We start from the raw sequence: 72,089 nt of genomic DNA, 5'->3' as shown, positions 1-72,089 counted from the left end.
ATTGTGATGCTAACTGGATATCAGACTCAGATGAGTGCAAATCCACTAGTGGGTACATCTTCACACTTGGTCGTGCGTCTGTGTCATGGAAGTCTACCAAACAGACATGTATAGCCCGATCCACCATGGAGTCTGAGTTTATAGCCTTGGAGAAAGCTGGAGAGGAAGCTGAATGGATACGAGGTTTCCTGGGTGGAATTCCACTCTGGCCCAAGCCTGTGTCTTCGATCGCAATCCACTGTGATAGTCAAGCTGCTATTGGATGCGCAAAGAATAATGTATACAACGGAAAGTCTATACATCTTCGAAGAAGACACAAGACAGTGAAACAACTACTCTCTACTGGCATCATCTCTATAGACTTTGTAAGGTCTAAAGAGAATATTGCAGATCCTTTGACGAAAGGGTTATCTAGAGAGGTAGTTAGATCCACAACGAAGGGGATGGGACTCAAGCTCATAGAATAAATCGCCATGAAGGACACTCAACCTTGTGAACGGAGCTCCAAGATCAAGGTTCAATGAGATAACTAATTTTTGGTGATGTCGAGAGAAAGCACTATCTTTGTCCCTCCCTATGGTGTAACCGTATGATAGTGTTGCCTGCATGTTTTAGGATGATCTGTCAAGATCTTAATGAGTTCCATGGCTTTGCTTAAAGCGGAGTGTGGCAGGACACTCTTAATGGACTCACCTATGTGGATGTTGGAAGTGGGGCCGCTTCCTATGAGAATTTTAGCTTTTTCTCTAGAGACATTCATTAAGTCCGGGATTAAGCCCACGGCCAAAACGGGCACAACGGCAAGAGCTTGGCAGCTTTCTTTTTCTTTGAGACATCAAAGTGTGGTTGTTATTTCTGAATTGCACTCACTTTTGACGGTTCAATACATTGTGTTCACCGAAACAACAAGCAGTTCCGGTAACCTCTCACTATGTTAAGGTTCAATCTCTGGGACACCTTAGCCTAATATTGATGTATTATGTTTTCTCGTATTTCGTCGATATGTTTTATCATTCATGTGGGGGATTGTTAGAAAAAATGTTTTAAAATTACCAATTTTTCCTTGGACTATGTTTTGATCCCTAGACCTATTTCCCATTAATTGTTTTTTCTTTTGAATAGATAAAACAATAGTCCCACATTGACAAAAATCTAAAGAGTTTTAGACATAAATACCATAGAATTGGCTATAAGGGCATGGCCCTTGGGTCATTATACTTTTTTGCTTGGAGGGAAGGCTTAGACTAGGGCAAGGTTACCTTTCCCGTACGCGCGGTGCTTCACACAGAAGCACGCACGCCGCCGCCGTCCGGTCGGTCGGTCGGGTCGGGCTCGGGTGTGGGTGTGGGTTCATTAGATCCTATCTTTTTGCTGAAACTTTTGGTACGTGTTTTACACACATGTAGAAGAATCTTCTTCTTTGTCTTGGCTTTCTTGTCTGTACGTGTTTGTCTTGCTTTCCTTGTCTGCACCTGTTTGTCCTGGCTTTCTTGTCTGCAGGTATTTGTTTTGGGTTTCTTGTCCGTACATGTTTGGCTTGGCTTCTTGAAAACACACTGCTCTAAGCCTGACAAAAGCAACACTGTTTTTTACCCAACATTACCAGTATTTCTGTCATACGCATGGTTTGGTTGCATACATTTTTTCCTCTCGTTTGTAACGTCTTAAACACTATATAAGGGAGGAGTCTTGAGCTCATTTAAAAAACACAGAGAAACATCTCTTCTACTCTCCCTCTGTTTTTCTGTAAACATTTCTTCTACTGTTTTAAGTTCTTCCAAGCTCTAAGGGTACCCTCATTGTATGCTACATTGAGGGGTACTAACTGTAGTTGTATCCTGGAGGTGACTCGCCAACTGTTGTAGCATCTCAGAGGAGTGGCAGGCGATATCGCCTTTAGGACAGCGTAGTTTACGTGCCTCTACATTTTCTGTGCAGCTACATCAGCAACATTATTTTGAGCTAAGTATCTTCTTCTCAGTTACATTATTAGTAATTTCTCCAACAATATCAGGGAGGAATTAGAAGACGAAATTGATCCTTTAGTGAAGTGATTGAAGATGTGTTTTGGCAGAAATTTGATATAAGGTAAACTCTTGTTTTTCTGAATTGAAATTTATATGTTCTCTGAGTTTATAAGTTGTTATCAAATAAGAATTGAGATTGGATGAGCTTAATTGAGCTAATGGAGGTTCTGGTTGTACGTTATTGGTATTGTAGATGAATGTTTAGGATTTTGTTACTGTAGTTGGGGTTGTTATGTTGAATTGAAGTAGATGAATATATTTGGTGATGTATGGACTGGAACAGAGTGGACTTGTTGTAAATGTTAAAGGTTGTGTTGAGTTCATCTATGTGAAACTCAGTTGAACTGAGATGAAGTGGTTGTAGTAAATTGATGTGGTAATTTGGCAGTATAATTGGCAATAATGTTGTTATAGCAGAGTTTTCAATGGATGTGACTGAGAGAAGGTTAAATGATGATTGTTGCATCTACGAAGATTGTGGCTGTGGAGTTATTGTAATTGAGTTTGGTAGTAGTTTGGATGTGAATTCTAGAGCCGGTGGATAATGAAATGATGTTGAGGTTGAGTTTGAGCATGGATGGGATGAAGTTTCAATCTCATGGCCAATAAGTATTTAGAGTATGTGATTGGATGTTGGTGTATTTGTGATTCTGGTGGAGTAGCAGATTCAATTTGTGTTTAATGGAATTGCAGAAGTGTTGCATGAGATGAAGTTATGTTTAAATGTGTATGAGCTGACTATATTGAAGTCTGGATGTGGGTAATGATATTGCAGTGGTAGATAAATTTTTTGTTAAACTACAACTGAGGATATTGTGACCGACTCTTAAATGTATTTGGGTTTTGATGAATGTATTGCAGGGAAGAATATGTAAATAAGTATAATTGATAGTGATGGTTGTGGAATCAATGGATAGTCTATCCGAACGGTGTTGCTACTGCAATTGCAGGTAAACTTATGTTGCATTGTAATTGGAATTTAAAGGTTAACGAATGATTCAATTCATGTATTTTAGTTTGAAATTGAGTTTGGGTTAGTATTGTAAAGGTAAGAGTTTAGTGTTACACCATTTTGTGCAGCTGAGTTTTGGCCTGTGTAATGGCTCAGGCCAGTGTGTCTTCAGTTCAAGTCAGAACTGACTGACCTAGCTTGTCCCTGACTAAGATATCTAACTAAGTCGACTCACCTGACTCAGTCTAATTGACTGGGTTGATTTGTTTTGACCGAGACTCATTGACCAATTGACCGATTTAGACTTTAGACTTCGATTAGTTGACCCAGGACTTTGACCCGACCTTGGACATTGACTGTTAGTTGCCCTTTGACCATTAGTTCGAACGTTAGTGACTGTTCGTTGACTTTGGTGGACTCGGGTTTGGGAAAGTTTTCTTAATTAGACTCTTTGGACCTCTTGTGGTCCGAATTAGCATTTGGGTTCTTCTACGAACTTGTAGATGTTCGTAAGACTTGGATAATAGACTATTGAACCAAACAGATTGAATTAGTAAATCATTGATTTGATAAAGATAGATAAATAAAAGGTGTAGAATCTTAAATGGGCCTAGAATCATTAGAAATATTTATATGATTTTTTGTGTGAGCCATTTTGGCTAGATTTTTAGAGTTCTTGTGTGATTAACAGTTAGTCTATATTAACAACGATCGATTCATAGGACGAACCCGTGGATCGTGGATCTCGAGGTAGGCGTGGTTTGTCATCAAAAGAGGTGGGACGAACTCCATGAAATGCACAAACAAACAATGTATGAGTTTGATAAACATAAATCTTTGTAAAAGGAAACAACAATGGTTTCAAAAGAGTTAAATGTAAATTCCGACCTCTTTGATGACAAGCCACGCCTACCTTGAGATCCACGATCCACTGGTTCATCTAGCCAAAATGGCTCGCACAAGATTCATACAAGTCTATCTAATGATTCTAAGCCCATTTATGACGTTACACCTTTTCATTCTTTATCTTTAGCATATCTAAGGTTTACTAATTGAATTTGGTTGGTTCTATAATCCATTAGCTATGTCTCATTAATATCTACAACTTTGTAGAAGGAACCAAAGGACAAATCAGACCATAAGGGTCCAATACATCAAAATAGGAAAACTAAACATAAGCACAAGTCTACTAAACAATCCCATTACACAAGGCATTATCCACCAAGGTCAACTAACGATCTCTAACAGTCAAAAGAGTCAATTAACGGTCAACGTCCATGGTCGGGTCAACTTGTCAAACGACCAAAGTCTAAATTGGTCAACTGGTCAATGACTCAATGAGTCAAACTGATTCGACTCAGGTTAACAGGGTTAACTCAACTTAGTCAAATACCCTGAGTCATCTAAGAACACAATCATTTAGATAATCTGACTGTGATGGCTAATAGGCTTAAATCTCAAAACAAAAGTTCATACAATCACTATACTTTCCATTCAATCAAAACAACTTCATATTTCAATTACAACTCACAATTCAGCTTAGATACAATTGCAGCTCTAAGCAACATTCTTTTCACATTCGCCTCAATGTTGTTCAGCTTTATCTTAATCAAATCTTCATCAACATTACAACCACCACCACCTTAGTTAACTTACTAAAGAAACATCCTTGTCCATTCTATAAACTGTAACCGCTTACACAAACAGCCACACTCACAACAAACCACTAGATACTCTCTTTTACCAGCACCAACACTCAGTTCAACTCAGTCCAGCTCAACACCACTTAATCATCATTAAATCAGTTGAGTCTTTGTTAGTTCTATAACTTCAACTGTTCCTCATTAAACCATCAACACGCACACACACAGACCAACTACAATATCCTAGACTTATCACCCACACTTCAGTCCATGCCTGCACACTCTATTAGCAACATCTGTAGCTGCAATGCTATGGAATCACCCGCCATCTCAAACTACCAACACAGCTCAGCTACAATCCAATGAGAACCACCATCTTTGTCACCCCCAGCAAATCATTCACACTGCCATTGCAACTTCATAACATGTTCTTGTCTTCAAGAACCCTCTCCTCTAATCATACAAACACATCAAATATATGTTTCATTACTATATCACAGAAGCACCACAACATTTCAAGTTTCATCTTTCTTATCAATCACATAACCACATACATGAAACTGAACTTTACCAAAATAACTGAGAAACAATTACCTCACTTAGTTTCACCCAAACAGTTGAATCAAATCTTCTTTGCCTTGACTTGATTCCACATCTCATCAGTTCAATTCAATAACAACTCATAAACTCAATAACTAAACCAGTTCAAATCAAAATACTAAATCTAAGATTATTTAGAAGCTTACCAAATCATTAGCATCCTCTGAATTGCTACATCACCAATTCTCTCATCACCATCTAATATTCAAACCCATGAGCCCCAAAACTCTGTTCCACCCAGAACTCTAAATTCAATCATCATCATCGATTTCATCCTCTAAAACTTAACTTCATTTATAATTACGCTCTATTACTCATAACCCACCTCATATCAACAACCTAGTTAGTCAATTTCATCTTCAAAAGCTTCTTTGAGTTACTGTTCAACAATTACTAACTTCTGATTTATAAAAACCCACTCTTCTTCTTCATAATTACAAAAAACACCAACTCCTTCTTAATATAACTACATCTCTCGATCTCAGACTCAATCATCTTTATCTTCACCTTCATCAGTTCTCAAAGAAGACCTAATTCTAATTCTCTGTAATCCCCTTTCCTATTGCGTCTGATTAAAAAACATAACAATCTTCACCACTATATCACTTCATAGATCGAATCCCTATTAATTCATCTTCCAAAATCTGAGTTTGGTTTCTCAAACAATCACAGAAGAAGAAGAACAGAGAGAAAGAAAATGAGAGAAGAAAAAAGAAGGAAGAAGAATGGAGAAGAATAAGAGTTTATCTTCTCGACCGTGTGAAGATAAGACAAAGGATATTTACTAGGACACCCACTTGCTTTGATAAGGTCTTCCATAAAATCCATCAATGAAATGACTATTTTACCTTTTATGCTAACCTGATGATTTCTTCTTCGTCTATTATTCGAAACACGATCGAGTAGTCCATTTCGCGCAACTTTTCGAGATCTATCCAATGGTGCTAGTTTCGTATCTAGATCGTTGTTAGATTAACTCCTATTGATTAAAATATATATCAACTAACCGAGTTATTAACGGCTAAGACGTCACTTGACTGGTCTAATAGCGTTGACGAGCTTGAGAGTCTTTACATTCTCCCCACTTTATATCATTTTCATACTCGAAAATCAAACCATATTTCTGGTCTTCAAAAACTCCCCACCTTATAGAATAATCATATCTCTTATCTAAGCGCAAACATAAAACAAAGCACAAACCTATATGGTTTTCTGCAACTAAAATTTGTGGCTCTAGGTTCAACTATGCTGATTTTGATAACTATCAATTAAGGAAGTCTAATTTTTCATACACTAATTTCTATTTTATAATATATCTGTCTCTAACTTCAAGGAAGAATTCTATGAATCTTTTTAAATGAAATTATATCTATCGGTTTCCTAAAGAATTATACCAAATATCTATGGTCGGTCATCTCTGAATGCAGTTGCCTTGTCAAGGTTGTCCAGGCCCAACATTTCCTTCCTACGAATAGAGAAAACACAACCTTCACTAATCCCCAGTGTTGGATTAACTAAGTATTAATTTATTAAGATTTATTAGTCTTTAAACTTTTACCGTTACTGGTGTAAGTCTGATAAATTTACTTCGTAAAATATATAAATAGTTTACATCATTTTAAACAATTTAGTCATTTGAATTTATTTATTTATTTCTTTAACCAATATAAGTAATCCCAATTCGATTTTACGCCAATTTATAATATTCGATAATTTTGACTTTACTATAATACCATATATCAATTTTCCAAATATAAACTACTATAGATTTCCTGCTAGCCTAATTATTTGAATACTATTATCAACTATATTATTATTCTCATTATACTTAAGTTGATAGTCCAGTTGGTATACTCAACCTCAATCTTTTAAATATGATTCTACATTCACGTAAAGATTGTAATAGATTTTATATATTCAGATTGAACCTATATACTATATCTTGTTAAATATTAACGTTGGTAATTTAAATTTGTGTCTGCATAAAATTATAATGTATCCTAATAGTCTTCAGATTTTGTTGTTAATGTAAAATATCATATTCATAGGAAAATTTATTCTCCTTTAAGTTTAATTTTGTACTACACATTCAAGTACTATATATATCACTTCATGTTTATAATTTAGTGACTGAGTGAAACATTTATTGGATTAAAGATAATCTGGGTATAAGATCGTCAACTAACGATCTCTAACAGTCAAAAGAGTCAATCAACGGTCAACGTCCATGGTCGGGTCAACTTGTCAAACGACCGAAGTCTAAATTGGTCAACTGGTCAATGACTCAATGAGTCAAACTGATTCGACTCAGGTAAACAGGGTTAACTCAACTCATTCAAATACCCTGAGTCATCTAGGAACACAATCAGTTAGATAATCTGACTGTGATGGCTAATAGGCTTAAATCCCAAGAACATAAGTCATACAATCACTATAATTTCCATTCAATCAAAACAACTTCATATTTCAATTACAACTGACAATTCAGCTTACCTGCAATTGCAGCTCTAAGCAACATTCTTTTTACATTCACCTCAATGTTGTTCAGCTTTATCTTAATCAAATCTTCATCAACATTACAACCACCACCACCTTAGTTAACTTACTAAAGAAACATCCTAGTCCCTTCTATAAACTGTAACCTCTTACACAAACAGCCACACTCACAACAAACCACTACATACTCTCTTTTACCAGCACCAACACTCAGTTCAACTCAGTCCAGATCAACACCACTTAATTCATTATTAAATCAGTTGAGTCTCTGTCAGTTCTATAACTTCAACTGTTCCTCATTAAACCACCAACATGCACACGCACAGACTAACTACAATATCCTAGACTTATCACCCACACTTCAGTCCATGCATGCACAATCTATTAGCAACATTTGTAGCTGCAATGCCATGGCATCACCCGCCATCTCAAACTACCAAGACAGCTCAGCCACAATCCAATGAGAACCACCATCTTCATCACCACCAGCAAATCATTCACATTGCTATTGCAACTTCATAACATGTTCTTGTCTTCAAGAACCCTCTCCTCTAATCATACCAACACATCAAATATATGTTTCATTACTATATCACAGAAGCACCACAATATTTCAAGTTTCATCTTTCTTATCAATCACATAACCACATACATGAAACTGAACTTTACCAAAATAACTGAGAAACAATTACCTCACTTAGTTTCACCCAAACAGTTGAATCAAATCTTCTTTGCCTTGACTTGATTACACATCTCATCAGTTCAATTCAATAACAACTCAATAACTAAACCAGTTCAAATCAAAATACTAAATTTAAGATTATTTAGAAGCTTACCAAATCATTAGCATCCTCTTAATTGCTACATCACCAATTCTCTCATCACCATCTAATATTCAAACCCATGAACCCCAAAATTTTGTTCCACCCAAAACCCTAAATTCAATCATCATCATCGATTTCATCCTATAAAACTTAACTTCATTTATAATTCCGCGCTATTACTCATAACCCACCTCATATCAACAACCTAGAACGTCAATTTCATCTTCAAAAGCTTCTCTGAGTTACTGTTCAACAATTACTAACTTCTGATTTATAACAACTCACTATTCTTATTCATAATTAACAAAAACACCAACTCCTTCTTAATCTAACTAAATTTCTCAATCTCAGACTCAATCATCTTCATCTTTACCTTTATCAATCCTCAAAGAAAACCTAATTCTAATTCTCTGTAATCCCCTTTCCTGTTGCGTATGATTAAACAACATAACAATCTTTACCACCAGATACACTTCATAGATTGAACCCCTATTAATTCATCTTCCAAAATCTCAGTTTGATTTCTCAAACAATCACAGAAGAAGAAGAACAGAGAGAAAGGAAATGAGAGAAGAAGAATGAAGAAGAATATATAGGGAAGAAGAATAAGAGTTTATCTTCTCGACCGTGTGAAGACAATACCAAATATATTTACTAGGAAACCTAATTTCTTGGATAAGGGCTGCCATAAAATCCATCTATGAAATGACTATTTTACCCTTTATGCTAATCCGATGATTTCTTCTTTGTCCAGCATTCGAATGACACGATTGAGTAGTCCATTTCGCGTAACTCTTCGAAATATATCCAATGATACTAGTTTCGTATCTATATAGTTTTTAGATTAATTCCTATTAGTTAAAATCTATATCAATTAATCGAGTTATTAGCGGCTAAGACGTCACTTGACTGGTCTAATAACGTTGACGAGCTTGAGGGTCTTTACAATACAGTTAAGTTATTGTGAGGTGATTGATATTACTAGGTTGTTCTTCGGGAATATAAGTACGATGTATCAATTGGTTCATGTTTACTTTGATTTATCAAAAGACGGAACATAAACTCGTAGGTGTTTCTGTGGGAGATAGATTTATCTATTCCATAGACTTTTCTATGTGAGACAGATTTGTTTATCAAGTCTTCGACTTTGGGTCGTACCAACTCTTAGTTGTGGGTGAGATAAGCTAAGGGAATCAAGTGCGTGGAGTCCTGCTGGAATTCAGAGGCGTAAGGAACGCGACTATTCCTTAATTAGTGTGAGATTGGTTAGGGATCAATTACATTCCAGTCCGAAGTTAACCCTTAGTAGGCTAGAGTCTGTAGCGTCTTAATACAGTGTTGTGTTAAAATTTGGACTAGGTTCCGGGGTTTTTCTGCGTTTGCAGTTTCCTCGTTAACAAAATTTCTGGTGTCTGTGTTATTTTTTTTCCGCATTAAATTTGTTTGTATAATTGAAATATCACAGGTTGTGTGTAATTCAATCAATTGGTAAATCCAACCTTTGTTTGTTGATTAAAATTGATTGAGGCTTGGATATTGGTCTTTGGTACCATCCAAGTTATTTCTCATATTAATCCGGCTCACATATTTCTATCTGATCGATTGCAGATTGATATGAGAAATTGAGATATAACTCTTGCATATATTTTCCTTGATTGAGTCTTATTGTCTAGTTGATTCTCTTGGAATTATATTGGATTTAGTCCATACAGATTGCCTAAACGAAAAGGACTAATTTTGGCGCTCTGATACAGGTACCTTTCGTGGAGCAAAAAGGCGGGAATGAAAAGGCAATAGATGGTGAGCAAGATGAAGCTGTTGCTGCTTTAGAAGCTATGAAGTGGTCTAAGGAAAAGAAGATCCAATTTATGGAAATTAAAGGAGATTGTATCAATGTAGTGAATGCTCTTAATGGTAGTCTTAGTTCAATAAATAGGACAACAAATAGTGTTGTTCAATAATGCATTTTAATTCTTAAAAACTTTAGTTACTGGTCTTGTAAACATGTTAAGAGAGAAGCTAATGAAGTAGTTGATTCTCTAGTAAAAAAAATCAAGAACACTTAGTAATATTGTCTGTTATGATCATCCACTAAAATTTCTAAATGATACTGATAAGATCACATGTGGAGCCAGTATCAATATATATAGTGGACTGGTAGACACATTTTTGTGTCTAATTTGTCTCGATTCTGTATATTGTTAGAGCTCATTTTTGTACTTATTATGGTGTTTTATCTGTATGTAGGTATTTTTGGCCAATAAACATTTTTGGAAAAATCGGCTCGAAAAGTTGTCTAAAGCACTTAGAGGAAATGATATTCGGACCCCCGATTTGGATAAGGGGCACCCCCAGGATACCCCTTAAGGCAGCTTCTAAAGGAACCCCTACTCTGGATAAGGGGCACCCTTTATCTTCACCAGAATTTTGGCGGGAGAAAACTGAATTCAAATTCAGTTTTTCAGCGGAAATTTCAGGCGAGATTTTGCTGGAGTTTTGGCCGGATTCAATGGGCTCTTTGGATTGGATATATCCTGTTATGACTAAGCAGGGCTGGTAGGTCTGATTGGATCGAATGAGTTGGGCTATATAAGCTGGGAGAAGGAAACAGAGGTGTTGCAGTCACGGGTTTCTGTTGGAGTATTGTTTTCGACAATTCAGGAAGATTAAAGGCTAGAAAAGCTTCCCCAACAATCGTAGTTATCTAATAAAGAGTTTGGAAGTATTGGGAGAGGTCAAACACGCGTGAAGAGAGTTTGGCAGAAAGAAAACTCCGAAACTTGTTGTGGAGATAAACCAAGATTTTGGGGGAGATTTAATCGATTTGTGGCCTATAAAAGGAGAGGGGATAAGTCATATAAGGGGGACGAAACCTTAGGAGAAGTTTAGAACACCACAGAGCTCTAGAGATCGAGTTGCAGGAAAAATACCTTATTCTGCTGCTGCTGCTGAAGAGGAAGAACACGAAGAACATTGACGCACAAGCAACTGTCGCAGAATCCGTGGCCTTTTCTTTCAAATTCAATCGCTTTGTCACAATTTCTGTAACAATTATTCAGAGTTCGCAACAGTTCTGTGTTAGGGTACTTTGGAACAGTGGTTCGTAACAATTATATCCGTTACAAACACGTTGTTTTATACCTTCTCTTCTTTTTAATCAACTTTTGAGCAACAAACATGTATTTTGAGCAAGTGGTTAATATGAGGAGTTAAACTCCATTGCTGAGGCGATAGAGGAAGCTATTTTTCCAACAAAAAGTGGTATATTGTTATTTATTTATTTATCGCAATTATTTTTATGATTGTTTTGCCTTGAGTGAAAATTGTTTGAATGATTCTTGTTAAGCAATTGTTATTTCTTTTGATAGAGCATGCTTGGACCTAGGTTTTTGATGTTCTATGCTTCGGATTTACACTTGTTATTTTGAGAATCTACTTGTTGCAATAGTTTAGAATCAAATAGAACGAAAAAATTGCATGAATACAAAGATTGGATTAAATCACTTTAAACTTGGAAAATAATGGAATCTTAGGCTCAGTGTTCTTTTAATATTGATACCAACTATGTCGGTGTTTGATATAATTATTAGCGAGTTTTCTATTTAGTTTTGAATTTAAGTCTAAAGTTATCCTTCACAAGTTCGAGAATCGAATCACTTTTTACCACTATCTACAAATCACATCAATTTTTGGCGCCGCCCACGCAGACCTGTTTTTAGGGTTTTAGATTTATTTTATTTATTTTTTTATCTATTTTTTTACTATTTTTGTTCCTTTTTTATGTTTTTGGGTATTTATCTTGTGTCTACAGGTTCTGGATCATAAAAAAAATTGAGCCAAAGAGTTTGGTGATTTCATAAAGACTTTGAGCTAAAGATTAAAGCAAAAAGAACAGAAAAGAAGACAATTTTAGTTTAGGGTTTGTTTATTTTCTTTTAAAAAAAAAAAACTGTATTAGGGTTTATTATTTTTGTAATTTTTCTTTTCTTTTTGGACTTTGAGACATTTTTTTTTATTATTACCCTACGGAAGGGTATTTTAAATATAAACTGTTTGCAGAGAAGGAGGACAATCACGATATTGTCTTTGCACCTTGGGTTCGTACACTTGACATCGGAGTCAGTGGCCCGAGTCGACTACAACCGATTCATCCCCCGTCTGGAACGGGAGGTAAGATTCTAAACACTCGTGAATCCCCTGTCAGCGAGTTACTGGACTCCTTCGTATCCATATATGTTGAGGACTGAATAGGGACATTTATTTTTCTAGTAAAGGGCAAGGCCTTGCCATACAAGATAAGGGTTCGGATTTCATCACCGTTTTCTTCTTGCCCGCTTGAGGAACACGTAACCTACACGAACCTAAGCCTTAAATTTTGACTAGAACGAGACCGATAGGGTAACGAGCTTAACAGGAAAGTCATTCGAAAAATATTGGTTACTCTTTTAAGCATACTTCAAAGTTCTTGACGGTTTCTGTAAGTTGAATGCGTGACTGCGCCGCCTCGTAATACCGGTGAGGCCTTGGGTATCAAAGCTCCACCGAGCTTCCCTAGCCTCTATTCAACTTACGTTAACTCGGATTGATTCCATAAGGGTTTGCTTAAATTGTAACGAATTCCCGTTCGAAGGATTAGAAGCTGGTCTAGGAACAATCTAAGTGCAGCCATCATGCTTTTTGTTTGCTAGGAATCAATAGGTTTGATTTGGTTGAGTCTGCCTTGATATGTGTTTGCTTACCCTTCCAACTTAGAGAATTCTATTGTATGCCTGAACGTAAAAGAGATGCACTAGGTAGATTTGTTAAAGAGAAACCTAGTAGTTCGAAGCGTCTCGATTACCTTAATCTAGAAAGTCCGACTCTTGAAGAGTCTGTTTTTGAACGTCCTTTGACTGAGGAGAGAATCCATGTTGCTTCGATAACGCCAGAAATGGCAACTTTGAAAGCTTTGTTGAATCCAACTAGGACTACTCGTCCTTCGTGTATTAAGTTAGCTGAAACGGAGGCACCCTATGAACTGAAACCTGAGACCTTACAGATGCTCCCAATCTTTTTAGGGAAAGAAAATGAAAACCCTTATTACCATGTTAGGTATTTTGAGGAAATTTGTAGTACTCTAAGAATTAGAGGCTTAGATGATGATGCTTTGAAACTTAGGTTCTTCCCATTTTCCCTGAAAGATAAGGCCAAGTCGTGGATATATAGTGTGGACTCCGAGTCAATTGATACATATGAACAACTTACATCTGCCTTTTTTAATAAGTTTTTCCCTAGGCACAAAACATCATCTATTAGGACGCAAATATGCACATTTTCACAACAAGAAGGAGAATCTTTATATAGGTATTTGGAAAGGTTCAATGATTTATTATCCCAGTGTCCTCATCATGGTTTAGAAAAGGTTAGGCTAGTTCAGATCCTTTATGAGGGTTTAGATTATTCCACAATGACCATGGTTGAGTCTCTATGCACTGGTGGATTTGAAAACCAAACTGTTGATGCGGCGATGAAATTTTTTAATGAAATCGCCGAAAAACCCAGTAATGGGAAAATAGTAGGGAACCCCAGAAAACAACTCTTTTAAGTAGAGGAAACGTTAATAGGGTAGAAGGAGGCTATGAATCAGATGCCAAAATTGCTGCTATAGCGAAAAGGTTAGAAGCTTTAGAAGTGGGTAACACTAGTGGTAGGTTGGAGCCTTTTTGGGAAGGCCAGAATAATGAACAGCAAGCCAATGCTCTATATAATAACACTAGGTTTGATAATCGTCAGAAGTTTGACCCATATTCAGAAACCTATAATCCTGGTTGGAGAAACCATCCTAACTTTTCATGGTATAAGGGCCAGAGTCAGGGTCAGTCTAATAATTCTAATGCTCCCCCAGGTTTTGGCTACACCAGGAATACATCAGGCCCAGAAAATAAAACGACTAGCTTAGAGGAATCTATTAAGATGTTAGCAAAAACTCAGGAAATGTTAGCACAGAGCCATGTTAGTTTTCAACAGGAAACCAAGCATAGTTTTCAAACTAATGCTCAGAGCCTTGCTAAGTTAGAACTTCAAGTCGGCAAAATAGCTAAGACCTTAAGTGAGAGAGATAATGGTAGGTTCCCTAGTCAGACTAATCCCAATCCTAAAGGAGTTCATGAAGTAGGTACAAAAAGATCGAATCAATTGAATGCTATTAGAACCCTTAGGAGTGGTAGAATAGTAGACAATCAGGTAACCATGCCCGATAGTGAACATACTGTAGTTCACCCCTCAGGACCACTAGCTAAGGAAACTGATAAAAATTCTGATGATGCCAACTCAGTTCCTGAGAGGTATGATTCTATGCCTAGAGCCCCATTTACTAAGCTATTAGTACCAACAAAGAAGGAATCGAAATTTAATGACATAGTGGAGGTCTTTAAGCAAGTTACCATAAACCTTCCTTTATTAGATGCAATTAGGAAAATTCCTGCTTATGCCAAGTTCCTTAAGGATATGTGTACGCGAAAGCGAAAACTTAGCGTCCATAAGAAATCCTTTTTAGCTAGTCACGTAAGTTCAATCATTCAGAACACCACAACTCCAAAGTACAAAGACCCAGGTTCTCCTACCATTGCTTGAACGATAGGTAACTTCCGGGTAGAAAAAGCTTTACTTGACTTAGGAGCCAGTGTGAACTTACTGCCATTCCATGTATACTTACAGCTAGGACTTGGTGAAATGAAACCTACTCAGATGACACTGCAGTTAGCTGATAGGTCTGTTAAAATCCCTCGAGGTGTTATCGAGAATGTTCTTATTGAGGTCGACAAGTTTATTTATCCAGTGGATTTCGTGGTCTTAGATACCCAACCTGTCCCTGACCCAGAGAACCAGATACCTATGATTTTAGGTCGCCCATTTTTATCTACGTCTAATGCGATCATTAACTGTCGAAATGGTGTGATGAGTTTATCTTTTGGTAATATTACTATGGATATGAACATTTTTAATGTCAGTAAGCTACCTCATGAGCTAGATGACACATGTGTTGAAGAGGTGAACATGATAGAAGCCTTAGTTCAGGAGTCATTACCAAACATTTTTTCTGAATACCCATTAGAAAGTTGTCTATCCCATTTTGGTTTATATTTTGACGACGATAGCACTATTGAACAGGTGAATGCTCTATTAGATTCTACCCCTGTGTTAGACACTGATAGATGAAAATCTAGGTTCGAACCGTTACCAGTTTCTGAGACTACCCTAATTCCTTCTTTAGAAGAGCCCCCAAAGTTGGACCTTAAACCACTACCCGATACTCTAAAGTATGTGTTTTTAGGCCCATCTGAGACTTTACCTGTGATTGTAGCTTCCGATTTGGATAGTGATCAGAAAGTAGACTAGTAAATGTACTTCAAGACAATAAGGAATCTTTAGGGTGGACTATAGCAGACATTAAGGGTATAAGTCCTACTGTGTGTATGCATCAGATTCATTTAGAGGAAGACTCCAAATCTTCTAGGGAGATGCAACGTCGACTGAACCCTAACATGAAAGAGGTAGTTCGAAAAGAGGTGCTTAAGTTGTTAGATGCGGGTATTATTTACCCAATTTCAGACAGTAAGTGGGTCATCCCTGTTCAGGTTGTCCCCAAGAAATCAGGTATCGTTGTAGTCCAGAATGATAATAACGAAGTAATCCCAACCCGAGTGACCACGGGATGGCGTGTGTGTATTGACTATAGGAAATTGAACAAGGTCACAAGGAAGGATCACTTTCCCCTTCCTTTTATCGACCAAATGCTAGAGCGATTAGCTGGACATAGTCACTATTGCTTCTTAGATGGCTACTCCGGTTATAATCAGATCGTTATTGCCCCAGAAGACCAAGAGAAAACCACTTTTACCTGTCCCTTTGGTACCTTTGCGTATAGACGCATGCCTTTTGGGTTATGTAATGCCCCTGCGACTTTTCAACGTTGTATGATGAGTATATTTTCTGATATGGTAGAACGATTTTTATAGGTCTTTATGGATGATTTTTAAGTGTTTGGTTCATCTTTTGATGAGTGGTTGCATCATTTGACATTAGTGTTGACTAGGTGTAAGGAAAAGAATTAGTGCTTAATTGGGAAAAATGCCATTTCATGGTTGAATCAGGAATTGTCTTAGGGCACATCGTTTCTTCAAAGGGCATAGAGGTAGAAAAAGCCAAAGTTGACCTTATTAAGACTTTACAGGTCCCAAAAACCGTAAAAGATATTAGGTCATTCTTAGGGCATGCAGGTTTTTACCGTCGATTCATTAAGGATTTTAGCTTGATTTCTAGACTTCTTTGCAATTTGCTTGCAAAAGATGTTAAGTTTGTATTTGATGATGCTTGCTTAAAGGCTTTTGATAAGCTTAAAACTTTACTCACTACTGCCCCGATAGTCAAGGCACCTAACTGGAACCTACCCTTTGAAATTATGTGTGATACTTCAGATTATGCTATAGGCGTTGTGCTAGGTCAGGGAGAAAACAAATTACTCCATGTGATTTACTATGCTAGCAAAACTCTGAATGATGCCAAGATGAACTATACAACTACCGAGAAGGAATTGCTAGCCATCATGTTTGCCTTGGATAAGTTTAGATCCTATTTATTAGGTTCTAAGATCGTAATCTATACTGATCATGCTGCTTTGAATACCTTTTGTCTAAGAAGGATACCAAACCTAGATTGATTAGATGGATCCTTTTGTTACAAGAATTTTGTCCAGACACTAGAGACAAAAAGGGTGCAGAGAATGTAGTAGCAGACCACTTGTCTAGGCTAGTTGTTAGTTCCCCTAATAATTCCCTTCCTATAAGGGATAGTTTTCCTGATGAACAATTGTTATCTGTTTCCCAATCACCTTGGTATGCAAATATAGTGAATTATCTTGTTACTAGTCGAATGCCTCAACATTGGGGTAAGCAAGATCGTTCTAAGTTTTTAGCCGAGGTTAAGCATTTCTTTTGGGACGATCCTTATCTGTTTAAGTATTGTCCGGACCAGATTATTAGGAGATGTGTATCTGAGAGTGACCAGTCTGGTATTATCTCCTTTTTTCATGAACATGCATGTGGGGATCATTTTAGTGCTATAAAGACTGATGCTAAGATTTTGCAGTGTGGATTTTACTGGCCTTCGTTGTTTAAAGATTCCCATAGTCATTGTGTTTCTTGTGAGCGTTTACAGAAGTTAGGAACCATTTCCCGTAGAAATATGATTCCTTTGAACCCTATTTTAGTGATTGAGGTCTTTGGTTTTATGGGTCCATTTCCTATTTCGTTTGGTTATCTTTACATACTTGTCGCTGTAGACTATGTGTCTAAGTGGGTTGAGGCCGTTCCGTGTAAAACGAATAACCACAAGGTCGTAGTCCATTTTTTGAAAGAGAATATACTTACACGTTTTGGTGCGCCTTCGAGCTATAATTAGTGATGGAGGTTCACACTTTTGTAATATACCGTTTGCAATTTTAATGAAACAATATGGTGTTACCCACAAAGTAGCTACCCCATATCACCCACAGACTAGTGGCAAGGTAGAGGTCTCCAATAGGGAAATTAAGCGTATTTTAGAGAAAACAGTTAATCCAAATAGGAAAGACTGGTCAGCGATTGAAGCCCTTTTTAGAGCCTTTTCCTACAGGTGATGTTGAGGAGGTCCCTCTGGAGGACCCTGTTTACCTTGATTGACCATCAAGGAGATTTTGTATGTTGTATAATATTTTTGTAGGTTTTTGGTTACACTTCACCCAGGTTTCCGACTTCTCTCTTTACTATTTCCTCATGTTACTTATGTTTTTGGTACTGTTCTTTAATTAGAAACATTGAGGACAATATTAGATTTAAGTTTGGGGGTGGGGTAGAACTTTTTGTTACCTTTTCGTTGCAATAAATAAACTCCAGAGCCTAGAAATTTATGCCTATTAAGGATGGCACTAACCAATCTAAGTGGATGGAAGCATTTTGGTTGTAGGAGTTGAGGAACCAATCTGACTAGATGGCAACATCTAAAGAGTCTATTCATAAAAGCACAAAGCTCAGGTGTTAGAAATAATATGATAGTTTCACCATATCTCGTTGAGTCCTTTTCACTTCTGTTTTTATTTTGTTTTGTTTTTAAACTATGTTTCTCTAAGTGATTACGTGGGGCTCACGATTCAAGTTGTTACCAATACTATGGTGAATTAGAGTGATTGAGATACAAAAAAAAAAATTGAAAAAAAGTTGAAAAAAAAAAGAAAAAAAAAAGAAGAGAAAAAACAGAGAAATTGAGACCAGACCATCAGACCAACTGGAATAAATTCAATAAAGTCGACCACTGGAACCCTTGTATATGCCAGTTGTGTTGACCTAGAGTTAGGATTATCGACCACTGGTATCCTTGTATATGCCAGTGTGTTGATATTAGTCATACTAGTATCTCCGTCCATTAGGATAGGTTCATTTTGGCGGAGGCCTTAAGACAGATATGAGAAACACCGTTCACCTAGTAAACATCAAAACCATCTATGTTTTTCTCTATATCCATCTTCTTGATCTATCCATGTGATTAGTTTTGACTCCGGATATTGATGTCCATAGTGCGACTATCTGAGTAGAGATCTGTCACTTCATATGAATTTTAGTATGCTTGAGTGCGAACTCGTGTACAACAATTGGAATTTCGCATCAGGGTACTTCCTCCTGTAGTCAATAAGTATGACAACCAAGGAGATTCTTTAGTGCCTTCCAAGGTTCTGTGTAGATAGCTAGGGTCTGGAGTATAAAGGTTTTGTGGGTATACCTCTGGTAAGCCCTCCGGAGACAACACTCTGCCACTAGAAACACCTGGGGGTTTAAAGGCTTATTGCATACGCTAAATGCAATCGACGATGCCTGCGACAGTGAGTTAGGATTTTATTTATATTTTATTTGTGCTCGAGGACTAGCAAATAATAGGTTTGGAGGTATTTGATAGACACATTTTTGTGTCTAATTTGTCTCGATTCTATATATTGTTAGAGCTCATTTTTGTACTTATTATGGTGTTTTATGTGTGTGTAGGTATTTTTGGCCAATAAACATTTTTGGAAAAATCGGCTCGAAAAGTTGTCTAAAGCACCTGGAGGAGATGATATTCGGACCCCGGTTTGGATAAGGGGCACCCCCAGGACACCCCTTAAGGTAGGTGCTAAAGGCACCCCTACTCTGGATAAGGGGCACCCTTTATCTTCACCAGAATTTTGGCGGGAGAAAACTGAATTCAAATTCAGTTTTGCAGCGGAAATTTCAGGCGAGATTTTGCTGGAGTTTTGGCCAGATTCAATGGCTCTTTGGATTGGATATATCCTGTTATGACTAAACAGGGCTGGTAGGTGTGATTGGATCGAATGAGTTGGGCTAGATAAGCTGGGAGAAGGAAACAGAGGTGTTGCAGTCACGGGTTTTTGTTGGAGTATTGTTTTCGACAATTCAGGAAGATTAAAGGCTAGAAAAGCTTCCCCAACAATCGTAGTTATCTAATAAAGAGTTTGGAAGTATTGGGAGAGGTCAAACACGCGTGAAGAGAGTTTGGCAGAAAGAAAACTCCGAAACTTGTTGTGGAGATAAACCAAGATTTTGGGGGAGATTTAATCGATTTGTGGCCTATAAAAGGAGAGGGGATAAGTCATATAAGGGGGACGAAACCTTAGGAGAAGTTTAGAACACCACGGAGCTCTAGAGATCGAGTTGCAGGAAAAATACCTTATTCTGCTGCTGCTGCTGAAGAGGAAGAACACGAAGAACATTGACGCACAAGCAACTGTCGCAGAATCCGTGGCCTTTTCTTTCAAATTCAATCGCTTTGTCACAATTTCTGTAACAATTATTCAGAGTTCGCAACAGTTCTGTGTTAGGGTACTTTGGAACAGTGGTTCGTAACAATTATATCCGTTACAAACACGTTGTTTTATACCTTCTCTTCTTTTTAATCAACTTTTGAGCAACAAACATGTATTTTGAGCAAGTGGTTAATATGAGGAGTTAAACTCCATTGCTGAGGCGATAGAGGAAGCTATTTTTCCAACAAAAAGTGGTATATTGTTATTTATTTATTTATCGCAATTATTTTTATGATTGTTTTGCCTTGAGTGAAAATTGTTTGAATGATTCTTGTTAAGCAATTGTTATTTCTTTTGATAGAGCATGCTTGGAACTAGGTTTTTGATGTTCTATGCTTCGGATTTACACTTGTTATTTTGAGAATCTACTTGGTGCAATAGTTTAGAATCAAATTGAACGAAAAAATTGCATGAATACAAAGATTGGATTAAATCACTTTAAACTTGGAAAATAGTGGAATCTTAGCCTCGGTGTTCTTTTAATATTGATACCAACTTTGTCGGTGTTTGATATAATTATTAGCGAGTTTTCTATTTAGTTTTGAATTTAAGTCTAAAGTTATCCTTCACAAGTTCGAGAATCGAATCACTTTTTACCACTATCTACAAATCACATCATGGACTTTGAGGGCAAAACCCATTTAAGGAGGGTGGAATGATAAGACCACGTTTTATGGAACATGTCAATGGTGTTGAACCGATGCATCACTCAGGCATATTTGGCATATATGATCCTTTATACGGGATAAGTCTCTCAAGATTGTGGAAGCCACTCTGGCTAGCAAGTGAAGGGCGCAGGGACCACATAAATCCAATTGGGGCACAAGGCATTGGATAAGCATAGATTATTTATTATTAGAGATAATATATTTATTTAGGTATTTTATTATATTTTAAGTGTTTAATTATTTTATTTATATTTTATATTTGTTTAGACTAGTATTTTAGGAGTAATATTGTTTTCTAGGCCTTATCAGTTGATTAATCATAACAAGAAAATTATTAAGCAAATTGCTACCCTTTGGTTTATTGATTTCTTCGAATCATAACCTTTTGAGCTTGAGCTGCTGGCCGTTGAATAAGAAACAAATCGTTTCTTATCAATTGGTATCAGAGCAAGTTCTTTTCTATCCCAACTTCCGCAGTCATCATCATACCATCATCAATCATCGTTACTACACCCGACACAATCATCTCCATCTTTCGCAAAAACAAAAAAAAGAAAAAGAAAAAAAAGGCCGTTGTCGCCATTAAACAAGCTTCTTCGCTTCCAACAAGTTCTGCTGCATCCACTATTGGGTTCATATTATTTGGGTAAGATCTTATACTGCTGGTAGTTACGTTTTCTTTAGTTTCGGTGCTTTTCAGTTAGTTAATTACGCCACCCATTAATCCATATTTAGCACCTAGTACATTAAATACCTCATACCTCTTTTGTTTATCATCATCGTTACCAGTTATACATACATCTTTAGTTTCACACCATATATCACTGCATAACCTGAGTTGTCTAAACCTAGCTAGGCCAGCATAATAGTTGCTTCTCATCAAATTTTAATCATACATTTTTTCCATTAACCATCAGTTTACGTAAAACCCTAGGTGGCATGATCCTTCTGTAGCAGCACCGGCACCCATCTACCAAAATCTATCCCAATTAATTGTCAGTAATAAGCCCATTTAACCCAACTTCTAGCCCAGAAGGCAAGCCCAACAGTAAGTTGCGTGGTCCATCCAAATCATATGTCAGTATGCACCACGAAACAAGCCAAAGGCTGTTGTGTCAGCAATTTGATGGCAGAGATCCCGAAGGTTGGTTACTTGAAGCACAATTAATATATGAATTTCATGAAATTCCGTCTGAAGATTTTGTGAAGGTAGCTAGCAATCATCCTATCGGCAGTCCGTTCAAATGGTACATGTGGGTGTAAGATTATATTTCAGGGTTTTGAAAGAATTTTTGTTTTGCTTTATAGAAGCGCTTCGGAAGTGATGACCCAATGTTAGCACTAGCTAATTTGCAACAAGATTTAGACGAAACTTGTGCTTATTGGAAATCTGCATTCCAAGAATTCAAGGAGCATCAAAGAGCTAAAGTTGTGAATCCACAGGCTGTTGCAACTATATCCGATTATTTCACTATTGAGATGCCAAAGCCCAGTGAGATTAATTTTATGATACCGTTAATGTTCCTGCAATAGTTGTTGACGGAGAAAACCAAATTATAAGTGCCTCAAAATAGGACCTTGAGGGCAAGGTCCTATTTAAGGAGGGTGGAATGATAAGATCACATGTGGAGCCAGTATCAATATATATAGTGGACTTTGAGGGAAAAGTCCCATTTAAGGAGGGTGGGATGATAAGACCACGTTTTATTGAACATGTGAGCGGTGTTGAACCGATGCATCACTCAGACATATTTGGCATATATGATCCTTTATACGGGATAAGTCTCAGATTTTGGAAACCATCCTGACTAGCCAGTGAAGGGCGCAACGACCACATAAATCCAATTATGGCACAAGGCATTGGATAAGCATAGATTATTTATTATTAGAGATAATATATTTATTTTGGTATTTTATTATATTTTAAGTGTTTAATTATTGAGATTTTTACAAATCTAGGCCTTTTTTTTATGGTTTCCAAAACTAAGCTTCTTTTTTTATTTCATACAAAACTAGGTCTTATTTGACCAGAAATGATGGATGGAAAGTTAACCTAGTTAAGTGAGGCTAAAAAGACTTAACAGTCCTCTGAATTGCAGCTAGGCGAAGAGATGTGTACCACCACTTGAGTTGCAACTGCAATACCACTTCTCTTGGAAGCAACCCCCATCACCATCTCAGCTTCTAAGTCTATCCTGCAACCATTTGCAACCACGAAACTCGGGACAAATGGGCACTGAACCTGTACTCTTGACTTCGGCATTCTCATCATCTCAAACCCAAGTCACTAACACCCACAACTTACTTGTTGCAGCACCAAACAAATAGAACTGCTAACCATCGCACCTCCATCTTCAACTGCAACTGCATCACTTGCATGTATTCAACATCACCAGCTCTTCAGCCTTATGTGCATCTCAAGATAAACTTCTCAACTCTTCAAACATTCATCCCCTTGAACCATCTCTGCAATCTGACAGCAAAATTCCAGACTTAGACTCACTACTGCTATCTACAGAATCACCACCAGTTTGTGTCTCATACACAATTCAGTCTACTTCTATGCCAACTTCTTCTTGCTACAGTTGCACCACAATTCCATTAATTTCACCTGCAATATCCTGGCAACAACTTATAACAACATAACTTGATCCATTCTCCATAACCTGCAATACTAGCTATTCTCATCTCAACCCACTTGTCCTAACATTTATCTACTCATTCTTTCCTTCAACCAAGCCCTTCTTCCATCTGTTACAGTTCATACACCAACTCCCATCGTGACCATGGCTAGCACCTGCTCTTCTCTGTAACAATAACCCACACATTTGAGCAACAAAAATCACCAAAACCCAATTGTTGGCAAATATCCTGTTTCAGTCCATTCAGAACATCACCACCATTCTCAGCTCTTGTAGCACAACACTTCAAACCTGACAACAACTCCAATACAGCTGATACTTCTGTAGCTTCATAACCTCTCTTCCAGCAGTTTATCTTCTCCCTGTAATAGGTTTAATCCTTTCGACAAACAACCTGTGTGCAGTTTACTGGTGCTTCACAGATGAATCCATTCTTGATTTGTAAGATCATTTCTATCTCTTTCCCTGCACAAACCTATATATTGAAGCATTCATTAATCTTCATGGTTAACAACCAAAACTTATGGCAGTAGCTTGACTTCTCTGGATGGTTTCTCCTGATCAAATCTTCATTAAATGTTCTCATAACTCGCTGTATACTCGAATCCAGTGAGAACCGAACTCATAATTCCTCACAGACTCTTCAAAAAACTTTTTAATTTCCACCATTCAGCCATAATTTCAATGGCAACAATGCTTGTTTCTGCTCTGTTTTCCCTTGAAAGATAACTATGTTTATACTGGCACCAAATTCTTATCCAAATAATTAAATAACTCAGACCCAAACTACATACCTTGATTAAAACTCGAGTATGTGGAGTTATGCTCAAGATTCAAGCTGATTGGGGTTTCGAAGATGGTGGAATTCTCCCTGCAGTGGATATTTCAGCTTATGCCATGGAATTACAGGGAAGAAGGATAGTTTATTTCCACAATTGTTCGAGAATAACCGAGATTAATCGAGATTGTTAGATAATTTTGAGTCTGTGATGATTTTAGGGTTTACGGGAAGAAACAATTGCAGGTGATTTTGAGTTCTGTTGAATTCGAGAAACAAGATTTACAAAAGATGAGAAGAAGTGGTGAGATGCTGATGTTGATCGGGAGATTGATTCTGCGGAGCTAGCGATGTAGAAGAACACAACACAGATCGAGAACAAAGGAGGACAAAATTGATGGGTTTTGCGAGGATTTGAAAATAAAGGGCATAATCGTAATCTCTGCACCTCCACGAGATATCGTGGTACGAGAATTTGAAGATATATTGACCGGTCAATACGAGATATTGACGGATTTGGATGGAGTCGGTTTAATTGGCCAAGATTTGTAAGAAATAAAAAAACAGGCTTAGATTTGAAAACGAGAGTCCAGAACAGACCTACTTCTATATATATTCCTTAATTATTTTATTTAGAGTTTATATTTGTTTAGACTAGTATTTTAAGAGTAGTATTATTTTCTAGATCTTATTAGTTGATTAATCATAACAGGAAAATTATTCTTCGAATCATGACCTTTTGACCTTGAGCTGCTGGCCGTTGAATAAGAAACAAATCGTTTCTTATCAGATACTCTGGAGAAAGGATAAAAACTATGTAACATTTTAAATTTTTGAATAAAAGTTCCTCTCCTATCAAAAAAAAAATAATGGCGCAGAAACATCCACGACAAAAAATAATAGGGTAAAAACATAACTGGCTTACAGCTCGGCTTAAATAACTTAGATTCGAGATGAAACAATTTATCAGTGAAGAAAATTTCGGGGCAAATGTTCGTATCCGAACGGACTGTTCGTCTAGTGCCGGCGAAGGTCGTCAGCTCTGCCCATCGGTATTGACCGTTGATCAACCCGCAGTCGGACGACCTATCTGTCCAATCTCAGCTGGACAACCGTTTGTCCTACCACAACACACCAGATGGCCACCCATACTGACGCATCACAGACTAACGTCATTCTGACATCACGGGAATAGCGTGTTGCTGAGATCACTCCTTTAAACGTATTACTGAAGTGGCCAATATGACTGAGCACTTTACTGACCTGTCCGTGTTGTGTGATGACATGGCAGGCTGACCGGCTACCCCAACTGCTGACATGGTAGTAAGTAATGCTGACTGTACCCCGGTGTTGACGTGGTAATGCTGATCACTCTTCCCCGGTGCCGATTGGCAATGCTGGTGTGGCACTTTCTGGTCACTCTTCCCCAGTGCCGACTGGCATTTTGCAGTCGTCTATGGGTTTCTATGCTTGGACCAGCATATATATAGCGCCTATAAGACTTTATCGAGTGCAAATTTGTGCACCCCTTGATTACCGGGGTGCACGTTTCTGCTCCTCTCATTGGTCCACTTTAAGAGATATGGTTTTCGGTTTCCCATCTTAATCTTTATGTTTTCCTTTTTTTTTATCTTAAATTATATTTAAAATACCAGAAATTGAAGTCAGCGCCCTATTTTTTCTCAACTAAATCCATGTTTATCTCTCTTCTCTCCAAATAAAAAAAAAGAATAAGAATACGGAAAGTCTACTGAATCAGTCTTGTTCTCTATCACTTTTCAAAACCCCAGCAACAACATGATTTTGAAAGAATTTTATGAAGCTAATGTCGATATTGCTCCTCGTGGAGATTCGATAATTGAGGTACAAAAATCTACCCCCGCAGTACTACTTAAAAAGATGGTCTAAAAAAGCTACAAACGAAGTTGTGTTCGACGCTTCTGGCAATTTAATCCCAAATGACAACGACCCATCTGCTACACAGTGTTACAGTGAGTTGTCACATATTTCTCAAAGAATTGTTAGCAAGTGTTGTTCACAATCAAAAGAATTATTTGATTTGACTAAGTTGTCACTGCTGAGAGTGGAACAACAGATGGAGGCACACATACGTTCACTGAAGGAACAAGAGTCTAATGTTCCACATAGTACATCAAATGCCCCGATCCAGGTACCAAATGTGATTGAGGAGGAAGTAATTCGAGACCCACAAAAAAAGATTTCTAGAGGCCAATCAAGGAAACGGATAAAGGGTCCGTTTGACACTGGAGTAACAAAAAATTCAGTTAAAAAAGGTTAGTCTCCATTTTTTTACCTATGCATTTCTAATTGTGTTAGCATGTTAGAAAATTTCTCAAGAACACCATTTCAGGTCGCACAGTGGATGAAGTTACCATGAACCAATTGGTGTATAATTCAGAAGGACTAGAAGCCTCACAAGGAGTTGTTGATCATCAAAGACTATTACTGCATAGTGGATCTCTTTTGACACAGCAGGTGAAAACTAGACTTGTATATATACTAGCATCAAATTTATATACGTGTGTGTTAGTGTCTAAATATTTCAATACACTTAAGTTGTTTCCATATATCATGAATAGGCAGCACGTTCCCAAAACTCTACGTCTATTGGTACAAGTATCTCTACGACAAAGAGGAAACCAAGAATTTGCAAAACATGTGACAAGGGAGGTCACGATACTCGGAATTGCCCAAGAAAAAAAAGAAATTGGGAAATTGGGTATCGGCATTGTTGTTGGAGGCCAGGTTTATTTGTTAAACATATAATAAGATTTTGGTGTTCTAATTTTTCCGCCAACAACTACTATCCTAGTGATAATCAATTTATAAACGAGATTCTAACAGTTAGTTTTGGTGCGTTTTGTTTACAGGTACTTGATGATAATGGGCATTTAGACGTCAATAATGGTTAGAACTTAGAAGAGTGCTTGTGCACAGACGTGTTTCTTTCTTCACTCTTATCATTTTGGCTCAATCTAAACTTATTTTGTTTCAACATTTTTTGTCAGACTTCTTATGGTTCAGTTTAAACATTTAGTTTCAGAAACTCCCAAGGGATTTATGCTAAAAAAATGTATTGAATTCCTTTCTTATTCAGACTTGTTTCTTTCTTTACTCTTATCAACAATTTCCTTTTATGCATTAATGCAATAGTCATTTCTGTTTGGTTCCGTGGATTAAAAAAAAGACTTTTTCTTGTTCAAAATCAAAAAAATGAACTTACATCCAAGCCTCAAAACTGCAGTCATAGTTACGACTTGTCGCAGACATAAAAAAGAACTTGGACAAGCCAGATGGGTAGACTGGCATTCGTTGTTGCAGACGGAATATGGAAAATTTCCGTAGTAGTCGTAGTGGGTATAAAACTATCATCTGCACTGCAACACAAAGAAAACAAAAAACTACACACGATTCCAGAACTTAAAATAAGAAAAAAAAGAGAATTAAAACTATATTTTCTACGTTAAGTGTACAATTTCAATGAAGCATGTTCACATGAGTTAATGTTAACTTCGTTGAAGCTCCAATCCTACAGATAGGGTTGCAATATCTCATGTTCGTGTGCATGCTCGCATATCTCACGTGGGCTAAGAAGCATTTCTTACTCTTTGACGCGATGACTTTCGGACATGTCTTTCCAACCGGCGAGTATAAGCGTTTCAGTAGGTGTAGGAGCAGAGATATGTACATAGTTGAACAAAAAAATTAGCTTCCGGTGTATGAAGAATACTAAAAAGAAAAAATGAAAAAAACCAATGAACACACTCATCGTTCTTGATGATAAAAAGAAAAGATTCCTTGTAACCTATACAAAATTTTACATTCAAAACTGGCGGGTTTTTTCCTTTCCACAAATATTCGGTCTTAAGAGATTAGTATCTCCTCTGCCAATTAACATACCATTTTCTTTCTTCTTTTGTCGATTCAGTGATTTCTTAGTGGGTTTCGAAGAGAGAGAAATTTTTTTGGTGGAGATTCAATCGGGGGTAAAGAGAGATAAACATGGATTTAATTGAGAGAAATTAGTACGCTGACTTCAATTTCTGGTATTTTAAATATAATTTAAGATAAAAAAAAAAGGAAAACATAAAGATTAAGATAGGAAACCGGAAATCAGATCTCTTGACGTGGACCAATGGGAGGAGCAGGAACGTGCACCCCGGTAATCTAAGGGGTGCACAAATTTGCACTCGACTTTATCAAGTCCATATTTGGTGCAAAATGTTAGGGTACAAATAATATTTTTAACCCGGTCTTCATAGGGGTAGTGGGTGGGATTTTAAAGGTATGGATGGGACCACCTTATTCAATCCAAGGGTGGAGAGGTCTGCTGCACCAACTTGGTACACTAAGCTGTCCACCTTTAGCTTTTTCGTTTTTAACCTCCATGCCAGTAGGGATACATTCAAGACATCACCTACACTAACCCGAAATTCCGGTGGATTCTTAAATTTAACCAGTGAACCTTGCCAACCACGTTGTGCCAGCACGCAGTATAAAGTAGATAAAGCTTGTCCAACATACATACACAGAGTACTTCTTTTACATATTTATTGTTATATATCTATCTTATCAACAACTGCATGTGATGAGATCTGATCTTTTTTGTGGGGCGAGTTTCGTTGAAGTACTATGTACGCACCTTAAATGTCTGACAACTGCGTATAGCAGTATAATCTGAGATACCTGTGAGGGCATCGAGAGGTATTTGTACGGGAAAATAACAAAAGGCAAATAGGTAATGCAAGTAGGTTCCTGTCACTAATAAACTGCTGGATAGAAATATATGCATGGACCATCACTGCATTCTTCTTTTGGATCAAAGGAGAGAATTTATTAGCTTCAGCAAAAATAGAGAATTTACAGAAAATACTACCAGAGGTAGTTAGCTTCAGCAAAAATAGAGTCCCAATCCCAATTAATAATAGAGCTTTATACATTAGCAAAAACTCAATGCCAAAAACAGCAGGCCAAACAATCACTAAAGACCTAGCTTCAGTACCCAAATCAATCTCAGTTTTGAAAGTGTTGTTATCTTCAAAATTTTGATTATTGCGCTCCTTCCACAATCCACTATCCACACATCAGCTGCAAGAATAAGTGACCAAACTTTCATACTGGAACTTTATTATATACGTTTTTTAATTAGGGATACATTATGAATGAGGGACGTATTTGCCGAAGGTTAAGGATCAGTGTCAAATAAAATACAAATGTCACTTTAATTATGTTATTACAGCTTTTGCAGCAATTCTTTCGTTTCCTTTTAATTCACAGCGTACTATGTACTAGTTTAACTTTCATGTGGCTTTTAATTCATAGTGTACTATGCAGTTAGTAGTTTAACTGGATGAATTTATTGAAAACCGATCGAAAAAAACTTTTGTTCCAACCCAACCGATCGAAACACTTTTGTTCCAACTCTGACATATATGACAGAAAACAATGCTGGACACGCGACAAACAACCTTTGGTGGATCTTCACTGCATTAACGTGTTTTAATCAGGGTAGGTATGAATTAGTGCCGCGTTAGTTAAAGGTCAAAGATCAGTGTCTTAATACATAAGATCATACGATTCATTCAATTATGTTTTTACATCTTGGGCACGGACTCTTTCGTCTGGCTTTTAATTCATGGCGTTTCTAGTTAGAGAGTTAACTGAGTCGAGGTCTGCTTCGGTTCATACATCTGTCTCCGAGATATGCGAGATTAGAAAATGATCGCCCCAAAAGAAGAGATTCGTTGACGTCACCCCATGCAAGTCTCCAACTATAGCATTCAGGTAATTTCCTAATTTTATTAACCATGAATTGGTTACCCATTCAATTGACGTCGAACACTAGGCGGAACTAGAATGCCATGTGCATTCCTGGTGCAGTGTGTGTGTTTAACCAGCAACCCGACACTCGTTTCAATTGACAACTAACTTCTCAAAACACTATATTAATTAAGAAACTTCTTGTCTTTTCGCGCGTAGACCTTTTCAAGTGCTATATAAAGCTGTTCATATTTATCATTTTTCCTACACTTCTCTTGTCTAGTTACATACTGATATTTAGATCATGGTAGACCTCGGGTTGTTACTATCATGGTTTCCTTATATCTTCCTCCTCTTCTTCACCATCCTCTTCTTTTTCTATAACAAGTGTTCATCATCTTCGACTTCTATATTGCCAAAATCATACCCGTTAATAGGTTCTACTTTCGCTCTTCTTGCGAATAGAGACCGACACAATCAGTGGGCAACGGAGATTCTTACTGTATGCCCAACAAATACCTACGTGCTTCGATATTTCGGTGGCTGTATGGTTTTCACTGCTTATCCTGAAAATGTTAAACATATTGTCAAGTCTCACTTCTCTAACTACCCAAAAGGTGGAGTGCTGAAAGACATCCTCAGTGATTTCTTTGGCAAGGGGATAGTCACTGCAGATGGTGATAGCTGGAAGTTTCAGAGACAAATACTAAGTCATGAATTCAACCCCATGTCTCTTCGTAAGTATGTCGAAGAAGTTGTTAAGGTTGAGATATTCGACCGATTGATTCCTGTTCTCTTAATGACAGCTGAAAAGAATTCTGAGCTTGATCTTCAAGATATCCTCCTACGGTTTGCTTTCGATAACATTTGCAAGATTTCGTTTGGGTATGATCCAAGCTATCTTTCACCATCACTCGAAAAAAAAGAATTTGCAGTAGCATTCGAAGACGCTAACAGGATAACCGGTGAACGTATCGGTCAGGCTATTCCTTTAGCTTGGAAACTTGAGCGATTTCTCAACATAGGATCAGGAAAGATCCTTAAACAAGCGACCATAACGATTCGGGAATTTTTAAGAAAAATTATAAGGCAAAAGAAACTCAAACTGAAGAAGATATCTTCTTTAGAGACTAATGATGATCTCTTATCAAGGATTATTAAGGACTATAATTTAGATGAAGATTTTTTAATTGATATTGCCATAAATTTCATTCTCGGAGGTCAAGATACCACTTCAGCAGCCTTGACATGGTTTTTCTGGTTGGTTTCTTCCAATCCCGGTGTAGAGAAAGAAATACTAAAGGAGATAAACCAAATAGCTGAAGAACCTGGTTATGACGATATCAAAGACATGGTTTATATTCATGCCTCACTTTGTGAGAGCATGAGGTTGTACCCGCCAGTACCAGTCGAAAGTAAAGAAGCAGCAAGTGATGACATTTTACCTGACGGAACCATTATAAAGAAAGGGATGATGGTCCTGTATTCTTCTTATGCGATGGGTAGGATGGCAAATTTGTGGGGTTCGGATTGGAATGAATTTAAGCCAGAGAGATGGTTAGAGAGAGATAACGTTACTGGAAAATTAAGCTTCGTGGGGAAGGATTCTTATACGTACCCTATATTTCACGCAGGTCCAAGGATTTGTTTGGGTAAAGAGATGGCATTCTTGCAAATGAAGATGATAGCAGTAGAAGTTTTACGTCGATTCCTGGTGGTTCCAATTGCAAACGGGATAGATTTCGCACCCGTGTTCGTTTCGCATGTGATTTCGCAAATGAAAGGTGGCTTCCTAGTTAAGATTAAAAAGAGAACCTCATAATACTCTTTGTTCTTTTATTATAGCTTGTATTTTATTGATATATTACTCTTTATTCTAATATTACAGTTTGCATTTTATTGATGATTTTTAAATGAGGAGAATAAATAATTTTCAGTTGTAAAATTTTGGGTCCATGTCATCTATATGTGATTACGTTTTCTGTTACTGGTGCGTATGTCTAGCCTTTGTATTACTACATTGAATTCTGATGAATAAGAGTTTTCGCTCTTCTCTATCATAAGCATGACTCCAAGAAAAACCTTGATTGCTTAGGAATTCCCAGCTTAATAACTGAAATAAATAAAAATGAACTGATTAGGAATAATAGTTTTAATGTCTAGAAGAATAACTGAGGGTTGTTTATATTTGATAGCAGCGGATGAACTTGAACATCTAAAGAGTTCATCAATTTCGGGTATATTACCGATTCAACTCGAGAATGATAACACGAGACGAAAAGGAAAGAGAAATTTTTTGATGAGGGAAAATATATGGGATATGGGGGACGAATAAAAATTTGACATTTGTCCATCTTTTTCTTAGGATATTTCACAATATTTTGACATTAACAATATTTTGACATTGTAAACCGGAATTGTCCCTTCCCAAATCTAATTAAATCTTATTAGAAATTAACTAACCTTAATTAAGGTCTAACCTAATAATAGAGGAGCGGTAATTGTTCTGAAAACTTGGGGTAACCAGCAAGATTAATTTTGTAATAGCTAGAAGCTTCTAATAAGGTTATGGAGTGACCAATCATTCATCCCAGTACTAAGAGTTCAGTTAACTCTTTGTATTACCAAATCAATAACTCTGAAATTGATAACGAATACTGGAATCTAATTTGGAAGCTGAAAGTTCCTCCTTCCGTTAAATCCTTTATATGGAAAGTGGCACATGCTATTCTCCCAAATAGTTTGAGGATGGCTGCAGTCTTACCCCACGTAAATATAAGGTGTACTCTTAGTAATAGCAGTGAGGAAACCTTGACCCATTTATTCATGAACTGTAATTTTGTATAACAGGTTTGGTTACACTTAGATTTCAGTATGGATTATGTAGTGGAAAATAATATTACCTTTCATGATTGACTTAACTTGTGGTTCTCTAGTACTAATAGAAATGGTTATATGATGAAGTGGGCTGAGTTTTTTAGTATTATAACTTGGCACATCTGAAAATTCAGATGTGATTGGGTCTTTAGAAAGGAAAAACAGAATAATGCGGCTACGGCTAACACTATAGTTCAGTTCATAAATAGTGTTGCTACCATCGATGATACAAGATACTCTTTATTTCAAACATTATATTATAATCCAATGTATGATGAATGTCTTGATATATGCACTTTGGAGAACAAAACTGTGGAAGCTAAAATGTGTTACAACATAAACATTTCTTTGTCCATGATGGATCCTATTTCTTCTCCTGGCATTGGCTTAACTTTAACTGAGTTTGCAGGGTACACCATCAAAATTAGAGGTGCTTTTGTTCCAATAGAGAAGAATTATATAAGAAAGGTGCGGAAATTGCTTTCCGGTGGGCAACACAATGGAGTGGACATAAAGTAACTTTTCAAAGCGATTCAATGCCTACTCTGATGCTGCTTAAAGGAATGTATATCGAAGCAAGAAAAAGAGATACTCTATTAGTAATGATTTCCAAAATCTCAATAAATTCAATAATATAATAATATAATACATTCCAAAATTTTCCCTCAAGCATTATTATGTCCCAAAATTATTATGTTCCAAAATTTAAAGAGATATTGAATAATCGACAATATAATAATATGATAAATAATATATAATACATTCCAAAATAATAATTCTGTTAGAAAATAAAAAATAATTTTCATGCATATCAAATTTATATGTAAATTATATGATAAATACTATTTATATTAAGTTAAGGCTTATGAATACATTTGATGTAGTATAATATTAATATTTCTACAATTTCCAATGTTTCGTTATCTACTACTCAATGCTTGCACATTCTAAGTAATTCGTGTCAAACCTAACATTAAAATTCAAAAAATTAGGAATTATTTTTTAAATTAATATATTAATAATATACCTATAAAGTAATAAATTAATAAATTATCCATTATTTAATATCTCTTTAAAATTATAGAATTAGGATGGTCCCAAGCCTGTTATTTTATAGAAGTTTTTCTGTAGTTATAAAATAATTAATTTTTCTGCAGATAAGTTGGCTAAGAGAGGTGCAAGATTGGGTAGGGGTGCAATCAGAATACTCCCTTTGTCCCTAAATAGATGACATGGTTGATTTTAAGGATAAGTCCTATGGGTGCTAATCTAGCAGCTAGATAGCAATCCACGTTAGCTATGGAAACCTCCTAAGTCCAATGGGAGTGCTAATCTAGCACCTGGATTAACAGTCCACATGTTAGATCAGAAAATTAATCTCTCAGCGCTGAACCATTCAGCATGAAGGTCACTTTTTAAGCGATGAACCATTCAGCGCTTCAATCTCGTTGTTAGTTCAACTGCGAGCAAATGTTAGGAGAGAGAACTAGTGTTAACAAATATGAGACACTTTTTTTTTGAACTGCAACACTTTTCTGCTAATCTAGCCCATAGGACTTAGCCTAAATTTGTCCCATCAATAGATGACATATTTCACTAATCAAGGGGATATTTGCAAAACTATCATGTTAATTGATTATTGTTAGTATAAGAAATATATATAATTTGATAGTCATGTTTATATTCACTACGCATGAGTTTTAAAATGATTTACAATGGTATAAATTTACGAACATCCGTGGTATAGTTTAAGAGATAAATCATTTGAAATTTTACTAGTTATTGTCCATAAGGGTATAAATGTAAAAGATACTTAAAGATACTTCCCTTTTCTCCCTGCCTTAAGAATTGTGCAAATTTAACCTGGGTTATCAATTTAGGGACGGGGGAGTATAAAATAAGACTCCGTTTTCTTGTTAGTTTGAAATCTCCTCACGGAAAGTATTAAAGATTTTGATGAGTTTTATCATTTTTTAAATGGTGACTGTAATGACTGCATACTTTTTCTTAAGATTTTGGGCAATCTTAACGTGATTTGATATAATGATTTATTTAAACAAAATATATCTGATTTATTAGTAAGTAAATAAAATTTTATTAATAAAAATAAATAAAATTGAACCCGTCAGATCCTATCGTTCAAGGGGGGGATAACTTTGTAACTAGTGTTGTTGTTTTACCCTTATGGTGATATGGAAAGATAACATGAGTATTTTTAGGGATAATACTACAATTTCTTAGACTATTCTAAGTACATATCAAATGACTCAATCTGCCATTTTTGCGTCCACTATGGGTACGATAAAGTGGCAAATAAAACTGCTAAGTGGAAAATATACCAATTAGCCAGCTGCGAGAGACTGACTACCGTGAGATAAAGTCTCCATCGCTCGACAGTCAAAGAAGCGCTCGATACTCAGCACAACGCCACCAATATAAAGAGTGTCGCTCGACGCTAAGGTCGTTCCTCTATATTTTATCATCCAATTTCATCTCCTATAAATACTCAATTTCAAACTCATTTTCACTCGCTCCCCCTTCATACTTTTCATAATTATTCTAATTTTTCAACAGAAAAAAAGAAGAAGACTACTCTTCCAATTTTTTTAGAATATGAACATGATTGAGTTTATAGAAAACCAACATGTTGTCGAGAATCAAGAAGGTGTTAGCCGATCCAATGTGTAAAATCAAATAAGTAGGCGGAGTGCAAAATTTACAATTGTCGAGGATGAATGTTTGGGCAGGAATTGGGTTTTTTTTTTACTCCTATTGTTGGTGCACTCCAAGCCAGGTAATTTTGGGAAAACATATTTCTAAAATTTCAACTAGAAACAATGAACCTCCACAATCATGATGTGAACGCGTTGAGTAATCGTTTCAATGTAATCAATAATTAGTAAGTTAATTTGCATGTTATTTTGGTAATGCAAGCGGGTCGAACCACGAGGAATGATGAAAGCCTGATAAACCTTGAAAAACGGTGTCGGGCGGAGTGGCTCCACATCAACTGGAAAAGACTTCGAATATGAAAGTTGTTATCAGATCTTAAGAGTTCTTCCCAAATATAATCCACTTTTTATCTTAATTGTCAACAAAGTCTAAATGTAAATTTTAATTTTTTTCTTCTTAATTTATTAGTTAAATATTTTAATCAAGTTTAATTCTATTAAAACGTAAGTCTGAATTAAGAATATACGCTTAATTTTCAACTATATTTCTTGAATTATTTGCAAGTCAAAATTTCAAATTAATTAATTAACAACTGCGTCATTTTACAAGATATAAACTATAAACTGGACAATAATAAATTAAAATAAAAACTTTAAATATAGAAATCTCGGACGATTTTCTTTATCTTGTTTTCCTTCTTCACTTCACATGACCACCAATTAATACCCTCATGAACCCAGTTCCTTTGTTTTTGCGCATAGTATTTCAAGTAACTTTCAAATTTGCTATGCCTTGATTTTCCTTGCTTTGGACTCTTCTTTGTCTTTTCTTAGCTGCAGGTTAGATTTGATTAGTATCCAAAACTTGAAGATTTTGTTGATTTTACCTCTTTTTTTTATGACTGTCACATATCTTGTTAACAACAGATTCAAGCAGTACTTTAAAAAAATCAAGTTGGGTAACAAAATTAAATTAGGTCTGAAATTCTGCCATTTGGACCACACAAACTAGTTGTCTGGTCTCAAATTAGGAACATATTGGTTGCATGTACAATGATAGTATAAATCTTGAACTAACACTGACCTCGTTTCAATGTATAAGGGGTTTTAATCGATCAAAAATAAAAATTAAAACGGGTTTTTGTGATGATGAGTTATAGTAAGTGAAAAATACTATAACCCCCCTACTATATGGGTTCAATATATAGAAGCCCCACCAAATGGATCCTTCATTGTCAACTCCATACTTTAGGAAAATGATATTACTAGGCCCAAAATATCAAATTTTCTTTCACATCTGGCCCATAATTATATATTATGTATTTTAGTATTGGCAAAATTACCCTTTACTATATATACAGGAATACCATCAGATTTTTTCATTTCTCTATTCTCTTTCTCTCTCTTATACATTCTCTTCTCTCTCGGCTCCAGCGAAATAATTTCTAGGGTTACTTCTTTTGATTTTCATTTTTGTACTCTCTCTGATTTTCGATTGTGAATCAATGGATTTTAAGTTCATTAGCTGATTCGAAAAATTCGGGTAAGATTCGAGTTATTTTTCAGTTCCATTTTTCAAAAAATTCAGGTAATAATTTAGTTCTTATCTAGTTTTGGTTTATGTTTTGGTGATTTTATTTCGATCGGTAAAGAAGAAGGACTTGATTCTTTTCTGATTCAATCAAGTGGTTTCAGTTGGTTCGATGCTACTTCAGATAAGGTTTTCATTTGATTCAATAGGTTTTGCTCATTATTAATTCTCTTTAGATAGTTCTGAATGATTCTATTCAGACCGGAAGAGAAGAACAACATGATTTTTCCTGAATCAATCAATTCTCGTATTTCGAATCTAGGTACGTTTTGTAAGTTCTAGATCTGGCTTGAGTTGTTCGAATTTTTTGATTCGTATGGGTAGTTTGAAACTTAGAAATTGCCGTGCAAGTGTATGAGATGAGTTTTAGACTAGCAAGTTTGTGAATGTGATTAACGTTATTTCGTTGTGGTTAGTGCTTTTATAAACTACTGTGTGTATAATTTGTATATCATATCTGGTTCTGGTCATGGTAAGAAGGAAGTGGTCAATGTGATTGAGTTTCTCATTTTTATGATGATACACAACATGTGTAACTTACGTCTGCACATCCAAATTGCATGTGTAACTTTCCTCTACACATCCAATTAGCATGTGTAACTTTCCTCTACACATCCATTATATATAATTTGTTAGTTACTTTCGATTTTTTTTTGGTTTGTTTGGTTCTCTGTTATGTTATTTACTTGTTCAATTCTGGAATCATCTGATTGCAGCTTCATTAGTTATCTCGAACTACAATAATGGGAGATATCGAAACTCTAGTTACTCAGGCCTTTGCTGATATGGAGTACCCGTCTGGTGATTACAAGCATGTTGCCTCAAATGACAATATAATTATGCATGAAGCACCTATTACCTCAGCTGAAGATGGTGGTAAACTACAGATATTACCTAAGAAAACTTGCAAGATGGAACAACTAATCACGACACAAATGGAAACATTCAACATGCGTCTGGAGAGGCTGCTAACGAGCAACCGTTGGAGGTTGATTCTGGTATTTTTCTCATTTTCTTTTCATTACCTGAGTTTTCTATTCTCTCAATAATGCTTTGTTCAGTCCCATAGCTTCGTGCAAGTACATTCTGTTGGAAGTTGTTATCTAGGTTTCTGCGAAACTTGTGTGACATGAAATGAGAAAATATAACTATTAAATTATAGGCATTAGACGAGGAAAAATGATATCATGTGGTTGTAGTGAGAATAATGCTGGTTAATGATTTTATCATGTCTAACGTTTCAGCGGTTTCCTAAGTCATCGCAAGTTACCTAACGTTTCAGCAGTTTCTATTGCAGAAGAGCGACTATGGAGCGTATCAAGTCCAGATCATTAGACTTTAATTCTTGGACCATACTAATTAATTGAAGAGACAGAGAAGGTGACATAGGTATGTTCACTCGTACATTGCAGCTCATATGTCATATACTCTAAAGTTACCCGTGTAACGATGAAAAGGAACTAATCGTGGAAGCAGTTGCTTGATACTGAAACCATAACAAAAAAACTTTAGAGTATATGACACATGGATTCTAATTCAGATGCATGTGTAGCTGGAAGTTACACTGTATATATGGATGTGTATCTGCAAGTTACACAAGCTAATTGAATGTGTAGTTTATAGTTACATATGTGTTTTCATTGAACTGCTGGATACATGTGTCATATATGGATGTGTAATTCTCAGTTACACTAGTCAGGTGCATGTGTAATTAGGAGTTACACATGCTAAGGTAAGTTATCAACTGCCTTTCTGTGATCTTTTACGCTATGACTGTTGTGACTGAACAAACAAAAGCAATTGCAGGCACTTTCCTACCCCCATTGCGGAGACATCACTTCCAAAATACCCAAGGTCTTATCTTCATGGTTGACAACAACGATTGTGATTGTGTTATCTTCCAATTGCTTGACAAAGCTTGCCTGCACCTGTTCTACATAACATCAACTTATTTGCTGCCTGGGTTTAATCTCAACTTTTCTTTTTTTGCTCATCTTAAAGTCATATATCTTTAAGTTATATGGATGTGTATATAATAGTTACACATGTTAATTGGATGTGTAACTGAATATACATTGTTGTATGTACTGTTCATTTTAATCTTATAAATACTGATTGCTTGTTGTTATATTTCAGGTTTCAGATAACTTCATAAAAGCTAATTGCTTAAATGTGGTAATGGTCTCGCTTAAATTGGAGTTGATGCTGAATACACAAATCAGATGCATGTGTAACTCTCAATTGCACTAGATAGATGCATATGTAACTCTTAATTACACTAGACAGAAGCGTCTGTAACTTCTAGTTACACATGCTAAGAAATTATTGTAAACGAATATTAAAGTAATACATGTATTTTTTGTATGCGTTCTTTTTGATGTCTATTTTTTTTTATGTGTAACTTTTCATTATACATGTCATAAGGATATGTAACTTCTGGATACACATGCAATATGCATGTGTAACTTCTGTTTACACATTCACACTATATTTTAATAATTTTAGACCTAGATTTAATTATCTTGGTCTTCAATTTAAATTTTATTTAATTTGGGGCTTGACAGTATGAAAAAGGGCATGGATGTCTTTTAATAACTCGGGGCCTAAATTTAAACTTCTTTTAATTAAGAGCTTCATATTATGGGTTACCCATGGATCGGGCCTTAACCTAAAAACCCTATAGTAAAGGAAATTAAGATTTTTAATTTTGATGGGGTTTTGATCAACTAAGAGTTTGTGTGGTCGATGACAATAAACGGGATCCAAAAACCCTAGCAGTGTTGTTTCGAAGAAAGAGAATAAAAAGTACAATTTTTCTCTTTTTCCGAAAGATTAGATATTAGATTCGGGGGTACACAATGGCAGAATTTTAGACCGAATTTGAATTTGTTACCCAGCTTGATATTTTTAGAGTAGTGCTTGAACGTTTGAAACAATAGATGTGTAGGAAGAATAACTTATAAGGTATACAGATAAGGGGTACTGTTATTGTTTTTAAGGGATATATACTGGAATACCCTAGTGGTGGGTTTGTTTGCAGAATTCACCGTTTCCAGGAATTTATAATCCCGTGGGATTACAAATTCTGGGATTCATGTAAATTCCTTATGTGTTTGGTAACTCAATTAAAATTCCTAGGATTTATAGAGTTTTCTTGTATTAAAGTCTTTGTACCGTTCGGTATTACCCTAAAATCTTAAAATTGCATATATATGGGATTTAGAGTGAAAAAAAATGGATCCATAAATCCCTTGATAAGTTTTCCAGCAAATCTTAGGGGGGAGGGGCCGGACTCCATATGGAGGATTTGATGGAAAACTGAATCCCGCAGGAAACGTGATTCCAAGGATTCGGGCAACCAAACATACAAAAGGAAACATAATTCTACCAAGTCTCCTGAACCCAAAAATTCCACCTATAAAATTCTACATCCAAACCCACCATAGGGGTATAAGCAATTGTGTAAGTGTAGGAATATACCAAAAAACAATAGAACCTTAAAAATTATTAGATGCAGATACATACTGTCTATCCAAATAATTTTGATGCCTCGTTTGGGTTGTTGCAATTGCATTTTGCGTGTTCTTTTTGTAATCTCCAAAATGTTATGCAGCTATTTGACGAATTTTCTTTGAATCAAGTAATCCGAACAATGGTTCACATCAAGAGTCAAAAAAGACTTGGAGATTGGTAATGCAAGAAGGCACCAAAAGGGTGTCAGATAGAAACTCTCGAGTCTTGCACCTTGTTTGTTTGCAGCTGACTCATCTGAGTCGTCTGGGTCTGAGTCATCTGGATCTGACTAAAATCACCTGACTCATCTGGATCTGACTCACTAAGGTCTGACTCAGAAAATGTGTTTGTTTCATGAGTCAGACCTGACTCAACTGACTGAATTTACTTGGACAGAAAATACCCTTGTACACATTTTAGACCATAAGCACTTATCATTACTATAACATCACAACTGTTCAATAATTTATAAAGTCCTAAAAACATAAAGAAACACTATATCCTAAAGGAGATTAGCTATCTGATCAACTAAAGTGCTCATATGTATTTGTTCTTGTCTTCCAAATAAACGAGGTGTATTTTCTTCGGCTTCCCCTTCATTTTCCTCATCCACATGTGTCTCATTCATCTCAAATGCCTCGTTCTCATATTGTTTAAACAACCAATCACCCAATGCATTGTGGCGCAGAAAGTTACTTATCGATATGCAAGCGATGCCGATATCTCGCTGCTCACATTGTGTCCAGCAAAGGTGATCCATGAAAGAGTCTAATAGAAAAGCATGAAGAGACACAAAAACCATACCATATATCAAAATATGTTAAAGCCTCCACAACAACAAAACAGTACCAAAAAGAAAAAAAGATACCATTTCTGAGGAGTGAATATCAATTACATGTTCTTTTTTGTACTTGTTGCTAGATTCAAATTGAATTCTTTGTAATAGTTATATTAATGACAAACTTCATTCGAAGTATTTATTTACCATACTCAGCTTGAATCCGAAGCTAAAATTGGATATGAAGGTGCTTGAGCCCATCCATGTCTAGATTTATAAAGATTGAACTCACCCTGTCCCATTAAAAGATAAGAAAATCAGGAGAGTCTACATATCATTTAGTAATGCCATGAGAATAGGTGCATGTAGATATAACCTTGTTCGTGTCACCACCACATTCATTACCTTGTTCCTGCATATACCTATCCTACTCCCCGAATAGAAAAGCAAAATACACTACTAAAGTCTCAAGTATATATATATGCAGCACTGACTAAACAAGTGCACATTAAACAAACTAAAATAGCTTAGCCAAACAAAGATATTAAGGTCCAAATAGATAGGATAAAACACAGACTAACGAAAACATGGCATGAATGATAATAATGGAACTTTTAATTAAAAGAATATATAATGTTAATAACACTAGAATTGTAAAATGGTTCTTTTTTATCCAATTTGAGTCTGCAGCAACCCATACATAATATTTCTTCAAAAATCTAGACAAAGATTATCAGTTCATACCCAGAGATATCATCAACGTATGACCAGCTGCTAGTTTGCCCAATCAAGAAAGTATGACCATTTATGGCGTACTAGCATCTTCCTGTTTGCAGTTTTCCTGTATGGAGTGGTCTAGAACAATAACCATTTTTAACTGCTTCAGGTTGATCACATAGCTTCGTTAAAGCTTTGTCTGATGGTCTAATAAAGATGGAAACACACCCTCAAATGATATGAGACAATGGATGACTAAAACACGAATAGGAATAGAAAGATAAGTGAACAAGAACTAAAAGCTCAAGGAGTATAAACGGACAGTATTAACAAAATGATGGGTGTCAATGGATGGGTTACCTATTAGTATGCATCCAGATATTTCAATTAATATATCATCTATATAAGCTCTCCGGGTTCAACCAAAATTTATTGGTTCTAGTCACAACTACATTATTATATCCGCTAATTTAACACACATGATTTCTATAGATTATAACAACCAAGAAAAGGAGAATTACCCATACAAAAAGGAAAATTCTAAAATTCAATTGACAGCTGATAAGGCGTCTCTTCTGATTAACATAAAAGCCTAACTTCATCAAGGAGAAAGTCTCCTTCATTTTTAACTGTACATAATGGTTGCCAACCAAATTCAAGTCAAAACACAAAAATGGGTCAATTACTTTGCTAATATCATTGTCGCTGCTCCCCTATATAATTTAGCAAACTAATCACCATACACTTCATACAAAAAAAAATCATGTCATGGATTACTCCACATCAACAAACAAACAATCAACCATGGAAGGATAAGAGATAAACCTTACAGTAACTACCCCACAAAACCTAATTGAACATCAAACCAAACCCTAGAAACTCTAAAGACATGATAAGAAATAAGATTCAGATAGAGGGTTTTTGTGTTCAGTTCCAATTACAATTTGTACTGTCCAAAAACCCTAGAAAACAATTTCACAATAGACAACCCTAGAAACATAACATTTAAAAGAGAGAAAGATGAGACGAAAAGAAAAGAAAACTCCAACAGATACCTGTCATTTGATCTTCGATCTATGGATTTTCAAGCTCTAGATTGGTCCATCATCATCCCCGTACTGATCATCTTCAAAAAAATTCTAAGGTTTTGGGTTGTTTGTCTCTGAAGAAGGAAAAGCGAAAAACAAAGAAAAAATTTATTTTAAAGGATCGATGGCTTTTTAGGCATTTTATTCGACTCAGAGGTTGGGTGCGCCGAGTAAGGGGTAATCTTACACCTGAGTCCAGCGGCCCCGAGTCAGGGGTGTCAAACGAGTCAGATAGCGAGTCAGAGGTTGTAAAAAATGCAAAACAAACAGTCTAACATCTGACTCGGCGCGAGTCAGGGGTTGACTCAGACCCAGATGCTAACAAACAAGGTGTTGGTCTGCTTGATGGGTGAAGAAAGGGCTTGGTGAGTGTATGGTGTTTTAATTATCCTTATTTTGATTTAAAAGATATTCGGTATCAAATTAGTGGGCGGTTCCATTCACTTTTATTTTCACACTATCTACCATTTTAGACGTTTCAAATAAAATCTAAGGTAATAAATTTCAAGCTAACATTTTGGAGATATATTTCTTTCACAAAACTCTATTTACCTATAAAAAAATGAGTGCATTCGGAAATGCCAATCCTCACTCTCTACTATCATACTCTCAATGGTAGAAAATTTATTGATTTTCAACAAATGATTTTGAAAATAGTAGATGGTGGTGTTATACGTTTCGAAATGTGCCCATTTTTAGTAGGTATATAAAGTTTCGTAAAATGAACATATCCTCAAAATATTAGATTCAAATACGTTACCGTTTAGGTTGATTGAGAAAGAAAATAACGTCTCAATTAGTATGAGATAACGTGAGAATAGAAGTGTGATTGGATCTGCCCCCATCAAACTAAGCTTATTAAGCTAATTATTTAATTAATTGCTAATTATTACAATAGAGCTCCATATAAAATAGCCTTGTGACCAGGTAAAAATATTCTTATAAAAAGCTTATTTTTATATATAGGCGATTTTTACAAAGAATAAACCAAGCTGAGACGGAAATTTTTATTCATGTGCAGAGTTTATTTCTTTATAGAGGTTCTATTGTGCTTCAATACTGTTGGGCACGTGCGTCGCACATACTTAGATCCATGGCTAATATACAATCTAGAAGGTGGGAATATCTTCATAAAGTCTCACATACCTGTATACAGTCATCCACACCTCCATTTCATGGTAGCCAATCAGAGACAAACATGTCCCTTTCTTTACTCCCGTACCTCACGTGTACAGGCTACAGCAAAAGAGTAAATTAGTTTTGTACGGTCTACATTTTAAGTGAAAGGCAACAAATACTACAGAACTGACCCCACTTTTATTTCATAATATTGCTTTCAATAAAGAAAATCAAGGGGAAAATGGGAAATTCCAAATGTGCAGCTTCATAGGGAGAGTTCCACTTATATACTCTCTCCGTTCTTTTTTAATAGGCCAGTTTTGTTTTCGGGGAATTTAAAGAATTAAGAGAACTAATCATTGAAAGTGGTCCTCATGACACTTGTCAATAAAAGAAGTGAACTGAAATGGTCCCCATGACACTTGTTAGCAAAAGAAGTAAAGTGAAGTGGTCCACATGACACTTGTCATCAAAAAAAGTTAAGAGAAAAGTGGTCCCCAAAAATTAAAATAACATTTGACTTTCCCAATTAGGAAACTGGCCTATTTTTCTGAAACTTTTATTTATAGAAACTGGCATATTAAAAAAGAACGAAGGGAGTATATAATTATAGTGTGAGATAACGTTCGAATAGAAACCAATTGGAATTAGTCTAGTTGGTCCGAAGTTGAACTCCCAAGTGATAGGTCAGGTGTTCAATTCATGTGTAGGGGTGACAATCGGAATTGAACCTAGACTTTATGTTTCTTTTAATAGGTACCCCCACAAGAAAAGAATTTTTGCACCATCAAAATTGTGTCGGCACCAATCAGATCAGACCCCAAATCGTTTGAAAGATATTGGTTGAGAATCCATCTGTACCAGGCCACTGTCAGAAAAAAGAACAAGGTGTTTTTAATCTCTATGCTTGTAGGGATCCATTTCAGCATGATGTTATCAGCAACATTAACACAAAACTTACTAGTGGGTGCTTGTTGCTTAAATTCAACCACCCAGCCAGCTTTGCTAACCGCATTGGCCCGTACGTAGTATAAAAGGGGAAAAAGCTTGTCCAACAATATGCGCAATCACTACAAGAAAAATCGGATTAAGTAACTAGTCGATTTTGGTAGCTAGAGCCCGTTTTTGGTCGCTCAAAGGGTTTGACCGACTTAAAGTGGCACTCGCTGTGTGGTTGGAAGAGGTGGGATATGTAAAGACTTGGAGCAGCTATGCAATCGCTCAAGACATGTTTCAACTACATACAGCGAGCAAATAAAGTCATCGGTTTAAATCTACTCTAACTATGTTTGAGCGAGTGATAGGGTAATTGCTCTAAATTTATTCCAACCACCCTTAGCGAGTAATAAGGTCATTGGTCTAAGTATAGTCCAACTATCCTTGAGCGATTAACATGTTTAGGTATATCGGTTTTTGAAGTATAAGTTTGAGCGACTAATTTGAAGTTAGTTGCTCAAAATATCCTGGTACCGTATATTCCGACATCAGCCGATTTCAGTGATTAACAAAATGGAATTAAAATTGATACAGAATATAAGATAAAAATATATGAACCTAAATAAAAATAGTAAATCAAGTAGTCAACTTTATTATCTAATAAAATTCAATTTACATAATCATTTTTTTACAAGGAAAATAAATAAATAAATTACAATTTTACTTTTTATTTTTTAAGGGAATAATATAAAATACAATCTCCATCAAAACAAAATTACAGAAATAAAATTCAATTTCTTAAAATTATAACAAAAATTACAATCCCATCAAAACTCGTGGACAAAGCTGAAGCACCACCCATCACCGTCCTTTGAAATCACTGGAGAAGCTTAGAAACAAGATTCATACTGCTGAAGCCTAATATCATCCTGATCTGTATTTCTAGCTCTGATTTTGAGATGAATACTCATTCCAGATCTAGTTCCTTCAAAAATAAATGATGAACTTTGGTCCTGCATATATACAAACAAGAAAATTCAAAAAAAAAGAACTAATTGGAGGAAATCGAATTCAATCAAAAACAGGATCAATTACTAAATAAGAAACCAACCATTAAAATATGATATCTTGTACCATTTTCAACTTAAGCTAGCTGATTGGAGCAAACCTTACCTGGTAATTTGTTCATTCAAAAAACGAAAAAAAAAAAATTAAACCCATTGAGAAAATCAAAAAATCCCAACACAACCATGTTCATATAGATTTCAAGTAATTTATGGCCCAATTCCTAATTACAGACAAATCTTAAAGAAAAAATAATTATGAAGAGAGATCAAAGCATAGATAAGCAGATTAATACAGAGGAAGAAGAAACGGAACTCTGGTACTTGAATACCATTATTAATACAACCATCAAACAAAACTCAAACTTTTAATGGATAAATTAAACCAACATTCAAGATCTGAATCTTTCATTTCCGTTTTAGTAAGAAGTAAGACAAATAACAAATAAAAAAAATTATCATTAAATCCAAATATATGAACATCAATTAACAACTTTTATCATTTAACAGGAGATCTACTAAGACAGTAAAGACGATGAAGAAGATGAAAAGATTGGGAGAGGGAGGCGCATGAACGAAGGGTTCAACTTGTTTTAAGAGAGAGAGAAGGAAGTGAAAGAGAGATGCTGAAATGAGTGGATGGAAAAGGATTAGGGTTTCTATAAGCTTTCTATAGAGAGGCCAAATACAAACCGTAAGATTAGATAGAAATTGACGGATGAGATTTAGCTCATTTTTCATGTCACGAGACTTGCTTCAAGTTAGTTCTTGCCGCACATGTGCACCCCAAGGACACCTTTCTATGGTCAATCGGCATGAGTTTTTCTTATGACTTACTATCCGTTGGATTATACATTTTAGTTTTCTATTGGTTGTACGAATATCATACGGATCATGATTGTCATCTTCCAGGTGAATTTGTGTTTTTTTTTTTTTTTTTTTTTTTTTTTTTTTTTTTTTTTTTTTTTCTGACTTGAATTTTTGTGTTTCTTCATACATCCATATATTTCACCGTTTATAGAGACTTAACCATTTTTCATATATAATATTATTTTACCGCGTAAATTGATAAATACCTTAACCGATAAATCGTTATAGATTCGAGGGACAGTTACGAGAAAGAATCCGATAACCATGATTCCTATGATATAAATGAAATCAATCTCTGAATTTTATGAAAACCTTAAAATTTTTAAATTTATATAGTTCAGATTACTTGATAATTTTTTTTGTATTAGTGGAACTCCGCTAATTTTGATAATTGATCATTTGTTCTTGTCTTCGGTAATGAAGTACAATCGTCTTAGCCATGGTGCAATGCTGGTCACCTGATATATTTTTAGACTTAGAACTACATTTTTAGCACTAAGCAATTTTATTGAGTCACATGATAAATTTGGGCCATATCAGAGGACCTCACTCACGGAGAACATATAAAAGCTTTGGAATATTATTTAATTTCTATAGGATTTCATTGGTTTCTCATGTTATCAATCGTTTTAAACGAATTTCCATCGACCTTAGTCAGTTTAACTCATATATATATATATTTATCTTATCCAATATCGCTCGACCTTACTCGATGTCTTTTGGATTCCATAGGTTTAAGTATGTGGATGGTTACCTATTAATTCAAGTCGAAACGGCGTCCACTTCACTTAGTTTTGTTTGTTATCCATCAATCTTACCAATTTCGGTCGCCTCACTCGATTTGAATCGGATTTCATTTTTTTTCCAGTTATCCATTATTTAAACCGAATATATTCGCAAAATACAGAAGAAAAGAAACACGTTTGTCCAAAGTGATGGAGAATTGCCGCCCAACTCGATGCAATCGCCTCAATTCAAAATGATGGATTTTCGGTTTCTCCAATTTTACTCAAATTTGTTCCCACTTCATTACAACTCCACTCAAATTGGTCCAATTTGAATTATTCGTGGCCTTAAATACTGTGAAAGCAGTCATTTAGTCTTATGAACAAGAAACCAACGGATTTATGAAACTCCATCGTAAAAAGTTCATAATTATTTTTTGATCATTTTAGTAATAAAAAAAATCACTAAGTGTTAGTTTAAGGAATATAGCCTTTTTCCGCGTCTCTCCGACCAAAACATGGACAAAAATATCTTACTTCGTTAATGTTCAAGTAGAATATCATAACACTTATCTTATATAAAAAAGATATCGATTTCTTGGATCGAAAACCTTAAATGGCCACGACAAGAAATGGATATAATATCAAACAATTTAGCTTATATATATAAAGAAATTCGAACTGTACTTACCAATTCTTGGATCGGAGAGCCTAAATGGCTATGAAAAGTTGTATGCCTATAAAATCTCTTCTTTTTTTAGATAAGTTGGTACTTATCGTATATTTGTTACAAAAATCTCCTTTTTTTATTCTCATATATATATATATCGGTCTTTGTCGTAAGTCTCGAGGCAAACCTTGAAATTATCATTTTACCCTTTACCCAAATTTTCTGGTAAAATAACTGTTTATGAAATTATGGAGCGGCCAAGACCCGAGTATCCTCATAGTGTCGTAAGCTAGGTGTCTTGACTAGTTATGCCTTCCCAAAGGTTGAACATCTTTATTGTGAGAACTAAGTTTTATTCTTATAGAACTCTGTATGCTCAGATGGCGCTTCTCTTGGCCGTATTGAGTTTTTCAGCTCGAATTGAATCAATTGCTCCTCATACATTGGTCTTCGTCATAAGTCTTGAGGCAAACCTTTAAATGACCATTTTACCCTTTCTATATTTTCCTGGTAAAATGACTGTTTTAGCCTAGCCTGGAAGTTGATGGAAATAAATATTATGTCGTCGATTTGTAAATATATAAAATGGCTATTTTACCCTGGGTCTAATTTTTTTCCCAGAAATGACTATTTTTCCCTTCGTCGAAATTTTTGGATCTAAATTACGTATCTACGGTAGAAAATATTACGACAGAAATTTTTATAAGGAGGAAATAAATAAACTGGGAAAATATTCATGCCAATTTTGGCTATAAGACGATTCCAAAATATTGTCAAAGGGCTGAAATTCGTAGTTCAATCTCGGTGATGCAAGACTTGGGAAATGATATTATTTATGGAAATAAGATTAACTGCATAAGGTTTACTAATTGTACTCGGTAACCAATGTCACAAATCGAAAAATGTCAATTCACCATCCGTAATTACTAAGAAATTAAGATAGCTTTGGTATTAATCAGCACGTTAGAATTATCCTGGAATCCATGGATTTATTTGGTTATTTAGCAAATAAACCAAATTTTTATCGGCTTCCCTTGATTCCATTTGTTATTCGTCAATCTTATCCGATGTCGGTCGACCTCACACAAATTGGCCGAGCTGATTTCTAAAATTGATCGACCGAGATCCACAGATTTTTTGACGAAAGGGATTACCGGTATAATTTTAAAATTTTCGAGGTTTTGATAAAACACCTAAATCGATTTCATGTTAAATAATAGGAATCATATTTTTTTCGATTCTTTCTTTTCGCTGTCCCTATTTTTTTCTTATCACGAAATTAGGATGTAAATAGCATTTTAGGTCAAAAAGAACAAGCACTATGATTTTTAAAATTTATTCGGTCAACAGAAAGCTAAGAATTCCTAGATAATGATAGGAAACAAATTCGATAATTATAATCGATTTTCAATTATATAAAATTTCGGCTAATGTATTAGAAGTTAACGGGAATGAACCGGTGAATTATCATCTTCGAAAATATGTATAACATATAAAAGTTGGATTGAATACTAGTATACTATGAATGTGTATAAATCCATTGAATGAAAATGATTAGAAAAATGAGAAAGAATGGGAAATGTCTTCTTAGACCATCGATCTGATAAAACACCAAAAATTACTTAAAAAGACTTTGATCCAAGATAAAATAAAAATTTATGCACCAACGAATCAATGAAGATTTTATTTGGAAATCATATCAGTAAGTATTCATTAATTACTAAGATAGATTTAAATTATATACGCAAAACAAAATGTTAGATCACTACAAAGATGACCGAATTCGAAATCATCACGAATTATATGTGTGAAAACAAAATGTAAATCGGAAATGATTTATACACTCAGCGGTGTATGCACTGTGTAGATGAGGGTGGGGCCGATTCCTGTCTCACTCCCTATCCCAATGTTCAGAGCCATTCCTGGAGCGTCAGATTTTCCCGAAGTGCAATTCACGGTACTCTTCTTCGTTTATAGCAAAGTTGAATGTAAATTGATAAAAGATAATATCATGATCCTAATAGCATTAATCTGGCCAATACGAAGCGATAAATTATAATCCATGGATATTAACTCAAAATGAAAGCTCATAGGGATTGCCACTTTATCCAACGTCTACAAGTTGTTTTTGAATTGGGAAACTTTTTATGCGGCAAAATTCAATTGTTTTGAATTAAAGGTTTCTTTTTTCGCGGCAAAATTTCCCACCACTTTCTGCGAAGAAACTTACAGCCACGTGTTTGCTTCTCCTTCACGCGTTTGCTTACCCTTTTTCGGTCCAACGAAGACTTGATAGTTGACTGCTCATCCTTCACGTGTTTGCTTAAAAAGAATGTTTACTGTTTACTGAAATGGAACGGTACAATAGAGCAAAGTAATAACTAACAATGTTTCTATGAGATGATATCTTTATATTTTAGAAAATCTACCATTCATTTTTTAAAACCATCGTCAAGAACGGTACAAATTATAGTTTGGGCATACATATATCCTTAAAACAAACTTTACTCACCACAAACTGATTCTATTTATTACATAACTACATTTAGAATGGCCAAAAGAAAAAACTTAGTAAACAGATCACAAATTTTAAAATTCTGGCTTTTCTTTGTTGTGACTAAGACTTGGTTGCTGAGATAGGATTGTACCAACCAAACAATTTTTGAATTGCTGCCTCATGGTGCCTCAAAGTAAATAGTCATTCAAGCACTTCTGTAGTTGCTGTGGGTAACTTGAAAAAGTGATGGAGCAACCGAACACCCTTATTGGTCGCTAAGAAATAGTGGACATAAATTTACAGCAAGCAAACCCACTGGTAGTTGTAAACTTGGTCGCTTGACCATTAAAGCGACTAAAATTTTGGGTGCTTGCTAAGATTTTAGTCGCTTAAACCATGTTTTCTTGTAGTGAATGGTTGGTGAATAGTACTTCTACATATTTATTATTAGTTGATATCTTGATCTACTACATATTTATCAGTATATATCGAGGTAGGATATACTACGTGTTGTTTCTGCAATGAACAAGAAGATTCAGTAAAGTTCAAATACAAGATTTGGAGCTAACTTATTGCAGGATACATCTGAAATGGGTTCATGGGGAGGATGGTATTAGCAAACTCCTAAAAGGGGGAGAAAGCTCTGGCCTTTACGTATCTTTGCCAGCTAATTGTCGGATGCTTTGGGGGATCCAATAAAAGGGCCATGCATGGCTAGAAAAAATGGTAAAACTGAGGCTGTAATTATAAATGAGGTCAAGAACCCTTTATTTTTGTGGGGTTCAATGGGAAATTGGTTCAGCATCATTCCCTTTGGAGACTTGATTAACCGCTGAAAGGTTATAGTAATCGACTGTAAATTACCTTAGACCTAGAGACTTATATATGAATTAATGGTGACAGTGCATCTCAATTTTTCTTTTATCAAAAACTTTTAACCTCCCCTCATAAAAATAAAAAAGAAAACATGTTAATGCAACCTTCCTCTACGTGCCGGTTGGTGCCTTAATGATTATATAAACAAGTTGAATCCATCCATTCTATGTGTGTGAGAGAAAGAGAGCAAGATATCCAGAGAGAGAATGGTTGATCAGATTAGTGATGGTGGTGAGTTTGGGAGGTTCGTGAATGTTTGTTTAACAATTATTACATCCTTAACATACTGTTATTTCATATCCCGGAACATCCCAAAAGGATTCCGAGACTTACCTCTGTGTTACCAATTATATACATTTTCATCCTCCTTCTTATCAATCTCTCTTCTATCCTTCTTACTATGGCAATAGGGTTTTCCGTAAGTTGGCTTGCCAACTTTAAACTTATTCTCTTCTCATTTGAAGCCGGTCCTCTTTCATCTGACCCGCTACTTCTATCATCATCGTCTTCGTCTTCTATGACCCTTGTACGTTTTCTTTGCATCGCGTGCTTACCTATCAAGATTAAACAATCAAAACCCTCATCACAGCCATCGGGTATTCATGCGCACGGACTGAAATGTTATTACGCATTAGAAGGATTTTTACTAGGTTTAATAATTTATGCATACGGGTATTACCAACAATGTCACTACAAACCAAACTTCATAATCATAAATTTTCTCTATTTATTTCTTATGTGTTTCAGCATTGAGCTAAGTCTAGTCACATGCTATGCTCTAGCTAGGTTCCTTTTCGGCCTAGATGTTGAATTACCATTTAACTTTTTTTCTTATCCACTTCTTTTCGTGACTTCTGGGGTAGGAGATGGAACTTAGTTTCGTCAAATATTCTCCGGTTGATCGTGTATAAACCTGTACGGCATATTTTAAAAAGGAGTTGGGGTAAATATGTAGCGATACTAGCGACATTTTTTGTGTCCGGATTAATGCATGAATTACTATTCTTCTACATTGGTTGGCAACAACCTCGTTGGGATATACTGGGTTTCTTTATTCTACATGGTGTGTGTTTAGCCGTGGAGATTAAAGTGAAGCAGTCTTTGAAGGGGAAGTGGCAGTTAAATCAATTCATTTCAGCACAGTTGGTTACTGGGTTTTTCGTATGTTCCTGCTTCGGCTTGATATTCCCTTCCGTTGAAAGATATATTTGGGTTTGAGATAATGGCAAGCGAAGACTTTGCTAATCTCACCGAACTTCTCAAGGATGTGCTAGTGCACACCAAAGTGCTATTGGTTTGAGTGCATCTCATAATTCTATTGCTTTAATTCATGGGCTGATGGAGCTGGTTGTGGACTGCACATAAGTTTTCTCACTCTACTCTAAATTGGGAAACCATTTTCATTTTCATGTAATGTATGTATTTTTTATATCCTCCTAATCAAATATGTATTCCCGTTTTGTCCAATAATGATTAAAAAAGGTGCATCTCGTACGCATAAGTTTCGGCAGTGAAGCACCGTCACACCAGTATTAACGTTGTGTCCGTATCAGATGCACGACGGACACACGACACGTGTGGGATACCGACACGACACGCGTGTAAAAATATATATACCATTTTAGTATTTTGGCAACGGAAAAGAATTTGTTCTCGCACTGCTAGATCAAAAATGATCTAGCAGCACTACCGCCTACCATTTGGCGCTATATGATGTCACCAACCTAAAGAGTTAACCACGGTTGTGTTCGCAAATAAACGAGAGCTTATAAAAGATATTTGATCTAATTCAACAACAAATTGATATGATCTGACCTGATTCCATATCTTCACAACTTTATCACCAGTTCGGGACAATTATAATGATTTATAACTCGAATATAGTTTGCAAACTTACTATAAGTAATTTACCAAACCAACTTGATTGCTTCCGGATTTCTTTGTGTATGAAAGCATTCTTGTAGGCATGGAGAAAGATATATATATATATATATTCAACGGAAATTGCTGCAAGAGTGTCAGATACTAATATATCAGTCACGCTCGATAGGCTAGATGTTAGACACAATCAGAAACCAGTAGATGAATTTCACGAGCCAATTAGTTGTTTCTTTGTATTTGAGTTGGTCTCAGTTTTTTTTTTTTTGCTGCTATGTGATCATTTCTCATTATCAGTGTCTTCAATTTTAGCTTCGCGGTTGCGTTCTCGTTTATCCTATGTTGCAATAGAACATATTAGTCGAGTCTTATACTGTCACCAACAACCACTTGATTGAAGCTCTCAGAAAAGTTTTAAACTTTTTTTCCTGGTATGTTATGGGATACCATCTGACCGACTCATCTTCGACATCGATCAACAAAGAAGATAAATTGTTTTTCATAAATAAAACTGAACTCAATGATATAGAAAAGGCTATTCATCTTAATGTCATCATCTGGTAATTAAGATCTATTGTGCTTTGATTAGTTTTCCAATTGCAACTGTGAACTTTCTTTGACGATTGAGATAAAAGTTCTTCGATAGTTGATTAGTGGTACTGCGAAACATCTACCTTCATCTTTGATTCACAAATGAAAGTTAACTTTGAAGTTTTTCTGAAAATGTTGGCAAACATAGTAATATATAACTGTGGTTAGTTCCCAAGTCAGATGATGTCATATAGTACCAAATAGTAGGCAGTAGTGCTGCTAGATCAAAAGCAGTACGAGAGCAAAAAATTTTCCTTTGGCAACCCAGTGTGTCAAGGAAAATAGTTCTTTTTTTCTGATAGGTTAAAGTCGGATCCAGGTCCCTACCCAAATCCAGCCAGCTGGACTAGCCCCACTGCTAGACCCAACCCCGCCAAACCCCTCTATAAAACTAATTAAATACAAACCTCTACTACGGTGGGGATGGAACCCCTGAATTCCTCCTTACTGTAGTTGATGGCATACCACTGAGCTATGCTCTTGGACCCAAGAAAATCAGTATAATAGTTAATTTTTTATATGTGAGCTAACCGAACGGCATAAAATTGAGTTTTTTCATGTATTTGCGTGATTAATATATTTGATATACTATATCACTATGATCTTAGTATATAAAAAACATTTTATTAATGTAAATATAGACGTGTCCGTGTCCTGATGATTTTGGATTTTTGCTGGTCCATGTGTCTGTGTCGTGTCCGTATCCCGTGTCAGTGTCCGTGCTTCCCAGAGTTTCAGTTACTCTCTGTTGTTAACGAAAGATAATCTATGATAGCCGATGTCACTACGGTACATCGGTAAGGTCTGAGTTCAAAACTCGTTGGCACCAAATATTTTACCGATAAAAAAACAAGATAATAATTTGTGACATAAATTGTAACCGAACAAAAAATAAGAAGATAATAATCTATGAAAATAATTAATTATGTTATTTAGCAAGTTTTAGTTCGATTTTTTACTATCTCATAATCTTTGCACCAATTTATTTTTTATAAAAACAAAATGAAAAATGCATTTGAAGCAAAATTTCAATGATCAATTTCTTTTAAAAACCCTGACATTCCTCCGAAAAGAATAATGCACTTAGAGAAATTAAACCTCGACATCTACTGATTTTAGTTCAATCATTTGTTTTCATCGATTAATTTTCAAAGTGATAGATGGCAAAGATGTTGTATGTCTCGGATTATGTTCATTATTGGATGTGGAACTTTCAATAAGGAACATATTATCAACTGAACATTAAGACGCTCATACATTTCGGATCACTTTCATTACAAGGAGACGAGTATCAACAATTTTTATTTATTTTATTTTTCTTTATTTTTAATTGTTACACCCACCACTCAATCCTATTAAATGTTTTGGACGTGTATTATGCTATGCATGATTAAAGATGAACTATAATGATGCTATCCCATTCTACCTCTCCCAGATGAAGGCGGGTTGGTAAGAAGAAATCATGTTTTTCAGCTGACTTTCATGGTATTAGCCATTATTTTTGGCAATTGGCATATAGTCCCACTGGCTTAGTAGGGTGTTTCGTTTTATAGAATGGTTTTTAGTTTGTTGACTATCCTTAATTTTTCATTTACGAGAGTCCTCTTTTATGCGAAGATGACGCTGTAAATCTTCTAAGTCATAGTCAGCATGCTTAAGTTTCTTTTTGTAACCATTCCAAGAAGATGGGAGAGGAGAAAGAATAACCCCAACAACAAAGGTAGAAGCAAGTTCAATTCAAGCATCCTTATGATGATTAACAATGAGTAAAAGTTCACTGATCTGGCAATAATTGACTTAGTGTCAACCATTTTAAAGTTCATGAAATTGCAAATCAGGAATTTCTTATTGATTTCTTCAGAAATCTTGTATTTGTTGTCAAGCGTAATCCATAATTCCTTTGCATAAGAAATACTTCGATGGGAATTGTAATCACTAGTCTCCAGGGAATTCAAAATATGACTATGACACATGAAATCATCTTCCTGACGCTTTTTACGTATGGCTTTCAAATCATCAGTGTAATCGGCTTTTGGGGCAGGAATTTCTTTCAATCCGTCTTCAAGAATGTACCATAACTTGACGGTGATCATAAAAAATTTCACGATCTCTTGCCAACGAGTAAAATTCTCACCATCAAAACGTTCCAGCGATTCAGAGTCTGGTTCATGACTTAGAAAGATTGAGAAGTTGCGTTCGAAGATTCACCCTCCATTATCGCAAAGCTATTTGTTGAAAACCGTTGGAAATTGGTTACTCAGAGGATGAAAACAAAGAACAGAAAAGAATGTTGTAACACTGAACTTCAAAGCATTGCAATTCTTTTAAGCAAATATTTCGACCCTTCCCAAATAATTGGCTAGTACAATTGGTCAATGAAATAATTCTTCAGGATACGATGAAGCCCTAACAACGTTGTCGGATTCAAGATTTTTACTCCCCTAACCCAACCAAGAAAACACAATATCAGATTCCGATGATGCTTAGAGAGAAAACAAAACATAATTTTTTCGGATGATTTCAAAGGAAAACAATCACTATCATTTATAGGGTATTTGTATCTTTTCAAGATGCATGTTCATCACCAAAGGATACCTCCAATCAGTGTCAAACGGAGGCCTTTGGGAAAAAACGCTTTCGTTAGAATCTAAATTGTTTTTATACGGCCCGGTAAGAAGGTCCAGCCGTTTCATAACAAAAATTGACGGGTAAAAGGGTCCGGCCATTTTATAAAACAAATGGCAAAACAAACGGTCGGGTAACTTATTGATATTATTAAAAATATCCAATAGCTGTTAGTGGTAATGTGCTTTTATTGCAGCGAAGGTATTGGGAGACGGTAGTGAAGGAATGATTCTGTAAAACGTAAAAGGGTTTGGTATTATCAAGTGCACATGACTATGTATAATAATTTGTATCTTATTGGTTTTTTTTTTAACAAGGAGAATAAATAATTGGGTTATTTGGTTTTTGTTACTTACATTTTGACCAACATTAGTGTTTGATCTAACTTTTGTCCAACTTACAGCATGTTTGTTTTTTCCTGTATATAGGTAGATGGTTCTACATAGAGGTTTAGCTCTATCTCTGTATAAAAACCATTACATAGTTCATCAAAAATTTATGTTTGTTTTATTACTATCTAATAACTCTATAAATATAATCAATATCTTCTATTTCTCATTTCACCCTTAGGAAAGTTTTAAATTCCATGAAGATCCATTCCATCCCATTAGGATGAAATACAATCTTTTTTTTTGTGAAAATCCGTTTAATTTGAATCTGAAATTTAAATACCAACAAAAGATTATCTTGTTTTTATTTATGCGAAAGCGAAAACAAAAATAACCGATAATATCTATAATTGTTTTTGTCTAAAAACCAGTGTTCTGCACGTGCATATGCACGTGCAAGATGGGTCCAGGTCTATCACTTTTGTCTGTGGTTACAAAGTTAGTTTTCAAATAAACTAAATTACTAATATATCCTTATATTATTTATTTCCCAACACTTGTATGGGCATGGATTAAGGGCAAAATAATCCAACGAAATTTGCAGCTACACCTGTTACAGTAAGCCTAGTTGGCTTTATATAATAGAATTGTATATTATAATTTGAGTACAAATTGCTGACCTCACATTAAAAGTTAGGCCAAAAACTTGAATTCTAGAGCTCGTGGCCCCGTCCAATAGGAATTGAGAGTTTTGAGATCTTTTCGGTATATGTGGCCAATATCCATATACCAAACCTAATTGCAAAACCAAACAGATACCATGATTCGTGAGCTTGAAAGTAAAACCCTAATCTCCCATTCTGCTGCCGATTTCCCTCTGCCTATTCTCCTTCGTTTTACAACACAAAGAAACGTCTGATGCCTCTTTTCTTCTCCCTATACTTCTTCTTCTTTGGTTTTTACAACAACATCCAAAAATGCTTTGTGTTCTTTTTAGCTTTCTTCTTTGTTTTCTTTTCAGGAACATGCGTAGAACAAAGGAGCTTCCCGATGCTTATACGGAGTGTAATTGTTTGATTCTAATATTGTGGACTGATTTGCTTTTTGCAGGGATAAAGTAGAATAGTTAACTGAAGAAAGAAGGAATTAATCAATTGGAATACAGAATTGAAAGAATCAATCAATAAACATGGTAAATATTGGAAAGAGTCGGATATTTTGGTGTTCAATACATACCTATGGTGGATAGCAGGCTCAAAATTTAGAATACTATAATCAATTCTACACGAACCTTTTTCCTGATGTACAATGTGCGTCTCAAATTTTTTAACGATGGCATTGTTCTTTTTTTAGTACGCGTGGGTCTTTCAATGATGAGATGAAAGAAATAGTTGAGCTGGAAATGGCAACGAAGGGTATGTTGAAATGGGTTGAGAAGAATACGGATCTCAAGAAAACAAAGATCAACTTTACAAGCATGTCACTTACTCATGGCAGGTATAGTAGTCAAGTTGAACTATCATTTAAGGTTAACTTTGTTTCTGAAATGGATGACATTTAGACGATACTGAATTTGATGCATGTTTAGTACTTGAGACGAACCATATTTGCTAACACTTAACAATAAAATTACATGTCGTATTGCAGGAGCATGGATTGGGGAGGTGACAAAGATGGCAGCTGTTATAACCAAACGACTCCAATTAAAGATCCGTCGTATTGGGGAAACTGATCGCGTAAGAGCATAATGAGAGTAATCAGAGACGTGTTTAATAAAACTAAGGTACCCATTACACTTATAAACATCACCCAATTGTCAGAATATAGAAAAGATGCACATACATCAATTTACAAGAAGCAATGGATTCCATTAGCAAACCCTGTAAGTTACACCGACTGTACAGATTGGTGTTTGCCTGGATTACAAGATACCTGGAATGAGCTTTTATACGCAAAGCTCCTCCATCCTTAGTTATACCAGTCATGGCTATATGTACCTACATCATGAGTTCAATACGTTTTTTTTTTGCACCTTTGATAGGATGAATTTGCAGAGTTAGCTAAAATTTCAGGCTAATAATCGTAGCATTTGTATCAAAAAAGAGAACTCATACACATTTGTCATTATAAGAACTGGTTAATATTTGTGTATCTATTGGTTCTAGAACTTTTGGTATTTCCTTGATCTTTTTGGTAGAGGAGCACAATGAAATCAAACCATTGCATCTTAGTAATCCGACTTAACTATCAAATTTGATACTTAAACCGTAAAAGAAAAGTCAAAATCTCTGCCACACACGAAACGGGGAAAGTGATCAATACCCACACTTATAAAACCTACTCAACCCCTGCCGTGATTATATTATGAACAATGAGTAAATAAGATCTAATTGGTATTGTGATATAGGCGTTAAACAAGATTAATTCTCTTCATTTTTCTGTTATACCAGCTGTGAAGTCGACGTCATTGATAAAAAAGTATCTGCTCCTTTTTAAAAATATAATTATAAACCCTAGACCAAAGAAGGTCTTCTTCTTTCTGCTGTATAAATAAATCGATCTAATTTGAATCATCCTCTCTGTTTGCAGGTATAAATGCATATAACTCCGAGATATTATTCCGTAAAATTCTACAGTTGGTGTTAATCAGTGCACAAAAGCCTTAATTTTGTAGTCTTTAAATTTAGTTGGGAGAATCCCTTTGTATTCGTTGAGTTTTAACTGTGACTCACCACCATAAAGATCGGGGGTTTTGTTAATGTGATTAAGTTGAAATGTTCATTTGTCAGCGGCGTTTGTTAATGTTTTGTTCTCAAATCTCAACTGGTCACTATTGATTGTTGTTGTTTATGCTTTGTCATTATATAATTTATCTACTCACGTTTTCGTTTTATCTTATAGGTTGTCTTCAGTGAGATTTGGAAGGTAAAATAAGAGCATGGAGGCCAATAGAATATGCCGTGTAAAGGTTTCAACTTTTTCCAGAAGCACCACGTCAGATATTTTGCCCTATAGTACTTCTCTCCATGTTTTTATAGTGACCGGATTCTATTACGGATGCTCAAGTTTGAAGGTGAATGTTTGAAAATATAATTTTTCAGAACATGAATGCTTATTTTTCTATTGAACTGATATTGCTCATAGACATCTACAAGAAATGTAAACTTCTGTATGCATGGTGGACCACTGAATTGAAAAACATGAACTCTGGTATACATGGTAGACTCACTCAATCACTATTAGTTTTTATGTTACTCATTCGTGGAGGTTTCTTTTGACCTTTAAAATAAATTTGTTCAGGAAGATGCAATTTTTCTGAATGTCCCAGTTATTTTGCTGATTTTTAAATATTCTCTTGAATTGCGTTACATCAGATGTATTTCCATGTGGATAGATCACTCCACGCCACCAATGCTAAATGTATTTTCATTTGATGTTGTTCGAAGGGGGAATGATGAGATGGTAATATATAAGTCATAAGAGGTAAAGTCTGGCATTGCATGGGTACCAATGTGTTCCAATTAAGTAACATCACTCATTCTGCAATAGTGTATGCCCAAACGTCATACGGGCTCCATAAACTACATGTTACTGTCACTTATGACACTAATTTTTCTTAAGAACTTCAATGAAGATCGAGAATATGAAAATTCCAAGTATTGGTGTTGCTTATGATCGAGGTTGAAGTGTGAATCATGATTAAGTTGATTGTTAAAACATTTGTTTGGCATCACATTTCACAGATATGAAATGAATTTCATCATGCCCTATGAAACACTGCTAATGTACTCACGATAATCCCAGGTATTGTATGAATGTCGACGTTATTTCTGTAAGTTGTTGGTCTCATTTTCCTTTGTCACTGTTGCTAGATGAATTTTCAGAGTTGCCAACCACACTATATTTGGGAATTCCTGTTTTAATAACAAGTATAAAGAGATATTTGAGATACAGTTTTTCGACGATAGATAAACTTCATCCAAAAGGTATATATTGAAAGTTATTATTATTATTTTTATTTTTTGTCATGCTTTAACATATCATTTTTGTATGGGAGAGTTGGACGCAGTTAGTGTTCTTTTCCGTGGTTGTATGATGTTTCTATGACTGCATATATTTCCATGGATGTATTATTGTTTCCTGACTAGGAGATGGAACTGAACGACTGTTGTTTTCCACAGGTGGAAATATTTGCAAAGGTGCCACTTCTATCACTAAATGATCCTATGGTAAACATGGTGAATATCTTTGGGGGCTGCATTAGAATAACATAGGAAAAAGAAATTCTTAACTAATAGAGAGGTCTCGCTTGAAGTTGAAAACTTATGTACTTCCAAGTTTGTAGTGTTAGGCCAGGGTTTGATGAAGAACCGAAGTACTCAGATATCTATCCAAGTTAAGTAATTGGATATGGGCTCTGGAGAAGAAGATATCATCACTGCTTAAACACTTGGTGGTTGAACAAGATTACTATTTTTTTTCCAGATCCGTAATGCCTTCTCACCTTGGAATAATTTTTTTTTTTTTTTTTTTTTGGAATTCGATGATTTTTAGTTTTATTTTTAGACGATGTAAATATACGTGAATTTGTGGTCTATTGATTCATACGCAGATTTATCTGATGGGTAGTGTTTCTCCTGTTTCTCCTGGTATACACACCTCACAATTAACATCAAACTCCAAGGTTGGGATTCCATCATCTTTTGGGATAAACAGAAAAATAAACCTCAGAGAAATATAAAAATTAACCCCGTGCAACGCACGGGCAAGATACTAGTAGATGTTAATAATCTCACTTTCGCATAAGAAAAATTCTGTTATGATGTCACTCCCCAATCTGATCAAATCATAAGTTGACACATCACCGTCCATGGAAAAAAAATAAAAAAGTTACACGTCAAAGAAACAATTTTCGTCCAGTAACTGTAGAACATGTGGTGCTTTTTATTTGAAGTAAGGTGGACCAAAGAGTCAACAGCGATACACTATTCATCCCGCAAATCTGTCGTGAGGTTTAGTTGGGAGGTCGTAGTAGTCAATTTTGAGTTTGTTTGAGGATAGGTCGGTCATTTTACCATTTAATAAAGGTTTGGGTAGAAGATAACACCTGATTGGAAATATTTCATTTCCTCTCCATAAAATAGAGATTTGCCTCTATGTATATAGAATTAGTGGAAAAACAAACACCAAAATTAGTGGGGTCCACCACTATATAGAGATCGGTAGAGGTTTACCTCTATATAGAGAAAAAAACAAACATGTTATTAGTGTTTGGTATTTAAAAATAACGTTGACCCGCGTTGACTCTGATATATCTTGACTTCTGTCAAAAAATAATTAAAAAAACTATATAAAAAATAATCAGAACAAATTTACTATCATGACCTTTGGTTTATAACTATTTACATTATAATCATCCATTATCCTAATTCCCGTCCTCCCCTTCTCTGCAAATCTTTTCTATTCTTCTTCTCCGTCTCAGTCAAATTCGTAACCTCCACGCAATCATTAACCTGTGCCTCTTCTATATAGTCTAAATATCTTAATAGTTGATTGAATTGCTTTATTATAAATATCACGTTTCCAGAATCAGGAATTTTAGGAAATAAAACAAGATTCGAGAGTTTTTTTCTACTTTTTTGTTCGAAGCTAGGGCTTGTAATGAAGTTCCAAAAGATCTTAATCGTTCAGTAGTGAGTTGTTTACTCTGATTTTTATTATCTTATATATATATATATATATATGATGAAGAGGAAGACAGATCTATTACATAGAGAAGGGACTGGATAATCATCTAGATTATTTTGGAGGGCGTTGGTTGAACTTGCACTTCTCGTTCAATTAAAAGGTAACCGTATTCATGTAGGAATCCTAATTTAATTCAATTTTGAACAATGGGTTTGCTAAAGCAGGAGAGCTTGAATATTTTCGAATTGGTATCAAAATTGGTCGATTGAAATTTTGTCTGTTTGAAAATTCAATTGAATTACGATTAAGGGTCGGGTGTTTGGGATTTCTTTTTGTGGATCTTGGGTTTGTTTTATTGGGATTTTGCTGAATAATCTTGGATTTTGGGTTTCGGTAACGAATTTTGATGTGCGAAGTTTGTTTGTGAATCAACTCCTGCTTTCAGTACATGTAAAGCTGACGCAGCTTCATTCCGTGTAAGTTGTGATGCAGATATTCATTCAGAATCCGTCAGCTTATTTTCGTAAATGTACTCTAGTTTTTCGGTTCTACGAACCTGCTATTTCATCTCCGGCTAATCAAAAATGAGTCGGAACGACTCAAATTTCTTGCTTACTCATGATCAGTTTTTTTAAGGGACACGGTTATTTGAGCAGGCTTATTAAACCCGATTAGAGCTGGTAAACGGGCGGGTCGGGGCTGGCTTGTTACGGGTTACACGGGTTCGGGTTAATACGGGCCAAAACCTGCGGGTCGATATTCTTCACAGGTTACCATTTCTTCAACCCGCGCCCGTAACGGGTTAAGCTTGCGGGCTTACGGGTTAACCCGTTTCTTGTCAGTCAACTTGCCGGAAACTGATGTTGACAGAGTTTCCTCAGTTTCCTGGTTTATTTTCGGCCACATTCAGGCCATCTAAAGCACTTTCTCTGCAACCTAACATTCATCTAACTCATTCACTGCACTCGCACATTCAAGATCAAGACATTACACACTGCTACATTACACACTGCTACAATCTCTACTTCAATAGCAACAACAACAATTGCGGAAGGAGAAAGAAAAGAAGAACATCAGTACAACACCACCATATGAAAGAAGCTAAAAAATGGAAAACAATGTCATACACCATCACTAATTAAGGGGTCAAAACAAGCCAAGAATTTATTAAAAAGTTTCACGCATTTAAAATAATATCTACAGAAACTATATCCTGAGTAAGGTAATGGAAGTTATAAATGAAACAAAAATCATTTAAACACACGACAATCCCATCCATTATTTACTGAACTAGTGAATGACTCCTTAACTGACTGTAAACGCTTCCTCTTCCTGGCAGAACGTCGAAGGTCTGTCCCACCTGACTGTAAACGAAAGCAAGAAAGGGGGAATGATAATAAGTCAGCGACAAGGAAACTTCCATTTTTAATAAGCATATACATGCCAAATAAATTCAGAAAAATACCTATCTAACATCGCTGCACAAGGTTGGTGTATGGTATTTCACAAATAACTGCCAAGAAAGAAGAACAATTAGTATATCACACAAAATAAAAAACCAATTCAAAATCGAACTCAGATTCAAAATCAATTTCAGATTCAAAATCAAGGCAATCAAAATCTATTCAAGAAGAATAATCTTTGAAATAGAACAGAGAGAGACTTACCAATTCTATATGATCAATAGCCAACAAATCCTTGTTTCATCTAACAAATCGATTACTAGATTAAAGGGGCTTCTGTAAATATCGACCATTTAATGGAAAAGAGTTTCAAATTAGAAGATCAAAAACACGTCAAGAAGGTGAAGGGTATGAATTGCTTTGAAGATTACGTATCCAAATTTGAAGATTCGGCTGCCGAAGAACGGAGGAGAAGAGAAGGAGCAGAAGAAGAAAAGAGAGAAGAAAAGAGAATGATATCTCTTCATTTAGGTTTAGGTTTATGCTTTTATACCTTAAACGTATGGATAAGATTAACCCTAGAATAATCTGACGGTAGGGATAAAATAGCTTATTAATTAGGTGTTGTAGACGGGTTTAACCCGCGGGTTTACGGGCCGGGAAGGATAAACCCGTTTTCTCACAAGCCGCTATTTCTCCAACCCGCGCCCGGCTTGTTTAGGATCAAGCCAAGCCGGGCTCGGATTTTCACGGGCCGGTTACGGGTTAATCCGCGGGTTTCAGTTTGTTTGCCAGCTCTAAACCCGATAGATCATAAGCTTATCTCAGGGGTACATCTGTAAAATCGGTATCTTTATTTTATAAAGTCATTTAAAGTTGTATTTTCATTTTTATAAAATCATTTAAAGTTTGGTCGTGACAGTCAAAACTAGTTAACATTATTTCCAAGTACCAAATACTAAGCTGGACAAAAGTTAGACTAAACACTAATGATGGATAAAATGCAAGTACCAAAAACCAAATAATCCTAAATAATTTTCTTTTGGGTCCATGAGCAGTGACGAGAGTACAAATAATTTTCAAATTCGTACCAAACACAGCTAGACATACGTACCAGAAAACGTAATCACATATAGATATGCATGAGCGGTGAGACCTAAAGAGTTCATTAATTTCAGTTTTACAAGATTTTGATTCCGCGTGCTTTTCATGGCCTATCTTTTTGGTTGTAGATGTCATTTGGACCATATTCGTATTTTTTTTCTCTGCACCATCTACTCCCAAGTCATCCTGTTGTGCCTGTGTAAAAAATAGGTTCTTCCGACGCAAAGCTTCATGTGCCAATTCTGTATCACCTACATAGAGATGGTTGTATCCTAGATCCTTGTTTTTGGGAGGGACCATGGAACCAATTTTGTGATAGATTTGTCCCTGAATTCTATACGTCCAGGGTCCCCTACCTCTCCTATTATGTTTGTTATCAAATCTTGCTCCAGTTGAGGTAAATGCAAGCATAGAGTTGTATGCCCTGATCAAGTTCCTAAACTTCCTTGATAGTTGTCCACCATTAAAGTCTAACAATCTCTTTAGATATTCTGGGGCATCTCTAAGAAGAGGGAGTTTGACATTCCCTTTATAACAGCATATGCTAAATTCGGGATTAACAACGCTTCCTTTAGACCTCTGTTGGTGCCAAACCATAGCACCACCCAGTACTTGCAAGTATGATCTGGTCCTCCAAAATCAGATTTCTTGATACCCGATACTGTGAATACGACACACATCAGAGAAATATCGTTAGCATTCTATTTTAAGTGGCCACAAAAGATAATTGAACTTATATTTGTTGGTTAAAAGAACAAACTGGATATTACATATAGAACGTTCGACTTCCACGTCTGTAAACCGAGGCAGCTCATCCTCATCTGAGTTGTCGTCGGAACTTGATTCCAATGATATCGCTTCATCAAATAGAAACCAATGTTGTAATGCTCTCTTAGCATCGAGTTTTTCCTTCCGAATCTTCCTTTTCTCCCTAGCAAGTTCCTTTTCATTCAATGTTCAAAATAATAATACTTATTAGTTGTTATTATTGCATACACATCCTTTGTTATTAGGTAATTTCCTCCGTTAGTGGGATGATGTTTAAAAATGGACCTTTTGTACACTGTATGAAGGAAACTAAGAACCATTTATAGACAAATCTTTTTAGTTTACAATAAAAATTGAAGTTTACATCATGATCTGTAATGTCGTAAGTTTAATAATCTTAATACCTCAAAATAATAACAATCGTATCCAGAAAAAATAAAATAATACCTGCCAGTTGACTGCCATATTAATATAGGAAATGCTGCGTAAGAAGTAAAGTGCTTCTGGAATGGTTTTTTTTGCGTCTAATTATGGCTTCCATAAATAACGATTATGGCGTGCTTCCAGTTTCGTCAACAATGGCGGGCGTAGACTTCACAGTGCAGTTCCACGCCCTCCTCTTCCAGTGGTACACACCATTGCAAATATGATCTTCGTGAGTTACTGCGGCTAGGAAGATGGGAGAAAAAGGAAGCGTAAAGAAGAGAATAAGGAAGATATAGATTTAGCAGAAAATAATAAGGAAGACATAGATTTAGCAGAAGATTAGTACGAATAAAATTTAGTTAGCATAAAGTTGAGAATAAGGAAGATATAGATTTAACATATATTTTAGTTAGATGTAGATTTGGCGAGTAGGTTTTAACTGCCCGCCCCTGTTGGAAGTTAAACCAAGATATGATGAAGTTTGGCTTTGGATCAACAAGTGTTGTTGACACAGTCTGAGAGGATCAATAAGTATTGTTGACACAGTTGATAGACACATTTTTGTGTCTAATTTGTCTCGATTCTATAATTGATAGTACTCATTTTTGTATTTATTACGGTGTTTTATGTGTGTGTAGGTATTTTTTGCCAATAGACATTTTTGAAAAAATCGGCTTGAAAAGTTGTGTGGGGCACCCCCGGAGGACATTTGCTATTCGGACTCTCACCATGGATAAGGGGAAACCTAATTACTAAGGGGCATCCCTGCAGGGCATCTACTATTCGCACCCCCACTCTGGATTGGGGAGACCACTTTCTTCTCAAAATTCAAAAGAAAAGATTGGCGGGAAAAAAACTAGTTTGCATACCAGAGTTGGGGTTGATTTCTAGGCTGTTTTAGGGAAATTCAATCGCGGGAATTTGTTGGGCTGGACGTGATTTAGCATAACAGGCTTGGTATGAGCGCTGGAATGGATTGAATTGGGCTAGAACTCGAGTTGGAGCAAAACAGAGGTGAAGTTACACACGAGTCTGTGCTGGCCTGATTTTTGAAGTTTCAGGGAGATTAAACCAGAGATAATCTTTCCGGAGATAGCTACTTACCTAATAGAGAGTTTGGAATGATTTGGAAAGCTCAAAAACGCGTAAACAAGTCGGCAGAGAAGATTATTTCCGTGACTTGCACGAAAAGAAAGAGATAATTTTTATCGGAATTTTTAGGTCTATGAGCAATATAAAATGAGTTCGGACAGGTCATAGAAGGGTTACGCATACTTTGGGGAAGTTTAGAAACAGAACAGAGCTAAGAAAAATTCACAGAGAAAAATAGCCGAGTTGCAGTCGAAGAAGAAGAACAGAGAACCGTCACCTTTTCTTTCAAACTGTAACAATTTGCCAACAACTATTACTGTTAGTATTTCTTTGTAATACTGCTTACTGTAACAGTGCGTTTTGTAACAATTAAATCTGTTACAAACACACTGCTTCATACCTTCTTCTCTATTCAATCAACTTTTGAGCAACAAACATGTATTTTGAGCAAGTGATTAATATGAGGAGCTAAACCCCATTGCTGAGCCGATAGAGGAAGCTATTTTTCCAACAAGAAGTGGTATATTCTATTTCATCTATTTATTGCAATTATGATTATGATTATTTTCCTTGAGCTATAATTGAATATGATTTTTACTTGAGTGATTGTGATCTATTTTGATGAAGTATGCTTAGTTTATAGACTTTTGATGCTTCATACTTGATATTTACAATTATTGCTTTTGAAAATCTATTTGTTGCAATGTTTTAGAATCAAATTTAATGAGAAAATTGCATAAATATAAAGATTGGATTAAATCACTTGGAACTTGAAAAAATAGTGGAATCTTAGCCTCAGTTGTCTTTTAATATTGATATCAACTTTGTCAGTGTTTGCTATAATTATTAGTGAGTTTTCTATTTTAGTTTTAGAATTTAAGTCTATATTTTATCCTTCTCAAGTCTGAGAATCGAACCACTTTTACCACTATCTACAAATCACATCAATTTTTGGCGCCGCCGACGGGGATTTGCTTTTAGGGTTTTAGACTTATTTTTCTTTTATTTTTTAGATTTTTATTATTTTTGTTCTTTTTTACGTTTTTGGGTATTTATCTTTTGTCTACAAGTTTTGGATTATAAAGAGAATTGAGCCAAGGAGTTTGGTGATTTCGTAAAGATTGGATCTTAAAGCATAAAGACTTGGAGCGAAAGATTAAAGCGAAAAGAACGGAAAAGAAGACAATTTCTTTTTAGTTATTTTTCTTTATTATTAATAAAAAAAAAAAAGGAGAGAACTGTATTAGGGTTTGTTATTTTTGTAATTTTTTCTTTTCTTTTTTGGACACTTGGACATTAAACTTTGGACATTATTATTTTTAAACCCTGCGGAAGGGTAGTTTAAATATAAACTGTGTGCAAAGAAGGACGGCGATTACGATATCGCCTCGGCCCCTCGGGTTCGTACATGACATAGGAATCGTGGCCCGAGTCGACTACAACCGATTCATCCCCCGTCTGGAACGGGAGGTAAAATTCTAAACACCCGCGAATCCCCTGTCAGCGGGTTTACTGTATTCCTTCGTTTGCATATACGCTGAGGACTTGAAAACGACTGCTTTAATTTTCTAGTAAATGACAAGGACTGGCCATACAAGATAAGGGTTCGGATTTCATCACCGTTCTCTTCTTGCCCGCCTTAGGAAAACGAAACCAAACGCGAACCTAAGCCTAAAATTTTGACTAGAACGAGACCTATAGGGTAACGAGCTTAATAGGAAAGTCGTTCGAAAAATATTGGTTACTCTTTTGAGCATACTTCGAAGTTCCACTACGGGAAAAATCATCATTGACGACACAAGATAAGAGTTGCATTACCCCTACGACAACTCCATTTCATGCATTGTGGAACGGGGGTATTGTAGAAAGTCCAAGTTTTTCTACAATGGTTGACAAGTGTTGTAAAGGGTGATGTGATTCATGGTTCGACAATAGTTTTTCAATGTTGTGATTCTCTTTCGATTTTTTTTGATAACCTAACACAACTCTTGCTTGTATTTTAGAACAATCGTGGACAACATAAGTAGCATATCGTAGAAACATATGCAACAACAATTACCAGTATTATGAATAATATTTGCACAACACCTGTATGAATTGTCGAACTATCTTGGACAACACAAACTTATGTTGTAAAGTAACTGTTTCGTAGTCAAAAACTGGAAGACAACATCGATTAGTATTGTGAATACTACTATCATTACACTTCCTATACTGAACAACTCCTACTTATGTTGCAAGATTTGTTTTTACAATACCCTTAACAGTTGTAATATTTGAAGTAACAACTTCTGTTTTCTGTAAATGAATGTGTAACTACAACTTTTATTAGAAGTTGTGTGCATAAAACTATTTTGAAAAAAAAAAATTATAGTTGAAACTGGATTGCCGAAAGTATTTCACATTCACATTAACCTGCCAGTGCAATACACTTACATTCATTCAAGTTAACCTACTAGTGTTGACCACATACATTCAAAAAAATGGCAGTGATACAAAAGTTAAGTTTTCTAAACACACTCCAAAAAGATTATGAAGATGTATATGGGAACACTAATCGATCCTTGGGCCATGTAATAAAACTTCTGACAGCATTACTAACATACTTGAACTCTGAAGTTGGCATGTAGACATAAGCATCATCCACATGAGCAGTAATCACACACTGTATGCCAGATCATAATGAATCTGGAAACCGCATCCCATTCAAGTTACTATCATTTGTGGGGGAACTTCCATTTCTATTTCGGTAGGAGCCATCATTGAAGTCCTGACGAAGTCTTCTTCAACCTTAGGTTGGTGGATGGTAACATCAGGCAATGGAGTCATTGGACCATTCTTTCCTTTAGGATCCTAATCCAACATGTTCTTGACCTTGATGCCAATAACACCTTGCTCAACAAAACAAACAACAATGAACTTTAAGTTAGAAGATGAACGGAATTTCCAGAAATAAAGAAAATATAACTCGGCGCACAACAAAAGAAGTAAAACAGAAAAAAAAAAGGCGCTCTTTAGTAGGACTGGAGAGAATGATCAGATAGACGGAATACATTTATGTCACCATTTCGACAATCAAACCAATAGGGAAATTATCTAATCATCACCTCATACTCTCCACTGTCTCACTCTAAACAAAAATAAAACAAACAAAAGTAAACCAAACAACAATTAATATACTAATGAAAGATATAGTTTAAGTTAGTAACAATAAATGGTGTAGAAAATGACCAGTCTAAGAAGGACGTGTCTAACGACTGAATCAATGTACTCGTAAATTAGCTGACCAGAAGAAATAATGTATCCATCCTTGAACTTCATTGACTTTGCACGAGCTTCCCTAAGCTTTTCACTCACAATAACCTGTAACAATTACAAACTTGAAATTTATATCATATCAAGCAGAAAAAAGGGTTAAGACTGGAATATACGAAAGAATGGTAGCAGATTGTACCTCGCAACCTTAGGCACCACTTTCCATAATAAATCTCAAAACACCATAACAAACTCTGAGCACAGAAATTGCATTAGTGATATATAATGAGATTTGATGATTCATAAATCAAAAGTCAGGACCCTTCAATAGATTTAATAAATACAAGAATATAATCAAAAAGGAAAAAGTCAGGCTCTGCCAACAAGAAACTGACATTACTGCACAAATGGCCGTAGAACATTCTAATAGTCGAAAATAATACAAAAAACTGTAAGCAGATATATGAGGGAATATGGCTACCCTAGCTGATAAACATGAAACTAAGGCATCATGAGCTAAATAGCTTGGAAAAGCATAATTCATGTAGTCATCTTCCAACACAAAGTTGGTAACAAAGTATACCTATTTGCTTTATAGATGACACACAGATGTTCGTAGTATTTAACAAACGGCAGGGTAGAAAAGAGCAACTGCGA

At 35.6% G+C, this 72,089-nt stretch overlaps 1 protein-coding gene, 2 long non-coding RNA genes, 1 other non-coding gene and 1 pseudogene across 4 annotated transcripts; 2 read left to right on the top strand and 3 right to left on the bottom strand.

Moving 5' to 3' along the window:
• Positions 1-13,836: 13,836 nt before the first annotated feature.
• On the bottom strand, positions 13,837-13,936 carry LOC113354615 (annotated as a pseudogene).
• A 16,592-nt stretch (positions 13,937-30,528) lies between these two features.
• On the top strand, positions 30,529-32,197 carry LOC113347990 (cytochrome P450 94A1-like). Its single transcript, XM_026591679.1, has one exon. It carries the CDS (start codon positions 30,585-30,587, stop codon positions 32,100-32,102), a length of 1,518 nt encoding a protein of 505 aa, XP_026447464.1. The 5' UTR covers positions 30,529-30,584; the 3' UTR covers positions 32,103-32,197.
• A 13,997-nt stretch (positions 32,198-46,194) lies between these two features.
• LOC113347989 lies at positions 46,195-47,258 on the bottom strand. The gene is made up of 2 exons (XR_003359381.1): positions 46,683-47,258; positions 46,195-46,584 (listed from the first exon to the last, which is right to left on the bottom strand). It is a non-coding gene; the product is annotated as an uncharacterized LOC113347989 (long non-coding RNA).
• An 11,248-nt stretch (positions 47,259-58,506) lies between these two features.
• LOC113353505 lies at positions 58,507-62,266 on the top strand. The gene is made up of 7 exons (XR_003361344.1): positions 58,507-58,535; positions 58,807-58,888; positions 59,050-59,193; positions 59,344-59,479; positions 60,598-60,769; positions 61,071-61,682; positions 61,878-62,266. It is a non-coding gene; the product is annotated as an uncharacterized LOC113353505 (long non-coding RNA).
• Positions 62,267-71,207: 8,941 nt separating this feature from the next.
• On the bottom strand, positions 71,208-71,291 carry LOC113354844. Its single transcript, XR_003362053.1, has one exon. It is a non-coding gene; the product is annotated as a small nucleolar RNA Z102/R77 (small nucleolar RNA).
• Between the last annotated feature and the right edge of the window lie 798 nt (positions 71,292-72,089).

The sequence above is a fragment of the Papaver somniferum genome, chromosome 2, assembly GCF_003573695.1.
Source record: "Papaver somniferum cultivar HN1 chromosome 2, ASM357369v1, whole genome shotgun sequence".
NCBI classification, from domain to species: Eukaryota; Viridiplantae; Streptophyta; class Magnoliopsida; order Ranunculales; family Papaveraceae; genus Papaver; species Papaver somniferum.
The sequence above is the reverse complement of the archived record's forward strand: the minus strand, read 5'-3'. Positions and strand labels throughout refer to the sequence as shown.

Coding starts and splice junctions, on each gene's coding strand:
- LOC113347990 (XM_026591679.1), top strand. CDS start 30,585: ATGGTAGACCTCGGGTTGTTACTATCATGGTTTCCTTATATCTTCCTC.